We start from the raw sequence: 72,089 nt of genomic DNA, 5'->3' as shown, positions 1-72,089 counted from the left end.
TTCATTTCTTGTTGACCAAGACTTTCATGAGTACTATGAGAATGCTCATATATTGTAAATTATTATACATATTATTTCGGTGGGCTTGTTGCTCACCCTTGCTTTCTTCTTTCATCACACGACAACAGATAGACAAGATGAGCAGGACCAAGCTCCCAATTCGTGAGCGGATAGGAAACGTTCCGCAGTTTCCTGTAGGCGTTGATGTCGTTGTGGCTGAGGTAGGAGCTACCAATAGGCTAGGTTTTCAACTTTTGATGTACCAGACTTATGTATATTATGAATTGTAATAATGGCAAAGAATATGTAAATTTATTCAGAAACCCTTTTGAGGTGTAATGACTTAAAATTGTGGAATAAAATGACTTGTGAGGTCACAGTACTCAGTAGTTGGTTGACTATTAAGATTAAGTATTGATAAGGGAAATGGAACTCATGACAACCCGAATCCCCGACCCCGGATTTGGGGGTGTTATAATCACCTTCCACGCTTCACCTACATCTGCCTTCAAGATCGTGCGAATACTGGTTCACGATTCAAGTCACACCATTGTTTCGAAATGCTGTCTGGAAATGTCTTCGCATCAACTGCTTCAATAATTTGATCTTAATCGCGTCCTTCCGAAATTTGTAATCACAGCTTCGGATCTCATCTATGTCACGTAGAATAACTATCGATCACGCAACGCCTCAATTTCGTTGATAGAGACACGATTCTTTTCCAATTATCTGGAAGATTCTTTCTTTTACTTCAATCATCCTCTGTCCATTCGAATCACGAATCTCGTTAAATTTTTATAAATTGGATAAATAATATTTTAATATGTTGATTCAATTATTGATTTTATTAAACAAAGTTTACCTTCATTTTTCACAGAAAACTTTAAACCTTTCTTCCTGCCAATGGGTCTACTTGGTCCTCCGAACTAACAACACTGAGTCTAAATCCATTATCTTTTTAGGTCATTTTCTGTTTGTAATAACAAGAACATAAATAGTAATTCGAAAACCAATTTGTAAAACTCATTTCATGCCAAAAATCCTCTGAAAGTTGGTTAAGAAAATCTTTTTCGAAATCTCATTTTAAAGTTTTGATAAACAAATATTTGGTTGTCATTACTATATAAGTTACTTGCTATTTTTATGATTTACCAATGAAATGTCTAATTAAAAGAATGCCCATATAAGGGTCTCTCCACTTTGGTACTTCTTCCACTTTTCCTTGGATTATACATGCACTTATTAGCCGACGAAACTCCATTCACCGTTATATGCCATTTTATTCCTAAATCGAATCCAACGCTGACGTCTGCCATTGTCTTTCATATTTTTGTCGTCGTCCTTGACGTTATGCTTACAACCACGCATGTGATTCGATGTTTTGTCCGTAAGTAAGGGCGCACCTTCTTGCTAGTCTTACCTGTACCCAGTAAGGTAGATATTATTCCTCGCACAGCTCCCGATAAGTGATAAGAATCTTCTCGCAACGGTGGTGTCTTCGAAACGCGCAACGTTATTTCTTCATCAGCTTCCATCAACTGGTTGCCTTCGACGTGGAACTCGTCCTATTACCTAAGTTAAATTGTAGCTTCTCTTACACAAATTCTCACGAGAATCGATCGTATGTTCTTCAAAACCACATGAAAAGTAGGGTAACATACCCTGTCTCTGTCGACCCATCGATTCCTCATTATTGTAAGATCTGAGAACTCACTATACCTACAGTGTTGCGATATTCGCCTTACAGTTCCCTCAACAATCATGGCTTACCCATTCCATACCAGACCTACTAACCCTAATTCGCACTCAACTCAACTTAACCTGAGTATGCCTAGGGTCTTTCCTATTTTGCACGACCTATCATTCCTATCTTACTCTCACCTATTCTTATTTCAGTAACCAATAACCTGCAGCTCTGATACCAACTTGTAACAACCCAAATCCGGGGTCAAGATTTGGTGTCACTAAATAATCTTTACATAAAATCAAAGAATATTCAGTTAACCCCTTGAATCCAGATCGTTTAAAGGTTATGGTATGAAACAAGAATCTAATCTTCTACCACTTACAACAACTAAAATACAAATGAGAATACCTTTGTCCTAACACTCTTGTCATATTCCTCTAACTTCTTCAACCTCTCGCAGCGGAGATTTCTCTAACTTCTGCTGTCTATCAAAGCTATTCACTTTTATCCTTATATGTTTCTCGCAGAAATAAGAATTTACAAAGCAAGAGTGAGCCAAAAATGCCCAGCAAGTATATAATTTGAGTTTCAAGCATTAATATCAAAAGAAAAACTTCCGGATAAAATCTTAAAACCATTTTAAACAATTCTATTTATTTGAGTGAGTTGAGCAAATAAACATTGGTTGTCACCAGCCTTTAACTATAAATTCAAAAATGACAAGCGATTCCCCGATTCATCTTCTGAATCAGGATTCTGTCCGGTTTTGGAATCATGAAAACCTTTCGAGAGAAAATGTCGTTAATGGCGATCAACCACAAATTAGACTGGACACTAGTTCGCATCTATATCCTGCTGATCAGTCAGGATATAATGCAGATCTATATCTCCATATATAGATCCAGTCGGGTACCCAGGCACTACGGCCCATCTCGAGGCACCAGTCATATCCCGGTCCTCAGGATTAAGACACGCTTAATCCCCAAAACGTCATCATTATCCAGCCCATGGAGGATATCAAATCATTTTGAATTCAAAACACCCCAATTCTGGGTTCGCAAATAACCCGAAAGAATGGGTATTTGCTCAAAGAGCAATCGAATTATAGGAACAAGAATAAAAGAACATGCATAATCAGAGTAATTGCAGCGAAATATAAAACAGTTAACTATTCTGAACTTAGAATAGGAACGAAGAAATAATTGCAGTATTTTAAAAGAAAAATCAGGAATACTTGCAGTATTTAAAAGAAAGTTCGAGAATACTTGCAGTATTTAAAAGAAAATCAAGAATACTTGCCTCAATAAGCTTTAATCGCTATTACTAGTTGACTTTGGTTCGACTTGAACGTTCGGCCTTATCGTCAAACTATTATCCCATTCTGGATACGATCCCAACACTCAGGCCCTTCGATTAGAACTTCATTAATCTCGACGTCTAATCACTAGATCGTTCCTAGTCCGATGTCACGTCTCGGGTCTTCCGTCTAAAACCTACAGGGTTGAAATACCCTAATTTAGATAACCACTTAAGCTTAACATCAAATCGTTATCATATTCTACCCGTACGATTTCATAACTGAATTCATATTCATATGTATTATCGAAATACACATAACAATTATGGTTCACATCTTCGAAACTCGGTTCGGTATTTAATTTAGGAAAATACGTATATTTGTCATTTTGAAAAATAGGGTAATCGATTATTCACAAAATATCTTGTCACGTCACGTAAATAGGTTTCATAAAGTTCAATTATATCCTCGTTCGACGTTTCCGACAATTACAGGTTACGTTCCCGTATTTTCGGAATTAATTTCCCCGAAAATCGGGCAGCGTTTCCTTTATTTATCGGCCTACCCGTCGAATCATTTCGACGTCAATCACAACACAAACGCAACACCAAGCAATTCCCAAATCAATTCATCAATCCCATTCACCGATACGAAAATGCTTTATTAATTATTATTATTCATTTTCGTTTCAAAATTTATTTTACACTAATTTTGTTTATTTATGATTTAGGACTCATAATTAATTCATCACGGTCCACTGTTGACTCGTTAAAAGTCATCGTCAACAGCGGCAAAATTTATTAGTGCCCGATAAAATTCGGGTTTCCAAATAAATTTCACCGATTAATTACAATCATTTCCCACACGATTTTTATTTATTTCACGAAAATCAATCGAATAATCTGCAAAAATCAAAAATTCAGTCAATAATTAAAATAAGCAGTTAAACAACCACAGCACACGCGCCTACGCGCAACCGGAGCAAGAACAGGGCACGACTCGGGAAAAACAACAGAAAGAAAATCCAGGCGGCAAGAACACCTACACAACTGCACATACACACATGATAAACACACACACGCTACACACACACACACTTAATACACACACAACAGCGACACGCGCCACAGCAACGCCCCCGCCGGAAAAACAAGGGAAGGCGGCGACCCATACCAGAAAGAGAAGAAACAGGCGGCGTGAATCAAGGCGGGAAGGGAAGGGAAAGAAAAAGGGGAAGAGAAATCGAGAAAGAGAAAAGAATTGGGGGAGAGTTCAGAGAGATATTGAGGAGGACGAGAGAGAGAGAATTGATTCGAGAGAGACGAGAGAGGTTGGGGAGCAAGGCGGTGGAGTGGCCGTGTGTGTTTTTATTCCCTTTTTATTATTTTATATTTTTTTTCTTTTTTTGCTTCACCACACGCCCCAATTTGACCGCAAGCCTGAGTTTTTTAACAATAGAATTTCGAAGATAAAAGCAAATAAAAATAAAAAGAATTATTTCGAAACATAATTAAAGTTCTCGGATAAGTTAAAAAAATCTAATACACTAAATTTTCCAAATTGTTAAATCATTTCTGGAAAGCACACCAATCCGCATTTTATAATTACAAATACTCGTACGGGGAAATAAAAGCCAGAAAATCTCCGAATAAATTTTAAAATTCTTGAAATATTCCAAACTTAATAAAATAAAATTTCATGATTTTTGAAACATCTTGAAATTAAATATTGATTTTATAATTTAATGGAGTCAGAAAACCATTTAAAGATAATTAATAAATAAAATATTGATTTCTAAATTTTATAAACTCCTAAAAATAATAATAAAATTATAAAATAACAAAAATAATTTTAGGAGCAATTTTAGCATTTTTAAGAATAAATATTCAATAAAATTACTTTTAAATGAATTAAATGCATACAACTCGATAATTAATTATAAAAGTAATCTTTGCGTCCAACCAATTAAAAATATAGCAACACATTGCTAATAGTACCATTGCATATTTTATTTATTTAATATTTCAATAATTACATTTATAAATCAGATCCGAAAATAGGTTACTTAGCCGCTAAGTAACTAAAAAGACGATACGATTTTAATACCAAATTTGGATAATTATCAAAACAAAGCTTCCTATAAAATACTCTATATGAAATTAAAGTAATAATGTCTCGCCTTTTGAGGATACGAATTTTTTTATCGGACTATAAAATGATTTGCATATCGAAATATTTCACACCGGGACTCGTACAGGTCAAACCGTACCCCGGATTGAAAAAGTCAAAACACGGAAAGTGTTCAGAATTATCATATTTGGTTAGAAAGGAGTTTTCGGAAGAGTTTCAGGTTGTAAAAACGCAAGAACGATTGAAGTGGGACGATTTCTGGTTCTAAAAAGTAATTTTTATAATTACATGAAATAATCATTAATAATTCTATAAATTCTTATAAATTCATATAATAATCCAAAAATTACCAGAAAAATACCAAAATTATCTAGATTTAATTCTGGATAATTGGAAATTAAAATATCTCAATTTTATCAGAAATAAACATCCAAGTATTATTATCCATCATCAAATAATTCACCAAAATTCACATAATAATTATTTAGTGATAAAAATAATTACATAATATTTCCCAGACGTTACATTAAACAAATAAAGATATGCATGAAGAATTGGACAGCTATTAGGACTGTAGTAGATAATCTCTGATTGATATATTCTAGGAAACAGAATCATTATGATATCAATTTGAAGATATCTTGTAACTGTGTATTATATAAACACAGCTTAGGGTTTACACTATAAGTCTTATCATTCACGAGAATATTATTCATTGTAACCCTAGCAGCTCTTAGTGATATCATACATCACTGAGAAAGTAGATTAACCTACTGTAACCAGTGTTATAGAAATCGGAAATCGGACAAGATCGGTCACCGTACCTTACAAGGATTAATCGGTGAATCGGGGATTAATCGGATCAGAAATCGGATTAATTAAATATTAATTTATATTTATATATAATGAAAAAACGGAAATAACAGTCCATTCAATGGATAAATTTTTTTAATGTTAGAGCCTTGTACATGTAGAAAAATAAAATTATTCAGGCACATTTACGTCCAAAATACTTAAAAATTACAACTGAAGTTTTATAGATTAACTTATTACAATATTCTAATTATAACAAAATATTATTATAATAACACCTAAACACTCATTTTGTTAACTGGGGTAGGTTTTTGGGGATTCTCATCACCATCTTCACTTTTGTAAATAGTAGCTTCTCTCTGCAACTGAATGTATCAACTTCTTCCCCTGTTTCAAACCATCGAATCTCCGATAATATTTCAATTTCATCTATTTTACATATAGAATTTTCCGATTTTTGCTGCCTTTGACCTGATTTAGGACGATTTTGACTTGTTAGATATATTTGATAATGTCATGGCTAATATGTTTTATGTTTAGCTTTCAGATCTTACTTGAACAGGATAAATCAGTACTTAACTGTTGATCAGTACTTATACTGGAAGTCAGGACTTAAGGATATCAGTACATATGTTATCAGGAGATAATCGTCAGAAGATAGATATCAGAACTTAAGTGCTGAAGGACAATCAGATAAGGACAGTAGCTGATTAAAGGAAAGAAGATCAAGATAAACATAAGAAGAGATATGCATGAAGAAGGAATTATGTAAAGAATGGAATACTTGGAAGAAAAGATATCTGATTGATATATTTTAGGAAGCAAAATTATATTCCATATCAATTAGCGATTATCTTGTAACTGTGTAGTATATAAACACAGATATAGGGTTTACACTATAAGTGTTATCATTATTAGAGAAGATTATTCATTATAACCCTAGCAGCTCTCGTGATATTTGTTCATCACTGAGAGGTAACAGTTCCATACTGTAACAGAGTTTATTGTTTCAATAAAGTTTGTTTTCTGTTACTTAAGTTCTTAAAGTTCGATTTGAGTGTACTATACACTGTATTCACCCCCTCTACAGTGTGTGTGACCTAACAATTGGTATCAGAGCCTATCTGTTAACATACATATAGTTAAAGATCCAAACACAATCATGTCGGACACAAAAACTCCAACTAAGCCTACCAAAACTGAGGAACCACCAAAGACACAAATTCAGAGTCGGTATGAGACCATCAGAGTTCCCATACTGAGACCATCTGAATATCTCATATAGAAGGTAAGGATGACCATGTTCCTGGAAGCAACAGATCCTGAATACCTTGATAGAATCAAGGAAGGCCCTCACAAACCAACCAAACTCGCTGTTGCAGTTGCAGGTGAAGCAGCAAAGACCGTACCAAAGGAGAAGAGTGATTATACTGCTGAAGACATAGCATCAATTGCTAAGGATGCTAAGGTACGACACTTACTGCATAGTGCCATTGATAATGTAATGTCAAACAGGGTAATCAACTGCAAGACTGCTAAGGAGATATGGGATGCTCTGGAAACAAGGTGTCAGGGAACTGACACAATTAAGAAGAACAGGAAGACAATACTCACTCAAGAGTATGAACACTTTGACTCAAAGACTAATGAGTCATTGAATGATTTATATGATAGATTTGTCAAACTTTTGAATGATTTGTCATTGGTTGATAAAGAGTATGATCTTAAAGATTCAAACCTTAAGTTCCTGTTAGCTCTTCCTGAATGCTGGGATTTGAAGGCAACGACAATAAGAGACAACTACAATCTTGATGAAATAACTCTTGACGAAATCTATGGAATGCTCAAGACTCATGAGCTGGAGATGGAACAAAGAAGCAAGAGGAAAGGAGGAAAGTCAAGGACAGTTGCTCTTAAGGCTGAAGAAGAATTCCCCAAAGCAGCTTCCTCAAAGAAAGACAAGGGAAAAGCTCTTTTCATAAAGTCTGATACCGAGTCATCAAGTTCTGAGAATGATGATGACTCAGATTCTGAAAGCTTGCATGAGACTGATGCTGATGAGGAGATGATGAAGCTGTGTGCTCTTATGGTGAAAGGAATCACAAAGATTGCATACAGGAAGTTCAGGAAGGAAAAGAAGTTTTCCAGGAAAGGCATAAGTTCTGATAAGAAGAATTTCAGAAGATCTGAAGGCAGAGGAGGAAAGTCTGACAGAGGAGATTACACCAATGTTAAATGCTATAACTGTGGTGAGAAAGGCCACATATCTCCTGACTGCAAGAAGGTAAAGGGTGACAAAGGCAAGGATCTTGTCACAAAGCAGAAAAGCTGGACAGACACCTCAGACTCTGAAAGTGAGGAAAACTATACATTGATGGCAAATGCTGATAAAGAAAGTGCTGAGAGCAGTTCTGAAGCTGCTGAAACAAAGGTACCTCAGACTACTTATGCTTTTCATACTGATGATATTAATGAGTTGAGAAGATATCTTAAAACCATGTTTGTTAGCTATAGAGATCAAACTTTAACATGTGAAAGATTAACTTCTGAAAATCTTGCATTTAAGAAAAGAAATGATTTCTTAGAAAAAGAGTTAGTCATGTTCCATCAAACTCAGAAGGATAGAGATGATGCTTTTTATGTTAGGAATGAAGTGCTAAAATTAAATGAATCTCTAAAAACTGAGTTAGAAAAGGAAAGAGAGATTATCAGGACTTGGACTAACTCTGGCAAAACAACTCAAAATTTGCTAAGTAGTGGAAACTGGATAGAGGGCTTAGGTTATGGAGAAGATAAGAAAGATAAAGGAACTGAAGAAATTAAGTCTGTTGATAAACAAAAGCCAAAGTTAAAACCTGTTAAGTTTGTAACTGTAAAGTCTGAAAATGAAAAATCAGAAGTTACAAAGAAATTAACTTCTGATAAACTAAAACAGGAAAAGACAGCTGAAGTGAACATAGGCTTAATGACAAAGAAGCAGCTTAAGCATAAGTTGAAAGATGTCAAGAATGCAAACAAGGTAAAATCACCTAGAAAAAATAGGAATGGAAAGGAAGGTGTGAATAAAAGCAATGATTATAAACCTGTTCCTGATGCTCCTAGGAAAACATGTCATAACTGTGGAAGTTCTAACCATCTGGCTTCTTTTTGCAGGAAGAATAAGAATATTAACTCCTTACCTTCAAAATCAGGAGTTAAGAGTCAGTCTGTTAGATACAAACCACAAAATCCTTGTTTTCATTGTGGTAGTTTATGGCATTCCATTTATACTTGTAAGGAATATCATAGTTTGTACTATGATTATTATCAAATAAAACCTTCTTTGAAGAAAATTTCCATTGTTCCTTCTAGTGTAAATTCTGATTCAAAGTCTGATAGTGTAAGTTCTGATAAGAAAAATGTTAACATAAACTCTGATGCTAAATCCGCTGCAAATGTTAACAAACTTAATAAGGCCAAAGGATCCAAGCAATTCTGGGTCCTTAAAATTAATAATTAGTGGTCTTTATGATTGCAGGGCAACAGGAAAAATATTCTAGTTCTGGACAGTGGATGTTCAGGACATATGACTGGAAATAAGGCCCTGCTATCAGACTTTGTGGAGAAAGCTGGCCCAAGTGTTTCTTATGAAGATGGCAACATTGGAAAAACATTGGGATATGGCAATATCAATCTTGGAAATGTCATAATTAAACAAGTAGCTCTAGTCTCAGGACTTAAACACAACCTACTGAGTATAAGTCAAATCTGTGACAGAGGTTATCATGTTGATTTCTTTGAAGAACACTGTGAAATTGTGAGTAAATCTAAAGGCAAAGTTGTTCTAAAAGGATACAGGCGTGATAACATTTATGAAGCTAAGCTTTCAACAAGTACTGATGGTTCTGCAATCTGTCTAATGAGTAGAGCATCAATTGAAGAAAGCTGGAATTGGCATAAGAAACTCTCTCATTTAAATTTCAACAATATAAATGAACTGGTCAAGAAAGATCTTGTGAGAGGATTGCCAAACACAGTATTTGCTCCTGATGGTCTTTGTGATTCATGTCAGAAAGCCAAACAAAGAAAATCTTCATTCAAGATTAAGACTGAATTATCAATTCTTGAACCTTATCATCTAATACATGTTGATCTATTTGGTCCAGTAAATGTCATGTCTATTGCAAAGAAGAAGTATGCGTTGGTCATAGTGGATGAGTTCACCAGATACACATGGGTGTATTTCTTGCATATAAAAAGTGAAACTGCATCAACCTTGATTGATCATATCAAACATCTGGATAAAATGGTCAAAGATTCTGTGAAAGTTTTAAGGAGTGATAATGGCACTGAGTTCAAGAATTTGATAATGGAAGAGTTCTGCAAAAGCCATGGAATAAAGCAGGAATTTTCTGCTCCTGGAACTCCACAGCAAAATGGAGTTGTTGAAAGGAAGAATAGAACTCTCATTGAAGCTGCACGTACAATGCTTGAAGAAGCAAAGCTTCCAACCTATTTCTGGGCTGAAGCTGTGCAGACTGCTTGTTTTACTCAAAATGCAACACTCATTAACAAGCATGGAAAAACACCATATGAGATGGTGAAGAAAAAGAAGCCAAATCTGAAATATTTTCATGTATTTGGATGCAAGTGTTTTGTTCTCAAGACTCATCCTGAACAGCTATCAAAGTTTGATCTAAAAGCTGATGAAGGAATCTTTGTTGGATATCCACTTTCCACAAAAGCCTTCAGAGTCTATAATTTGAGAACAAAAGTGGTCATGGAATCTATCAATGTCTCTTTTGATGACAAAAAGATTACTGGTCTTGAAGATTTCATTGACCATGATCAGCTGAGATTTGAAAATGAAGACTCAAATTCTGATACAGAAAATCCTGATAGTCTAAGTCCTGATACTGTAAACTCTGATGGATTAAACTATGATGTTATTGAAACTGTGGAGACTACGTCAAAGGAAGATGCACCTATGCAGGGGGAGCATACTCAAGATCCTACCACATCTCAAGAAACATCAGAACATACATCTGGCTCTTCAAGTTCTGATAAGCCAAGTTCTGATAGTACTGAAAATCTAAATACTGAAGAATCCAACTCAGAGAGCATAGTTTCAGGGGGAGCATCAGAAAATGAAAATGAAAATAGCATGGATCTTGGGGGAGCATCCAGTTCTAGAGAAAACCTTCCATCTGCAAGGAAGTGGACAAAATCACATACACCTGATTTGATAATTGGAAATCCTGATGCAGGTGTCAGAACTAGAACAGGTACTTCAAATGAATGTCTTTACAATTCTTTTCTCTCTCAGACTGAGCCCAAGAAAGTGGAAGAAGCTCTTCAAGATGCTGATTGGGTGCAAGCAATGCAGGAAGAGTTGAATGAATTTGAAAGAAACAAAGTCTGGACCCTAGTGCCAAGACCAAAGAATAGATCTGTTGTTGGTACAAAGTGGGTATTCAGAAACAAAACTGACAGTGATGGCATAATTACAAGGAATAAGGCAAGGCTGGTTGCAAAAGGATATTCTCAATAGGAGGGAATTGATTATGATAAAACATTTGCACCAGTTTCTAGGTTAGAAGCCATAAGGATATTCTTGGCTTATGCTGCTCACAAAAAGTTTACTGTCTTTCAAATGGATGTGAAAAGTGCTTTTCTCAATGGAGAATTGGAGGAGGAGGTATATGTTGAACAACCTCCAGGTTTTGTAGATACCAAACATCCAGATTATGTCTACAGGCTTGACAAAGCACTTTATGGACTTAAGCAAGCTCCTAGAGCATGGTATGAGACTTTAGCTCAGTTTCTTCTGGAAAGTGGATTCAACCGAGGGACAATAGACAAAACACTGTTCTACCTCAACCATGGAAAGGACTTACTTCTGGTCCAGATTTATGTTGATGATATCATTTTTGGATCTACAAATGACAAACTTTGCAAAAAGTTTGCCAAACTAATGCAGTCAAGATATCAGATGAGTATGATGGGGGAACTTAGCTATTTTCTGGGCCTTCAAGTCAAGCAGAATGAGGAAGGCACTTTTATTTGTCAAACCAAGTACACCAGAAACTTGCTGAAGAAATTTGGAATGCAAGATTGTTCAAGTGCATCCACTCCAATGGCCACTGCGACAAAACTGAATAAGGATACCGGTAAATCAGTAGATATTACTGACTACAGAGGTATGATTGGCTCTCTACTCTATCTAACTGCTAGTAGACCTGATAACATGTATGCTACCTATCTTTGTGCAAGATTTCAAGCAGATCCAAGAGAACCTCACTTAACAGCTGTAAAAAGAATCTTTAAGTATCTTAAAGGAACAACTGCTCTGGGATTATGGTATCCTAGAGAATCAGATTTTAAACTAATAGGTTACTCAGATGCAGATTTTGCAGGTTGCAAAATTGACAGGAAAAGCACAAGTGGAAGCTGCCAATTTCTTGGAGGCAGATTGGTTTCTTGGTACAGCAAGAAACAAAAGTCAATTTCCACATCAACTGCAGAAGCAGAGTATATTGCTGCAGGAAGCTGTTGTGCACAGATTCTTTGGATGAAGAATCAGTTACTGGATTATGGGTTAACATATTTCAAAATCCCTATTTACTGTGATAATCAAAGTGCTATTTCTATGACAGGTAATCCAGTTCAACACTCAATGACAAAGCACATCAGCATCAGGTACCACTTCATCAGGGAACATGTGGATGAAGGTACAGTGGAATTGCATTTTGTTCCCACAGATCAACAACTAGCAGATATCTTCACAAAACCACTGTGTGAAGCTACTTTTACAAGATTGGTAAATGAACTTGGAATGGTTTCAGGTTCTTTCTCTAAATCTGCTTAGTCTTGTTCTGTGTTATCAGACTTTATGCTCAGTATTTACAGAATTAATCTCATTGTGTATTCTGTGCTTAATTGATAAATGTCTTTAAGTACTGACTGTTGTCTGATATATGTTTCTAAACTCTGATAAGTGATATGTCTTTTCAAGTACCTATTCAATCCTATGAGGATAATTGTGCTAGATACTGACCTAGTAGTCTTCAATAAACAAATGATTCCATGTAAGAAGTAATTATTTCAGTGGAAACCCTATGACACTAGCAAATTCTGATAATTGAGCTTAGTTAAGTTTACTTTGTATATCTTATTACTAAGTCACAAATTAGAATAATGCTACTTATCTGTTAAGTTCTGATACTAGTAAAACTGCTGAATGTACTAAGTGTTGAAAAACCTCACTTATCAAAAGAAAAAGCAAAAAGATCAAAGAATAAAATCAGGTACTCCTTTGAGATCTAGAGTAAAAATGTGGAAGGGACGACCCAAGTGCATTGCTGGTATTAAGTAGATACGCATTAGAAAAGCAAAATATTTTCTTGGTGACTTTTCACACTCTATGATTACTGGAGATATACTCTGATAATAGCATAAATTCTGATACACAGTCGTGACTCACTTACACTGAGAAGCCACTGTAAAATAGAATTTCAAAAGATGCATAAAATTAGCACAAAACAGTTGAGGTGGACTCAAGCATGAACTCATTCATCAGTAGGTTTCAGGACAATGACAGCTCTTTAGCAAAATTTTAGTTATGCCTTATTTCTAAGATGTACTGAAGTGAATCAGACTTTACTCTTTGTCTGTTATTTAGCTTAATGCACACACTAATCACTCCATCTGAATGATGAAAATTTCTGTGGTGGTCTATGTTATTTTAGATAAACAGTCATTGTGTCATTATTACACAAATTCTGAGGACAAGTTCTAGTTACACGTTCTGATGATTAAGTTCTGAAGTCTATAACTCAGAACTTGTATGAGGATTTACTACGATGGGCATTCCTTTTTCGAGTTAAGAAATTATGTTCTGATGACTGTTAAGTTCTGGTATAGGTCTAAGTTCTGATTTCTCAGTCTAATCCTTTACTTGGCTTATCTGTGAATAAAATTTGACAACAGTCTCAGTTCGAACTAGAATATGTAGAAGTGGAAGATTAATAGTCACTATGATTAGGATTAATGGTATTCGTACTTGAACAGTCCACTATTTCTTGTTTCTTGTGCGGTTTAAACCATGATTCCTCTTTCCAATGAATGTTATTCTTTTTCAAAGTCTAGGGAGACGAGGTAGAATTAATTCTATCTGTCAGCATTCAATTTTTTTGCGTCTCCTGGCATTCTCTTGCCTATATAAGCAACCACTTCACATCAGCCTTCCCATCACACTTTTATCACAAAATCACTCTCGTTTTTCACTTATCATCACAAATGGCTGAATTTGGCTGGTTCTACAATTATGGTGATGAGACTGTTCATGTCTTTTTGAATGGAATTCCAACTCCATACCCTATCACCAACATTCCTCACAATCTCTGGATTCAATTTCCAGAGGTTATCAAACGTGATCTGGTGGCCGTTCGAAGAGAACTTCATCTTCATCGTCTCCGCCAGCAAGAGCGAATCATCCGACTCGCCATTCTGTTTGTCGAGAGTAGGAAGAAGAAGATGACTTAATCTCGTCTTCTTCCTGTTTTTCTTCATCATCAGCTTTGTCAGGCTTCTTAGCTAGGACTAAGGCTGTTGATGTTAGGATTAGAAGCTTAGGGAAAATCTTGTATAAGTATTGATGTAATTTCCATTTCATAAATGTATTGTCCTGATATATTAATGAAAGTTCTTTTTCCTTCAAGATTTTGTCTCTGAGTTATTTTATCTTGTGTTGATAAATCCTGATTGATATTCTGATGACCATATAAATTTTGGTTTATATTAAGTTCTGATTCATTTTCAGCACTTACTTATCTAATTTATCTTGGTCATTTTCATGTGATGTATTTTCAGAATATCAATGATGCAGTGAAAAATAATTCAATCAGTGCTAACGGTTTAAATTTTGAATTAAAACTGTTTCTCTTGATAAATGGAACGGTTTTTCCTTGAAACTAGGCAACTGGGTAAGTAATGATTCCTGTTTTCTCGAGCCCAGTAACTGTCCGTTATTACTGCATGTCTGACAGGTGTCCAACGGTAACATTTTTGTTCAGAGTATAAGTACAACAGAGAGAAGATTTCTTTAATCTTTTATTTTCTTTATATTTTATCTCTCTCCTTACTTTTACTCTCTTTCTCTTTCTTTCTCACGTTGGTTTTTCATACAGACATTATCTCAAACACCTAACAGGCATACTTGAATCTCAATTTTTTTTCACATGGCACCAAAGGATTTAATCATTGATGGAGCTAAGTTTGTCCCCAACAACTATGCTGCAGTTCTTGATCACACTGAAGCTCCATCTGAATTGCACTTTGTGCAAGATCTTCTTGCACATAGTGAGGTTGGGTATGCATTAACACAGCCTGAATTCTTTTCAAGCCAACAAGTTCTGAGGTTTTGGAGGACTGGACTTTTTGATGATGGTGGTCAACGTGGAACTCCCAGTATTATCTTCCAAGTGGGTGATTCATCCTTTGTAGTCACTCCTGGTACAGTACGCAGGGCTTTACATCTTCCAGAAGATTGTACTTTCTCAATTCCAGAGGACTCAGCCCTTCGGGAGTTAATGGCTGAATTGGGATATGAAAAGAGTCTGACAAAACTTGGACAGTTGAAACGGGCTAATATCAGAAGAGAATGAAGTTTCTTCTTTGATTGCATCACCAAAGCTTTTGGGAACAAATGTTCAAATTTTGATGCTATCCCAATTCTGAGTCAGCACATAGGGTATGCTGTTATTCATCAAACTCATTTTGATTTTGCAACTGGAATAATTGGTTTTATTGGGGATAGGATGACAGAGGATCGAGATGTTGTTTATTTTGCTAGATTCTGTCAACTTATTTACACTTACTGTATTGATGAACCTCATTTAGTCAGCACTCAAACCCCACCTTTTAAGGTTGCAAAATGATACTTTAATGACCTGGTAAATGCTGATACTAAGAAAAAAGTGGTTAGACCATTACAGATTCCTAAGTCTGTAAAACAGATCCTGGTAAATGTTGATCCTGATACTTATAGATCTGTTTACTCTGATGTCCAACCAACTCCAAACACCCAAAATCCATCAACCTCAGTACCTACCTCTCATTCTACTCAACCTACCCTCAGAACATATCTCAAATCCTATCTCTCCACTTCACAGACTGCTCAACCTTCATCTTCAGCACCTACTGTGAAGCCTTCATCTTCCAAGCCAAAGAGGACAAAGAATGTTCCTCAAACATCTCAAAAGAGAAGGAGGATTGTATTGAGAGATGAATCTGATTCTGAGGAACGGGTTTCTTCTAGAGAACCTGTTGTTTCTGAAGCTGAGAAAGAGGTTTTTCAGAAGGATTCTGAAATTGGGGGTTCTAGGCTTCTCAAGAGGCTTAGACGAATGATAGTTCCTGAAACTCCCAAGGAATCCAAATCAACAAGGAAGTACAAGAAACAGAGGGCACAAAGGCCAGTTTCAGATGATGAAGAGGAAGCAGCTAAGGAAGGGGATCAGGAATCTCTGATCTCACAAGACAAGGAATTTGCTCCAGTCACTTCTTCTCCATCAACTCCATCTCAGGAAGCTGTATCTGACAAGGCTAACTCACCATCTGTGTCTCTTGTTGATCCAGGCACAAGTGCTGATATTGATGTTCAACACTTGGTTGTGTCTGAAGTATTTCTCTTAGAAGCTCCAACAGCAAATAATCCTTCCACAACACCTGTTACTGATGTTGTTCAAACTCCAGAGTTATCAACAACACCTTCTCTGCATCAAGATGCTGATGATCAGACTTTATGTGAGCATCAGGATATGGCTGTTGATCAGAACTTAGTATCAGATCAGCAATTAGAGGATGCTGAAGCCTCCATTGCTACTCACACTGTTGTCTTATCAGAAGATATTGATTCTTTAAGTTCTGATGCTGCAAATGCTGGAGATACTGGTGATGCTGCTCCAACTGTAGATGTTGATTAAGCAGGTCCTTCAGGACATACTCCTCAACAGACTCTTCCTAAGTCTGAACTGGTAAAGGAGTTTGTTATCGGGGATGCACCAGTACCTTGGAGTGAAACTCCTGCAGGTCAGGAGTGGACTAAGGAATGGAACTCAGTTTCATGTGTTCCAACTGTAATACATCTTGCTGAGCACTTGACTAAAGCTGATGAAATGTTAAATTCTGATGATTTAAAAACCCAGCTTAGAGTCACTGCATTGAGTATTAAACATCTACAAGGTCTTCATTCAACTACTCATGCAGAGCTACACAAGATTTAGGAGAACTTTATCAAACAAGAACAGGTTTGGAAAATTGATAAGAAAAAGTTCTTTCAACCTACCATTGACAGGATTGCTTATATTGAGAAAACTCAAGAGAAACAACAAGCTCAGATTGATGACATTCTGACAAATCAAGCTTCTCAGCAATCGCAACTTACTGAAATCCAATCCTTAGTGGAATTACTTATCTCTCTTTTACTACCTGCTGATGCCAAAAAGGGGGAGAAGGTAATTAAGTCCAAATGCAACACTAACAAGACACTGCAAGGAAAGGATGATGGAAATGATGATCAAGGATACTCTGGAATGGGTAGTAGTCATAAAACTGGATTGGGAAGTGCTGATGAAAGAAGAGTACACAACACTACTGATGATCCAACTTCCTTGAGTGAACCAGGTATTGGAGCAACTCCTGAAAGATTGAATCAACTAGAATCTGTACAGATGGTTTACCATACCTACTTGAAAGAATACATCATGTTGTATTTCATGACAGATGGTAGGGTTTATCATATAAGACAAAATACCATTCCATTGAAGTATTTTGAAGAATTGGAGCATGTACTTTTCTTACTTCAAGTGGATGACAGAATAACAGAGACTGCTGCAAACTACTTAAAAGAACAGATTCAGAGACAGAAAAGGCTTTATTCTGTTAAGTCTGACAGCATATATGTTCCAAAGTACAGAGATCACAATGGTGATATTGTTGATATGAAGCCTAATACTGCACAGATCAGAACATATCTTGGTATTAAGGGACTTGAATTCAATCTAGAGTCTGACAAAGCCTATGTCATAAGACTAGATCAGGAGTTGAGAAAAGCAAAGATCAATGATCTCAGAGCTGTAATCTTTCAAACTGGTGAAGATACTGCAGAGCTTAAAGATGTCAAAAGGAGAATGATTGATGAACTCAGATATGGTGAGAAATGTTTGTTGAAGAACTATCTCAGAACAACTCCTGACATCAGAGAGATCAGAAAATGATGAAGCCAAGTCGAAGATCTACAACTGCTTAAATTCTGATATTTATACAGACTGAAGTTGTTATCAGAAGTTGAAATTGGTAAAAGCTTTAAGGACTGTAAGTTGTAGTTATCTAGTCTAATTCTCATGCATTTGTACTTAATGTTTTTGACATCATCAAATATATGTTAAACTTGTATATTATGTTAATTTACAAGTTGGGGGAGATTGTTAGATATATTTGAACAGGATAAATCAGTACTTAACTGTTGATCAGTACTTATACTGGAAGTCAGGACTTAAGGATATCAGTACATATGTTATCAGGAGATAATCGTCAGAAGATAGATATCAGAACTTAAGTGCTGAAGGACAATCAGATAAGGATAGTAGCTGATTAAAGGAAAGAAGATCAAGATAAACATAAGAAGAGATATGCATGAAGAAGGAATTCTGTAAAGAATGGAATACTTGGAAGAAAAGATATCTGATTGATATATTTTAGGAAGCAAAATTATATTCCATATCAATTAGCGATTATCTTGTAACTGTGTAGTATATAAACACAGATATAGGGTTTACACTATAAGTGTTATCATTATTAGAGAAGATTATTCATTGTAACCCTAGCAGCTCTCGTGATATTTGTTCATCACTGAGAGGTAACAGTTCCATACTGTAACAGAGTTTATTGTTTCAATAAAATTTGTTTTCTGTTACTTAAGTTCTTAAAGTTCGATTTGAGTGTACTATACACTGTACTCACCCCCTCTACAGTGTGTGTGTGACCTAACATACTTGAAATCAGATCGGAAACCTACCGATCGCCGATTACTCGGCCGATTAATCGGAGTAATAGGCGATTTTTACAACACTGACTGTAACAGAGTTTGATATATTGAATAAACTTGTTTTCTGTTACATACTTGTGTTCATAATCGAATTGATTGTAGATACTATATTCAACCTCCTTCTATAGTATCATTGAGGCCTAACATCTACATGTATATTGTGTCATAAGTAATTCTCACTATGATAATGATGTAATGGTCCTTAGACTTGAAATTATTATATTTTTATACGATAAATTAATATACTTTGATTACATTAAAAGTTATCTTTGACCGGGTAATGATAAAAGTGTATTTTAGGTATATTATGAATCGTATGAGAAATTTGAATGATCTCAAAGGGATTTAAGCCTCCTAATTTTAGGAGTGATATTATTGGCCTCTTGTGTGAGCTAGACTATGAAATGCGTGGTCATGCTCAAATGTTGATTTAATATAATAGTCTACTAATTGGTTAAGGAAACTTGGATTAAACTAAGATCAGGATGACACATTACATGCCTCTAGTTTAATCTATAATATTTGGTTAAAGGGATCATATTATATTGTACATTATCATGAAAGGTTTAATCGAATCAACGATTTAATTATTATTACTTGGGTAGTAATGATGTTTTACTAGATGCCGCTCATTGTTTATAATTTTAATATGAGATATTAAAATTATTGTCAACGTAATAATAACCTACAGGGTCACACACAAAGAACGCTTGAAAGAGAAATAATTTAAATTTTGAATTTAAATTAAATAAGTAATTTGTTTTATTTATGATATTAATTAAGTATGACTTAATTAGTTAAATAAATAAAATAGAGAAATTTCTTAAACTATTGTGAAATAAGTTATTTATTAGTTAAGTGTGACTTAATTATATAATAAATTGGAATTTCAGATTAGTAATAATTATAATTAAAAAAAACTCATTATTCCCTCTATATATAAACTCTTTGAGGGCTGATTTATATAAGAGGATACATGGTTTACAAAACCCGAGTCGTTCAAGGAGAAAGAGGAAGATAGGTAGAGATGGAGTTTTCGGGTGCTAGTACACATCAATCCTTCAAAAAAAGCGTTCGTGTGGATACCGTAGAGCGTAGATCGCGAGAGCGGGATACGTGGTGATTCAACAAGGTTTGGAACTCCATTTATCCTCCATTAATGAACTTTAAAGCTTCTTTAAGGTAAAGATTCTTACTACGAATTAAATATCTATTTTCGTATGGATCATGCGTAGGGTTTCGATTTTATTCTGGATTTAATTTAATTTTACATGGTTTCCGTTGCGTTTATGTGTTCGAAATCCTTCATAATCATCTTCATGCAATTACACCTTTAATTTATAAAAATCCTAATGGTCGTTAAAAGAAAATTAACAGAATGCAATCGAGTGGCAAGAAAATTATACATAAATCACACGGATGCCTATTATTATATGTTGACCATTTTTGTGTAAAAATATCATAATATCATAACTCATACCATCTTCGTGCAATTAGTCCTATATATATTTGGATGACATTGATAAGACATATTATTTTATAAACATGCTTATTATTTGCCGAACATAAATATTTTCAATGAATTAAAGTTTTCATAAAATATTATATCCAAACTAATATATTTTTACAATAATTTAATTGCCAACATAAATAGTTTTCGGAATTTTTAATAAAATTTGATCGATTTAAATTAGAAAAAAACCCGGGCCAATACGATTATGCTCGAAAAAACCCGATAAGACCAATGGACCTAAACTAGAGCGGGCAATGGGTCGTGTAGTTCGTGTCGTGTAATTTCGTGTTTCGTGTACGTAAACATGAAACCCATATCCGACCCGAAATGATTTCGTGTACTCATATGTGAAACCCATGTCCGATTCGAATCGTGTCGTGTATTTTCTGTGTACTTTTCGTGTATGTTAAATAAAAAATTAATATAATATATATACATATAATAATAAAAAAATCTATTTTAATGTATAATTTAATGAAATATGGAGAGTGTATATATAAATATATATATTTTTTACATAATATTCTATAAAAACTTGTAAATATTTATATTATATTTATATTATATACATAAATATATGCATGTGTTATATATATTAATTTATAAATATATTTATCTCGTGTAATTTCGTGTACTTTCGTGTACCTAAATTGAAACTCATATATGACACTAAATCTATCGTATAATTTCGTGTTCGTGTACATTCGTGTTTCGTGTACTGAAAATTAAAACTCATATCCATATTTTTCGTATCGTTTCGTGTCGTGTTCATGTGTCGTGTACCAAATTGCTCTCTCTAACCTAAACAAACAATATTTTTGAAAAGCCGTCCGGCCCCGATCCGCTCAAAGTCAAAATCTGAAAACCCGACCTGATGAAAAGCCCGAATTTCCCCACACCTAGTGGGGGAATTTGCTCGCCCACACCTAGTAGGGGGATTTGCTCGCTAAAATAACTGTAGTTGCTCTCCCATACCGACTGCTTATCCTTTTTTTAAGACCCGATCAAAACCTGAATTTTTTTAAGACCCGATCAAAGCCGAAGATATGGTTTAACCTTTAAATGCAAGGTTATACACATTTCTATTTTTAGGATAAATCGGAACGTGCATTGTGGTTATACAATTTTTTGACTTCTTAAAAGACTGTGATGCAACAGCGGGCTTGGGGTTTGACTTGTTTAAGTACTTTGCAAAGCACAGTGCAAAACTGCAAGCAGTATGTATGACCAAGTAATAAGTTGTTGCAGTAAAAAAAGGGAATGATGAATGAGATAGGTGGCCCGTGCTGTTGAAAAGTATACTAAAAAAGAAATTGATAGTTGGAATAAAACAGGACCACCAATGAGAACATCTACCAACATTAGGAAAAAAAAGCAACAAAGATTAACTAATCATAAAGCTCTCAACTTTGTAGAAACACTTGAATTCTTTCTTTCTTTCTTTTTTCATTCATTCCCATCTTTATATCATACTAAAACCAACAATTCTCTTTTCATATCCATATCAAGTTTCCTACTTTTTAATAAAAGAAGATCAAGAAAATGTTTTGTTAGAGAGGGTGTGTAGTGAGAGGTAGCAAAGGAGAGAGAGAGAGAGAGAGAGAGATTGATGAGATGGGTAATTGTTTAAAATCTCCACAAAGTGCTAGTAATACAGGTCCAATTTCGAACATTAACTCAAATCCTAGTACCACCCCAAGTACTAGACCTTCCACTACAACTACTGGTTTGTATCTATCTCTTGTCTTTTACTTTCTGTTTCTTGGTCTTTTTTTTATGTTCTATATGTTTTTTTGTGGTTTTAATTTATCCGTGTCTAGTAATATTTGTAGTTATAATTATTTTGGCAATTCTGTGGTTGACTCATATAGTTACAAGCAATTAATGCTAAATTTTGTTAGTAGGATTAGCTAAAAGTTTTGCTAAATTTTGGTCTTACTTTTAGGGACATTTTACAGCAATGGTGGTGGCTTCTCAGTCAGCGGCAGCAGTGCAGGTGAGCAAAGCCAAAGCCAGAGCCAGTTTTCTGCTGCAGCAAATGGCGAGGCTTCACTGTTTGGAGAATTATTGCCTACACCGAGCCTTAAGGTTTATAGCTTTTCTGATATGAAAAATGCTACTAAAAGTTTTAAACCTGATACAGTGTTAGGCGTGGGAGGTTTTGGCACTGTTTATAAAGGTTGGGTGGATGAGAAGACCCTTGAACCTTGTAAAATTGGCACTGGAATGGTGGTTGCTATAAAGAAACTAAACCACGAAAGTGTGCAAGGGTTTCAAGAGTGGCAGGTAATATTATGCGGTATAAGTTAATTGTGCTACTAAAGCTAACATCAACATTTAATTTGTTTAGGAGGAAAAGACTGAATTGTGTGAATTGTTTTTTTATGATTTAGGAAAACATAGTAGTCTTTGTTCATTCAAGTCTGTAGGAGTAATTTTTTTTAATGTTATCAGACGTGACGTTACATTTAGTTAGAGTAAGTTCGGCTGTTTAGGACTTGGAGCAACTTCAACCCATAAGTTTGCAATATGTGCTGAAATGCAAAAATAAAGAATCGATTGCTAGCTAATGTCAAAAGTAGTTCAAGTCTTGGAATTTCTTAATGACAGAAATGTGTTGCAGCTTTATGAGAATGTAAAATTTATGCTCTTATAATCCCTTTATTTATTATAACTTTGAGGATTAGTTGTCATTCTCAAAATAATAAATTCCCCTGTCAGTAAAATGAGTAATCATATAAAAAACGTTGTAATTCCTCTGAGTATAATAAAGGGCAGTTATGATAAGCTACATTTTTGTGTGTACCGTGATCTCATTATTTTCTTACACCATGACCGAGTATATTGTTCAAATTGCAATTTGAGCCGAACTGCAATGAGCATATGGCTGCAGTCCGACAGTGGAAAATGGGATTTACCTTCCCGAAAATTCAACTAAAACTCACTCTTATTGCTTGAGTTTCTAAGGGGAATTGGATATAGTAGGGCAGTGCAACGATTAGCTGTTAAAATTTGGCTACAAACTGGATTCACCTTGTAGGCCTGGTGTAAAAGACATTGCTTAAATTTCATGTGTCGTGAAAAGCAATTCTCTTATCTCAATATAATATTGTATTAATATGATGTTACAGTGAAAGAAAACCGAAAAGATTGTAAATACTTTATTTTCTTTGGTTAATAGGTGATATTACAATGTATCTTTTGTAATGTAACAAACACTTTCTCGTTATTCTATACATTATTTTTATATGGAAATTAATGATGCTCAGTGATGATATGCTCAAATAAATACACATCTTTGAAACGCAGTCAGAAGTGAACTTTTTAGGAACACTTTCTCATCCCAACTTGGTCAAGCTATTGGGATACTGCTGGGAGGATCAAGACCTTTTACTTGTTTACGAGTTTATGCAAAAAGGAAGCTTGGAAAACCATCTTTTCAGAAGTAAGAACTTTAAAGGACGCAAGATACTATTGCTCATTGAGTCGTTAGTGATAAAATTCTTACTTGCTGAATTATGTTGTTCAGGGAGTTCTGCAGTTGAACCACTTTCATGGAACAAACGACTAAAAATAGCAATCGGAGCTGCACGAGGACTATCTTTCTTGCATAACTCGGAAAAGAAAATCATTTACAGGGACTTTAAGGCCTCTAACATACTGCTTGATGGGGTGAGCTTCTGGATAAACATATCTTTGGTATTTAACATATTCCTGAGAATTAAGATATTAGATCAAAAAGGTTGATGATGGAAACAAAAGGTTGAGATAGCTCTAATGTCAGCTTATGAGTGCCATATATGTTCTTTCATTCCTTATTTATAAAGAATCTAAAGTCATTCTTATATTACTTTATCAATAAAATATTCATTCCCTTCTTTTCTCCACTTCAAATACTTGGTTAAAATTTAAAATAATATTTTGGAGCAAATATAAGAAATGTCATTAAAATCGACATATAAGGAAGTGTCTAAATTACGGCAACCCAAAAATTCAGACTCTGGCTTGACCCTATTAAGTTTAGCTTTACGAATTTGGCTTGAGAGTGATTTGCGAAGCCATCTGTTTTTTTTCTTTCACAGGACTACAACCCAAAAATTTCAGACTTTGGCTTGGCAAAATTGGGTCCTGCAGGTGGAGAATCACATGTCACTACTCGAGTCATGGGAACCTATGGTTATGCTGCTCCTGAATATGTTGCAACAGGTGAGTGCTTAATAATTTTAAAACTCTGTGATGACGTTTGCACTAAAGGTAACCAAACATAGAAAAGGCAAAGAGAGCTATCATTTTGGATTATGTATATCCTTAAATTAAAAAATTTGTAATAAAATTCTTGTTTTCAATTTGGATGCACCATTTTTGACAGGCCATTTATATGTGAAGAGTGATGTCTATGGATTTGGGGTTGTGCTACTTGAGATGTTGACTGGATTACGAGCACTTGATATGAAACGTCCGAGCAGTCAGCAGAATCTAATAAATTGGGGGAAGCCCTTCCTCTCGCAGAAAAGAAAGCTCAAAACCATCATGGATGCGCGTATAGAAGGACAATATTCAACAAAAGCAGCAGTGCAAGCTGCTCAGCTGACACTAAAATGCTTGGAAACTGATATGAGAAAGCGGCCCTCCATGAATGAAGTTGTGGAAGTTTTGGAACAGATAGACTCAATGACAGAGAAACACAAGGAACCCAGAAGCAGCTCAGCTCTTTCTACTAAGAATCATCGCCATCGTTTTCAGCATCAGCCTAAGTCATTCTGACTCAAAGCCACTGCCATTTCCAAGGTTATCGTCTTCCCAATCACTGAAGCCACTGTGGTTAGTTAGATGGCAGTAGGAAAAGTCAGAACAGTAACGATCACCTTAAGTGAAAAGCATATAGTTGAGCTAACTGACGTCCTCTAGCTGTTTGTTGTGATATTCAAGAGTTGGTATTATTATTCTTTAGTCCCGGTTTGTAATTGCCGCTATAGATTGTCATTTTTCTAAATCATTGGTATCAGCACTATTTATTGAAATCTATACAAGGGGGTAGTGAACTTGATGACAGCATAAGGAAACATTATTACTAAACCTGGAGGCAGTGAAATTGTACTAGTCGCACTGCAGCTATTACATGGTCATTAGCTATACCACTGGTGTAAACACAATTTACAGAAATCTATCGGAGGGATGGTGAACTTGAAAATATTAGCAACGTTGTACAACTCAACAACAACCATTCTGAGGATTTCGGGAGTGATAAGGATAACGACAAATATTGGAGTGATAAGGATATGAATCCTCAAGATAATCTCAGTAACTAGTACAGAGTTTGAGTAATACAAGAGAATTGGGGTTAACAAATTCGAGCTAAAAGATAATCCGATAAGATGACTGACGGTACATATATCTCCCAGAGGGATACTCCTAGACTTTTGACTCCATACAGCTCCCGGAAAGACTACTCCTAGGCTCTTGACTATATACAGCTCCTGGAAGACTACTGCTTAAACTCCTAACTCCACACAACTCCTGAAAGGAATAGTCCCGCACACTACCAGTCCTAACCAGATCAGTCCCGCAAGCCTAATCTTGATAAATCCCAGCACGTGAGACGTTGGCCCAAACACATGATGGGGACAACTGTCACACATCAATTATGGGAATAATCAGGGCACGTGTCAGAGGATCCTCAGAACATTTCTCAGCCAGTCCCGCACTGACACGTGTAAAGCATCCACTCCAGCCAGGTGTCCTCCGCTCCCAGAACCAATGGTTACGATTTAAAGGTACCAACCCCAAAACCCTACCTGGCCTTAGGCTATAAATGGCCCAGGAAGGTGAGGTTTTGGGGTTAATCATTCTTTCACACTCATATACACACAGCCACCTTACATTCATATTCATCTTCATCTTCCCAAAAAGCTAGTTCTTACTCTCACGCTGGAGGCACCGCGCGACTTCAACCCCCCTTCCGGTGTTGTTTTGTAGGAACCCAACCATAGCTACACTTCTACAGCGGCGAAGGATCCAGGACGGCGTCGAAGGAGCAGCCCCGCCACCAGGAGTTAGCAATGACAATCATGATTGGTTTATAATTAAGATTTATTAGTGTAAGTAAGTTGGTCTCTGTAAAATGATAAGGTCTGTTTTTCTATTTAAATAGGAACAAATGTATTAGAGGTGCTCACGGTTGCATAGTTTATTTTTGAGTGTCCTGTCTCAGAAATTCAATATCAGACCTTTCTGCAATTTTAATTCTGTTTCTTTCTCTTGGTATCAGAGCTCTTGTGAGCATCCTATCATGTCAGTTCAGTTACAAATGGTATCTCTAGCTCTTTCTCTTAATGTTGGAAATTTCATCACTCTCAAACTCACTCAATCAACTTACCGTGTGAACAGGCATTAGCGCCGGCAGAAAGTCAAGAATTGATTGATCATCTCGAACTCATCAAATTCAGCCCCCACAAAGTTCACCATTCCACCATTAAACACAGCTGCAGAAAATTTTATGCCAATTTTGACTGAATCATGCAAAGCCTGGCTCAAGTTTGATCGTCTTCTTCGTAGATGGATCATTGGTACATTACCAGAGGAAGCTCTTGGACTTGTCGGCATAGAAACAACATGTTCCGTTTGGGAAGCTTTAAAAGACTCATATGCACAAGATTCACAAGAACGAGAATTCACATTACGCCAACAAATCACTTATCTTCGTAAAGATGAAGATAAAACAACTGCAGATTATATTCGCACATTGAAGGGCCTGTGTGATAATCTTGCAGGTATGGGAAAACCTGTTACGGACAAGGAAAATGTATTTTACCTTCTTGCAAATCTCGGGCCACAATACGGGACTTTACAATCACTATGATGAGGCCTCTAAGACCAACTTACACTGAACTAGTGTCAGAAGTCCAGAGCTTGGATCATCGAAGAAATTGGATTTCGAATAATACAACAGATGGCACAGCTAGACACATCAATCCTCAGTTAACTTTCTACGGACAACAACATAACTCTCAGCAAAGGTCTAGTCACAGGATATGTTGGTAACTCAAATTGATTCACATCAATGGGATGTGGATTTCAAGCTTAACAGCCTAGATATGATAAACAAAAATAATTCTAGCAATTCAACAATGATTTCAAGGCAACGTCGTCCTCCACCACCTGGTCAACGTTGAATGACTCCTGCTGAAAGGGGCATGTATCGTGAAGAAAAATGTCAATATTGTGGAACTATCAGTCATATTGCAAAGATATGTTGATGAAGTCAAAGTGATGAGATTCCTCAAGCTCTTGCAGCTCTTACCCTGGACAACACTATTTCAGACACGGAGTGGACAACTGACAGGAGAGCTTCTAATCACATGACAGGTAAGTCAGGTATGTTATCAAATATTCATAAATATAGAGGGTCAGATTCAGTTTTAATCGTAGATGGATCGTTATTATCGATTAATGGTATTTGTGATGCAATGTAAAACAAAGTGAACTTACATTGCCTCTTAAAGATGTTTTATTAGTCCCAAATTTAACTAAGAATTCGTTATATGTCATATGTCGGTCAATTAATTACTCAATTTCCACTTATTTGTGAATTTGTTATTCTTAAATCAACAAACTTGTAATAGTGATAAGGTATTAGCAACATGGCTAGAATCCAACTCAAATTTAGGGTGAATCAGGTGCAGTCGTAGAGCCAGGACCCCCTAGCCCGAAACAAGCTAATGGAATGAGCCAGGTTCGCACCAATAGCCGGACCCAAGCCCAACCTAGGAGTAGGGTCAACTCTCGGCTAGAATACAACCCTTCCATCAAGAGAACCTGGGCTCAAGGAGGTTCCAGGCCCGTCACAACTCAGAAACAAGCGTATCACACATCCCACCAAGGGGGGCACATGGACACTTGACAATGACATCTATCAACAACCAACAATTGAGACAAACATGACAGACGTCAGCATACCTTTGGTGCATCCTAAAGGTGGTCCTTACCTGGACACGTGTATGAGATCTATCATAGCCAGGCGTCCTCCGCCTCCAATAACGAACGGTCTCGATCTAAAGGTACCAACCCCTAAACCCTATCTTTGAGTTATATATACACCCTAAAGGGATGTGATTCAGGAGTTACGCTCTCTTACACACAAATATACACACACAACCACCTTGCATTCCTATCTATCTTTATCTTCCAAAAGCAAATATTTACTCTCACACCGGAGGCGCCGCGGGGCTTAAATCCCCCCTCCGGTGTTCTTTTGTAAAAATCCCACGACAGCTACACCACAACCACTACGCGGTTTCAGGCGCGGCATCGCAAGGAGCAGCCCCACACACCGGAGTTATCATTTGGAGCTAGAAGGAGGGGCTCTCCATTCTCAGGTTTCAGTGCCCCTGGATTCACCTTCATCAGCAAACTCTTAAAAAAGTCAATTTCTTTAACCTGTAAGAACCCAAGCAACCTAGCTCTCTCATAACTATGAATGTTGTTTATTTAAGCCATATTTGTGTGTGCTCGTCATTTTAAGCCATGTTTGTGTGAGCTTGGTTTCGTTCATTTTTAAGCCACGTTTGTGTGTGCTGTAGATAGTTTTGATTATTTTAGAACCCAGATCTGCTTTACCTTGTATATTGTCTTCGTTTTATAGACCCAGTTATACTTATTTCGCAATATTTTTAGCCAAACCCTGAAAGTTTGTTTGTTGTTGATCTGGGTAATTTTTTTTCTATTTTTCAATTGTAGTTTGTACACTTGAGATAATGGTTAGAGCAGGAAAAAGTACAGCGGGGAGACCCTCTACAAGCACCCAGGTCCATGACTAGGACCATTCACAGCCACATGACCGAGGAGCAAATCGAGACACTCTCCAGGAGCAACCATTAACCAATACCCCAGTTATGGAGAGGATAATACCATCCCGGGATCCCAGGAACCTTATTGAGCTGAATCAGTATAAGTACACCAATATCCCAGTGGCAGAGGAGCACATGGCCAACCTAACTAGTGATAAACTGGCTGAAGCAATCCGGCTCTACAGGGAAGAGCAATCCTGTGATCAAGAGGAAGCTGACCAAGAAGATAATCAGGAAGAGTCCGGGGACTCTCAACAATCCCGACGCTCTGTCTTTGATCGAATCGGGGCTAAAGGGAAGAAGAATTAAAATGATCAAAGTAATAAGAAAGAGATAGAAGTGGCCATACAGAAGAGGTTGGAAGAGTTGAAAGAGAAGATAAGAAAGGAGGAAGAAGGAAAGTTTGAGCTCAAGATTCAAAAAAGAATGCAGCTAGAAGAAGAGAAGCTACTGGTCAAGTTCAGGACCATGAGGACACGGAGGGACCCCACCCCCGAGGTCATTTCTGATGATAATGAAGATGGGAAGAAAGACCTCAAGGATACGATCAATGAACTGCAAAGAAAGATGGACATAGACTCGTTGGGGAGACCTTGACACCCTTCAGCCACTCCCTAGAGGTCATTCCCCGGCAAAGAGGCCTTATGCATTATAACTTCGATTTATTTGATGGATTAGGAGATCCAGAGGAACACTTGGATTACTTCAAGCGAATTGCCCAAATATACTATTACAATGACTTGACAAAGTCGAGATTCTTCATATCAACCCTCAAGTGGGGGCTCGGAGATGATTTAGCCGGATCCCCTCCCGAAGCATCCACAGCTGGAAAAAATTCTGCGGAGCCTTCCTCAGTAGGTTCTGAGCCAACAAGATATATGAGTTGCACATGTGCCATCTCGAAACTATGCACCAGTATGACAACGAATCTCACTCAGCCTATATGAGGCGTTTCCACGAAGCAATCAACAAGATCTCAAACTTAGATGAGCGGGAGGCTCTAAGCATATTCCGGAGGAACCTAGACCCGGAACATAACGAAAGGTATATTATAGAATTGATCAACAAGGAACCCCAGAGCCTGGATGCTTCCTATTCCATGGAAGCTAAATTCATCAAGGAGACATATGTGCTCCAAGCTATGTGGATGACCCGGAATGGGGGGGGCCAGAAACAAAAACTCTGATGATCGATCGAAATGGGATTACCATCAGGATAAAAAGTTCAAACAAAGCCAACAGACCCACATGGTTTAGAACGCTTCTATACTCCAGAGACTGGGTCCCAAGACAGAGTCCAAGAGTGACCCAGGACCAATTAGGCAAGCCAGTGAGCCTAGGTAGAACCGGATTGGACCCTCCTTGAACCGGACCCGGGGAAAATACTGAAAGAGATCAAAAATAAGCCATTCAACTACCCTCCAAAGCCAATGCAAACTCCCTCGGAGAGCTGACCTTATAATCGACAGTGTAAACATCATAAACACATAGCCACAAGACCGAGAATTGCCTATCTCTCAAATACTTCATCGAGGAGCAAATCAAGAAAGGGAACCTGAAGCAGTACATATCCCGGATACTAATCAGAAAGGAGAAGGATCAAGAAAAGGAAAAAATGTGGTTAATGTGGTCTTGGGGGGTTCCCACTCGCCCCCAACCCAGAATCAGGGGATGAAGTCATCTCTATTCAATCATTCTCGGAGATGATAATCTCTTTCCGAAACAAGGATTATGAAGGGATCAATCATAATCACAATGAAGCCTTGGTAGTCACTCTAGATATTTTTGACAATGAAGTCAGGAGAATGTTGATATACAACAGTTCTGTTATGGATAAAAAACCAAGGTTATTACTTGCTGTATTTAATACTAAGATTCGGGAGCTCAAGGCCTTTAATGGCTGCTCTCGTGTTTCGTGACTCAATCTGCCTTTACGAGATGCCTACGTATCTCTGTGAATTAGAGAATCAAGCCAAAAAACGTAGTTCTGATTGGTGGGGGTGAGACCCTTTATATAGATGTTGGTGGTCCTTGAATTGGACTTGGTATAGGAGACTTGGTGGACAAGCCTCTGAATTAGGATAGACTTAGGAGTCCCAGGAAGTAGGAAGCTGATTCCTTATCCTTTTAGGTCCCTTTGAGGCTAATCTCTAAGGATTTATATCCTTATCGGGACTCTTTTCAACATCTGATTTCTCCCTTATTAATTAATTACGAAATTAATTAATAATCAGGGCTTTTGGGCCTTTTTTATTCCACCAGGCCTGATCTGGTCCATCAGGCTTAACCTTTCTGGTCTGAATATCATATATCTTTTTATTGGGCCTAGCAGCCCACAGTTTGTACAATTAATGCAGTATTTAATTATACAATCATAATTTATTTATCCCTATCATTTGCCCCCCAACTTTTGGGAAACATTGATTAGGTTTCGCAGAAGTTAAGTCTATTCGTTCCCTTACAGGGTTTCGTTTTTGCGTAAAGTGTGGAGCGACCTACACATTCACAATGAATCTTCCTTTTATTCAGAAATTATCTTAATTTCCAGGAATTTTTCCCTAATTTTCTGAGATTTATCCTTAATTTCTGGATTTTTTCCCTAATTTTCCGGGATTTATCCTTAATTTCTGGATTTTTCCCTAATTTTCTGGGATTTATCCTTAATTTCTGGATTTTTTCCCTAATTTCCCGGGATTTATCCTTAATTTCTGGATTTTTCCCTAATTTTCTGGGATTTATCCTTAATTTCTGGATTTTTCCCTAATTTTCCGGGATTTATCCTTAATTTCTGGATTTTTCCCTAATTTTCTGGGATTTATCCTTAATTTCTGGATTTTTTCCCTAATTTTCCGGGATTTATCCTTAATTTCTGGATTTTTCCCTAATTTTCTGGGATTTATCCTTAATTTCTGGATTTTTCCCTAATTTCTGGATTTTTCCCTTAATTTCTGGGATTTATCCTAATTTTTTGGATTTTTCCCTAATTTTCTGGGATTTATCCTAATTTTCTGGATTTTTCCCTAATTTTCCGGGATTTATCCTTAATTTCTGGATTTTTCCCTAATTTTCTGGGATTTATCCTTAATTTCTGGATTTTTCCCTAATTTTCCGGGATTTATCCTTAATTTCTGGATTTTTCCCTAATTTTCTGGGATTTATCCTTAATTTCTGGATTTTTTCCCTAATTTTCCGGGATTTATCCTTAATTTCTGGATTTTTCCCTAATTTTCTGGGATTTATCCTTAATTTCTGGATTTTTCCCTAATTTCTGGATTTTTCCCTTAATTTCTGGGATTTATCCTAATTTTTTGGATTTTTTTTTTATACAATTTTCGACCAGGAATCCATTCGACCAGGATCCTGGTCGAATTAGCCTTTGTCGTGCCTTGGTCGAAGGGAATTCGAGGAGGGTACATTCGACCTCACTTCCTGGTCGAATTTCGACCAGGATTTTTGCTTTGTATTTTTTTTTTTTTTTTTTTTTTTTTTGAGCAGAAATCTTCGACTAGGAATTTTTGTCCCTTTCGGTCAGGATTCCTGTGTTTCTGACCGAATTAACCACCTTTCTTTGCCTTGGTCGAAGCTATTTCGGGCAGGAGTGTTTCGAGCAGAAGTCCTGGTCGAATTTCGGCCAGGATTTTTCCTACCCCCTTGTTCTTTTTTCGAGCAGGAAAGTTTCGGTCATGATGTTGGGTCAGAATTCTATATTTTGACCGAATTAGCCACCTTTCTTGCCTTGGTCGAAGCAATTTCGAGCAGGATTGTTTCGACCAGGGTTTTCATTTGATTTCTAGTCGAATGAGTTTAAATTCTGGTCGATTTATGCTTCATTTCTAGCCTTAATCGACAGAACTTTGATCTCAGGTTATTCGAACAAAATTTCCTCACTTTTTCTGGTCGAATGGGTCAGGAATGATTATTTTCATATCCTTTTACCTTGAAGTTGGGCCACATGTTTGGGCTGGATTTTTTGGGCCACCCTCTTAATGGGTCTTCATCCAGGGCCCATTTCTTAAATCTGGGCCTTATTTGTCAACTAATTGGGCCCTCTTTCTGGGCTTTCTTGGACTGGGCCTCTATCATGCTTTACTTCCAAAGCCCATTCAAACTTGGGTTGGGCTTGAACTCTTAAGCCTGACTTCCAGAATATTCTGGAATTTTCCATATCATTCCAGATTTTTCCATACTTTTCTAAGACTTTTCTAAGACTTTTCTAAAATATTCTGGAACATTCCAGATCCTTCCATTTTTGGGCCCATATGGGCTTTTTTGAGGCCCAGTATCCACTTATTTCTCCTATATATAGGTGGGATGAGAGTGTGCTTCTTCACACCTCTCATTTCATTTCTCTTCATCTCAAACTTCCTAATCTTCTCCTTTCTCAAATCCACTCCTTCCTCCTCCCAAGTCTTTTCCAGTCTTTACTAGATGGCTGACAAGAGTTCCGAGAGGGCGGCCAAGATAGCCTCGGCTTCAAAACGAGGTAAGGATATCGAGATCCGCTCTTCATATATGTCTTTAATTGATATGATTAATACTAGGGGGGATGAATATCCTTCCACTGCACATCTCGACTCCTTTAATCACTGTAATACTTGGCACAACATAGATTTCAATAAACTAAATGCTCGTTATAACGTCCCTCCCCCCTTTAGACTAGTTCCAGTCTCTGGTGGTGACCGTACTTGCCACTGGAGGCCCGATACTCTCTTCATCTATACCGACGCCCTTAATGCTGGGCTTAGGTTCCCTTTCCATCCTTTTATCCCTCATCTTTTGGCTGACTTACAAATCAACCCGTGTCAGCTTCCTCCAAACGCCTGGAGGAATATTCTATGTTTTATGGTTTGTTGTCTTAGGGAGGGCTTTCCTCTTTCTGTAGCCGTTTTTAGGAAAGTCTTTCAATGTTACAATAGTTCTTCCAATATTTGTGGCTGGGTTTATGTCAAACAAAGGCCCAAAAGCAAACATATCTTTAACAGCGCCTCTATTCCGGATAATAATCCAAATTGGAGGAATAGTTTCGTTGGGTTACGTTGGGAGAATGGCGATTGGGGCACGCTCTTTCGATCTTCCTTCGGGAAGGTCAGTGATGGTAGCCTCAAATCCATTCACTTAACTCCTGAAGAAACTATCATTTATAATGGGCTTACTCAGGACGATGGCACCACCACCAGCTGGACTCTTTTAGAAGAGTTTTCCCTGATTCATGTGGGACTATCCTCTGTTTCTCAACAGGGTATTTCTCTTCCCTTCTCAATTTTTCTTTATTTCACGCATTATTAACATCACTTATTTTGTCTTTTGCTTTGTTTCAGCTGCTAAGGAGATTAACGAGGACAATGTCCCCTTGGTCGAGGAAACAGCTAGGATGAAGAAAGCTCGGTTAGCAGGCCTAGACACCCGAGGAAAGGCGACAGAGCCTATCTTCTTGAGAAAGCACAAGGAGCCTATGGGGGAGGCTTCAACTGAAGGAGCTGAGGGCCATAATGCTCGTATCACTGCTGCTGCCCCTGCTGCTGCTACTACAGGCGCCTTTCAGCCTCTCTGGGGATTTCGCCGAGGGGATACCGTGGTTGGTTCCACGAAGCATGCTTGGGATTGGTCCTACCATAGCGTGACTCCAAAGGACTTTACTGATGTGGTGGCCACCCCTGACCTTGAGAGGATTAAGCTCATGGGAGCCCAATCTCTGGCTTCGGTATGCCTTCTCTTTTTTAAACTTATTTCTCGTTCTTGTAGCACTTTCTTGCCTTATACTTTGTTAATTGTTTTGTTTCAGTCTAACGCCTACTTTCAAGGCGCTGTGAGGCAAGCCGAATCATGGAAGCGGGCTTCTGATAAGGCCGATAATGCCCTCAGGAGGCAACAGAAGAAGTATGCTACCCTGGAGAAGAAGCTCAAGCGCAAGGAGGAAGAACTCGGAGAGTCTAACGCCGAGCTGGTGGTACTTCGGGCGGAGAAGGATAAAGCTATAGACAATTATCTGGACTCGGAGGAGTTTGCCCAATCTATGAGGATTAGGGATGATTCAGTCTTTCCCGAGTTTTTTAGGACTGGTTGGGACACGGCCCTTGGGACCGTGAACGAGGCTTGTCCTGATATTAACCCGGCGGACTACATCTGCCCTGATGACGAGGCTTTGCTACAGAGGTTTCGTACCCGAGTAGTTGTCTCGGACCATGTTCCTCAGGATCCACTTCTTCCTCCTCCCGAGTCTTCTTCCAGACCTGCTGAGGATGACAGCTCTTCCTCCTCCGAGACGACGGAGACATCTAGCGAGAGCGGAGAAGACGATGATATGGACGCCGAGGGCACCTCAGCTCCTTAGAGCTTTTTCAGCCTTGCATGGCTTGTCTTATTGTATTGACTTAATTGTATTCAAAACTTATTACCCTTCGGGGCTTATATTTTATATGTTGCTTTTCTTGCCTCTTTCTGTTTAATATGCATTTGAGCCTTAAACATCCTTGGATTGAAGTAATTTCAAACTCTTTAATATGAAGTCTGGTTTTTCAAAACCTTACATAGCATGGGTTCGACCCTAATCAATAATAACTAGACAATGTAAATTCTACTGGAATATAAAATCCTACGCAAGCAAAGCTTCCAGGTGCTTTTAAACCTACTTGTCACAATGACAAGTGAGAATCGTACTTCGCCTATCTTACACGTAGTAAACCTTCAGGTTTTGTGCGTGCCAGGTCCTCGGGACTTCAAAACCATCCATAGTCTCGAGCTTGTAGGTTCCTCTACCTTGAACGCTCTTGACTCTGTACGGCCCTTCCCAATTTGGGGCAAGCTTCCCTTTTTGTCCAACACCAGATGCTTCTATCTTCCTCAAGACTAGATCGCCTTGTTTAAAAAACCTTTCTTTAACCCTTAGGTTGTAGTAGAATGAAGCTTTTTTCTGATATTCTACTATCTTTGCATGTGCCTTATCTCGCACTTCATCGATCAAATCCAGGGCTAACCTCTGACCTTCCCCATTTTCCTCTGCGTTGAAAGCCTGAATCCTTGGAGAGGAATGTGATATCTCCACGGGAACTACTGCTTCTGCCCCATATGCCAACAAGAAGGGAGTTGCTCCCGTCGTGACTCTACAGGTAGTCCTATAGGCCCATAATATGGGAAGTATCTCGTCCACCCAATTATTTCTTGACTTCTCGATCCTCTTCTTTAATCCATCCAGGATTATCCGATTTGCTACCTCCGCTTGCCCATTGGCTTGCGGGTGAGCTACAGAGGTGAATCGTAACTCAATTTCATTTTCTTCACAATACTTCTTGAATTCCTCATTGTTGAATTGCGTTCCATTGTCAGTGACGAGGATACGGGGAATTCCATATCGGCACATAATGTTTTCCCACAGGAATTGTGCAACCTGCTTAGTTGTGATTTTGGCCAAAGGTTTGGCTTCGATCCACTTGGTGAAATAATCAATGGCTACAATCAGAAATTTCCTTTGTGCCGTGGCCATAGGAAAAGGCCCTAGAATATCCATCCCCCACATGGCAAAGGGAATAGGTGAGTTGATAGAGGTCAGCATCTCGGGGGGTTGTCTAACAATTGGTGCATGCTTTTGACAGCGGTCACACTTCTTCACATATTCTTTGGCATCAGCCATCATTTTTGGCCAATAAAAGCCTAAACGGGTTAACTTATGAGCCAAGGCCCTGCCCCCCAAGTGCTGCCCGCAAATGCCTTCATGCACTTCCTCAAGAGCCAAGCGTGCCTCATCGGGCCTGAGACACCTCAAGTAAGGAACCACGAAAGATCTCTTATATAGAATCCCATCTATCAAAGAGTACCTTAGTGCTCGAACAGTTAACTTCCGTGCCTCAATTGTATCGCTTGGCAACCAACCGGTCTGAATGTGAGCCTTGATGGGATCAATCCATGACGTCCCCAAGCCTACGGGAGCCACAAGCTTAACATCTATGCTTCGTGTCTTCAAAACATGGAAGTACACACTTCCTGAACTTTCTTCAATCTCGGATGAAGCAAACTTTGATAGCGCATCTGCTTTAGCATTTTCTTCCCTTGGAATGTGTTCAACATGGCATTCATTAAATTGGGTCATCACAGCCCTTACTAGGCGAACATACTTTGCCATCGTATCATCCCTTGCTTCAAATTCTCCCTTTACCTGGGATATGATCAACTTCGAGTCTCCACGGACCTTTAAGTTTTTGACTCTAAGTGTCCCAGCTAGACCAAGGCCAGCAATCAGGGCTTCATACTCTGCCTCATTGTTTGTGGTTGGGAAGTCTAGCTTCATGGCATACTCAATTAAGAATCCATCAGGGCTTTGCAAAACCAACCCTGCTCCACTGGAATTTGTTTTTGATGCTCCATCAAAATAGAGAACCCAATATTCTTTCTCCTTGTCCCCATTATCGACTCCCTTGTCTTGAGGTGTGGTATCTTCCTGCCCCCCGACTTCTTGGTTGGGTATGGTACATTCCACCACGAAGTCAGCTAGTTCCTGGGCTTTTATGGCCATACGTGGCTTATACTTGAGATCGAACTCTCCCAATTCTATTGCCCACTTAATCAGTCTCCCACTTGCCTTGGGACTGTGAATGATATTTCTCAGTGGCTGATTTGTTAGCACTTCAATTTGGTGAGCTTGAAAATAAGGACGCAGCTTTCTTGAAGCCATTATCAAGGCTAAAGCGAATTTCTCAATGGCTGAATAATTCAACTCAGCACCATGCAAAATTTTGCTGACATAGTATACGGGTTTCTGGACTTTTAGTTCCTCCTTAACCAACACGGCGCTCAAGGCGCTCTCTGAAACAGCCAAGTACAAGAATAAAACTTCATTCAGAACTGGCTTGGCCAACAACGGGGCCTGGCCCATATACTTCTTTAACTCTTCAAATGCCTTCTGATTTTCCTCACTCCATACAAAGTCTTTGATGTTCTTTAGTGACTTGAAAAATGACAAGCATTTGTCTCCTGACTTGGAGATGAATCGTCCTAACGCAGCAACCCTTCCTGTGAGCTTCTGAACATCCTTGACAGTTTTGGGGGGTTCCATGTCCAGGATTGCCTTTATTTTATCGGGGTTTGCCTCAATTCCCCTCTTCGAGACCATCAATCCCAAGAATTTTCCAGATCCTACTCCGAAAGCACACTTCGTCGGATTCAACATCATCTTGTGGTACCTCAGGACCTCAAAAGCTTCCCTTAAATGGGCTATATGATCAGTCTTTACTAGACTCTTGACTAACATGTCATCAACATAGACTTCCATAGTCTTATCAATAAGATCCTTAAAAATTCTATTTACCAACCTTTGATAGGTGGCTCCTGCATTCTTGAGACCAAACGCCATAACAAGATAACAATAAACACCAAAGTCAGTGATAAATGATACCTTTGGAATGTCATCCTTATGCATTTTGATCTGGTTGTATCCGCTAAGCCCATCCATGAAACTCAGCATCTCATGTCCAGCGGTGGCATCAATCAAAGTATCAATTCTAGGCAGCGGAAAACAGTCTTTGGGGCATGCATCATTCAGATCGGTGAAGTCTATACACATCCTCCACTTTCCATTAGCCTTCTTCACCATTACAGGGTTTGCTAACCACTCCGGAAATTGAATCTCCTCAATGAATCCAGCCTCTAAGAGCTTTTCCACTTCCTGCTTTATAGCCTCTTGTCTTTCCGGGGCAAAATTTCTTTTCTTTTGTTTCACTGTCTTTCGGCTTGGATCTACGTTTAGCTTGTGAGTAATTAACTCCGGGTCTATGCCTGGCATATCAGCTGCTGACCATGCAAACACATCACTATTTTCTTGCAAAAATTTCACTAACTTCCCTCTAAGGGGCTCCTCTAATGTAGCTCCAATGAAAGTCATCCTCTCAGGATTCTTGGGATCTAAAGGAACCGAAACCAATTCTTCTGCTGGCCTTCCTCTATTCTCATCATTTTCTCGAACATCCATATCTTCAATAGGAAGAACCTGCCCCCCGACTCCATCTGCCCTCAAAGAGGCCACATAACAGCTTCTAGCCATTTTTTGATCTCCCCTCTCTTCTCCAATCCCGTTTCGGGTGGGAAACTTCATGACTGAATGGTAGGAAGAGGGGACTGCCTTGAAGGCATGTATCCCTGTTCTCCCCATGATAGCATTATAAGTTGAACTAGCCTTTACCACCACAAAATCCAGCATCTGCGTTGCTTGCCTTGGCTCCGTACCTATGGTGGTTGGTAATTTAATTATCCCTTCCACAGGACATTCTACTCCAGCAAATCCATATATCGGCATGTCGGTTGGTGTCAACTGGGAGTCGTTATACCCCATCCTTAGAAAGGTGTCGTGGAGCAAGATATCCACAGAAGCACCATTATCCACAAGGACCCTCTTAACCGGGCTATTTCCTATTATCGGCGTTATGACCAGCGGGTCGTCATGGGGAAACTTCACACCCTCTAGGTCGGAATCATCAAAAGCCAATGTTACTTCTGTCCTGGCCCTCTTCGGGGCTTCTCCAACAATATGCATAACCTCTCTAGTATATGCCTTTCTGGAATTTTTGGACAATCCCGCAGCAGTTGGACCTCCAAAGATCGTGTTTATCACAGGCCCTCGAGGTCTCGGCCCTCCATAAATGGTGTTTATAACTGGTCCTCTAGGTTGGGGATTCCGCCCCTGATCATCTTGGTCCCTCCTACGATCTTCAAAGTTCTTCCTTCCATTATTATTTCTGTCTCCCCCATCTCCAGTATACTTGTTCAATCTTCCTTTTCGAATCAAAAACTCAATTTCATCTTTCAACTGCCTACACTCATCGGTGTCATGGCCAACATCTTTGTGAAACCTGCAATACTTGCCCTTATCTAGCTTGGCGGGATCAGCCTTCAAGGGCTTAGGCCAGCGAATATCTCTGTCTTTCTCAATCTCCATCAAAATCTGACTTCTGGGAGCATTCAGCTTAGCGTATTCAGTGAACTTTTGCCCAGGTCCTCCCTTCTTGGGGGTTGAATCAGGGTTTTGTTCGGTTCTAGGATATTTGTCCTTAGCGATATACTCCAAATCAGTTTTTCGTTTCTTGCCTCCAGTGGGCTCATTACTTACTACGGTCTTCCTCATACTTTCTTCAACCTTGATATACTTCCCTGCCCTCTCTTGGAGCTGCAACATGCTCTCAGGGGGTCGTTTGGCCAAAGACATCTTAAAAAACTCATCCCTAGTTCCTTGTTGCAGTGCTATCATGGCTACCTTATCATCAAGGTCTGGGACTTTTAAAGCCTCCTTTGTAAAACGATTCAGGTAATCTCTTAAGGATTCCTTAGCTCCCTGCACAAGACTCATAAGAGATGCTGAACTTTTCTCATGGACTCTTCCACTGATGAATTGCTTAATAAAAGCCTGACTTAATTCTCTGAATGATCCAATAGAATTTGGGGGTAGGCGACTGTACCATCTTTGAGCCATACCCGACAGGGTTTGAGGAAAGGCCCGACATTTTATAGCATCATTCACGGGTTGCAGCAGCAGTGCATTAGAGAATGTCCTAACATGATTAGCGGGGTCTCCCGTGTTCTCGCCATGGTTGTTGTTCCGTTTTTCCCACAGACGGCGCCAAATGTTATGGATAAAAAACCAAGGTTATTACTTGCTGTATTTAATACTAAGATTCGGGAGCTCAAGGCCTTTAATGGCTGCTCTCGTGTTTCGTGACTCAATCTGCCTTTACGAGATGCCTACGTATCTCTGTGAATTAGAGAATCAAGCCAAAAAACGTAGTTCTGATTGGTGGGGGTGAGACCCTTTATATAGATGTTGGTGGTCCTTGAATTGGACTTGGTATAGGAGACTTGGTGGACAAGCCTCTGAATTAGGATAGACTTAGGAGTCCCAGGAAGTAGGAAGCTGATTCCTTATCCTTTTAGGTCCCTTTGAGGCTAATCTCTAAGGATTTATATCCTTATCGGGACTCTTTTCAACATCTGATTTCTCCCTTATTAATTAATTACGAAATTAATTAATAATCAGGGCTTTTGGGCCTTTTTTATTCCACCAGGCCTGATCTGGTCCATCAGGCTTAACCTTTCTGGTCTGAATATCATATATCTTTTTATTGGGCCTAGCAGCCCACAGTTTGTACAATTAATGCAGTATTTAATTATACAATCATAATTTATTTATCCCTATCAAGTTCCTTGATTAATATTCTCTTCAAGCATACAGTTGATCGAATATAGCTAGGAAGTGTCCGCTCAAATGAGTGTCGGGAGGACCCCCTCAATGGATTCGGAAATAACTTGGTCCCGATCCAGGGGACGTTGCACTTGCCTATTCCATTTGGTACTGCTCCCAATCAAGTCACCCATGCTATAAAATTCTACGTGATCAACACTCATTCTTCCTACAATGACATAATTGGTCGCCCGACTCTAACTAAGATGCAAGAAATCACCTCTATCTCGCACCTAAAAATCAAGTTCCTAACCCCGACTAGAGTTGGAGAAGTTAAAGGAGATTATGAAGTTGCGGAAAGATGCTATAGCCAGGCCCTGTTCATGATAGAAACTCACCAAGACAACAAGAGGAAGGCCCCAGTCCTTCGAAAATAGCAAAGCAATAAGAAACACCGCCCCTTTCAAGGGAGAGAGTGGGAAAAGAAGTCCAAGTTATTCAATCCAACCTGGATCCAAAAACAACAAAACCAGACTCAGAGGAGCCAAAAAGCAACCAAGTCATGGTAGCGATTGAAGTAGACCCGATTCTCAGCCAGGGCAATCCTATTATGCAAGCAACCAACACTGGAATAAATGAATTAAGGGAAAACAACCAAGCAAGGGCATTAGCCCAGGGTCAAGTCTACATGAAAAAGAATGTTGAAGCCCAGATCCAGTAAATGGTGTCCACCCAGGACCAAGTAAAGGTTGAGGCTGCAGTAGAGACGGAGATAATTCTGATTGATGAAAGTAATCCTTTTAACAAGGTGAAAATAGGATCTGGGCTCGAAAGAGTCGTCAAAGAAGAATTGATATCATTATTCCGGGAGTATGCTGATGTATTTTCTTGGAGTCTCAAAGACATGCCCGGGATGCACAAATCCATAGCAACGCACAACTTGGATGTCAACTCGAACAGGAAGCCAGTTAAGTAAAAGAGAAGAAATTTTTCCCCAGAGAGGCAGAAGGCGATAGATGAAGAAGTGGAAAAATTACTCAAAGATGGAATCATATGTGAAATCAAATACCCGGAGTGTCTGGCTAATGTGGTTATGGTAAAAAATGCCCAATGACAAATGTATGGTGTATGTTGACTACACCAACCCGAATGACGCATGCCCAAAGGATCCCTACCCTCTGCTAAATATAGATCAACTGATAGATGCCACATCTGGAAACCTCATGCCAAGCTTCATGGACTCCTTCTCCGGGTACAACTAAATCAAGATGAATTCAAAGGACATCCCAAAGACAACATTCATCACCCATATAGCAGTTTATGCTTATATCATGCTACCTTTTGGATTGATGAATGCAGGCTCAACCTACCAGAGAGCAATGAATAAAATATTTAAGTCCCAGCTTGGAAGAAACTTGAAATCCTATGTTGATGATATGATTGCAAAGTCCATAACCATCTCGGGTCACATCGGAGATCTCAAAGAATGCTTTGATAATTGAAGGAAGCACACACTCAAACTGAATCCAGAGAAATACACCTTCGAAGTAGGAGCAGGAAAATTCCTAGGATTCATGATATGCAACCGGGGGTTTAAGTCAATCCGGAAAAAATAAAGGCAATCCAAGAGATAAGGCTCCTCAGACCCAGAAGGATGTGCATAAGCTAGCAGGGTCACTAGCAACACTCAGGTAGTTTGTGTCAAAGCTGGCAGAAAGATGCTTACATTTCTTTAATTTACTGAAAGAAGCCAACAACAAGGAAGAAGTTAATTGGAGACCAGAGTGACAGAGAGCATTTGAGAGATATCTCTCATAGCCACCAATCTTAACTAAATCCCAACCCGGGGAACCCCTATTCCTCTACTTGTTAGCCGGGGCCGGCCCTGGCAGTAGGAGTAGCACTGATTCAGGAAAAAATGGAAAATAGAAACCAGTATATTACGTAAGCCAAGTACTAAAATATTCCAAGACCAGATACTCAAGATTGGAAAAAATTCCTTCACCTTGGTTACGACATCAAGAAAGCTTAGACATTACTTCCAAGGAAGGGAGATCCGGGTTGTGATTAATCACCTTTAAGCAAGATAATACACAAATAAGACGTCTCGGGGAGGCTTGTAAATTGGGCAGTGGAGCTAAGTCGGTTCAACCTAAACTTCATTCTAAGGATTGCTATCAAAGCCCAAGAACTTGTTGATTCATCATTGAATGCAACTTTCTGGAAGTTGAGCCCACACCTGTGATTATTGATCCTTCCAGCAACAATAATCTTAACCCGGGAGCCTGGCTTCTGAAGGTCGATGGATCTTCGACAAATAAAAAGTCTGGAGCCGGGCTCATCCTAAAGAGCCCGGATGGTTTGATGATTCAAACTTCCATATCCTTCGGCTTTCCAACAACAAACAACTAAGCAGAGTATGAAGCCCTGATCGCATGATTGAAGCTTTCCAGGACCCTCAGGGTGCAGGACCTAAACATCTATAGTGACTCCCTTATTGTAGTCAAGAAAACAAATGGTGAATATATAGAGAATGATCCCATACTAGCCAAGTACCAAGCTTTGGTCCAGAGCTACCTTGCCTTGATACCACAGAGCCAAGTTCTACAAATATGTCGAGAAGAGATTTCATAGGCCGATACTCTGTCCAAGCTGGTCCAGAACTCATCAGACCTGGACTATTTTGTCTACTTTGAGGAATTGCAAAAGCCAACTATAGAAACTAAAGAAGTCCTCGAGATAAACAACACCCCGAAATGGATGACTCCTTTCATCAACTACCTGGAAAAGGGAGAGCTCCCAGAAGGCAAAGGGAAGGCCCAAAGACTAAAAGTTAAAGTAACAAAGTTCTTTCTCGAATGAGGATTACTCTACCGCCGAACTTTCTCCTCCCCCATCCTAAAATGTGTCAGCCCCGTAGAATCTAATTACTGCTTAATGAAAGTCCATGAAGGAATATGGGAGATCATATGTCTATGAATTCCCTGGCTCACAAGATCATAAGGAAGGATTATTACTGGCCAACCATTCACCAAGACGCTGTTGAATTTGTGAAAAAATGCAAGCAATGCCAACTCTTCAGCAATGTATCATGGTTCAGCCTAGTCCTACCCTCCGTAGTCCTATCTCTAATCCCTTTCGTTGTTTGGGGAATAGATATCATGAGACCCTTTCCACGGGCTAGAGGAGATCTGAGATATCTATTGGTTTCAATCGACTATATAACTAAATAGGTAGAAGCGAAGGCAATTAAAACCATCAACCATCAAGACTGCATAAAGTTCATGAATATTATATTGATGAGGTTCGGGATCCCTAGAGTTCTGGTATCAGACAACGGGCCACAGTTCGTCTTGTCAGAATTTGAATCCAATCTCCAAGAGCGGGGCATCAATCATAAAAAATTATCCATAGCATACCCTCAAGGGAGTAGACAAGTAGAAGTCACAAATCGGATCCTTCTCCGGGGCATTGAGAAGAGGCTTAGAGAGAGCAAGAGCAAGTGGCCGGAAGAGTTGCCCAATATGTTATGGGCCTACAGGACTAGTCCCCGAACAAGCACAGGAGAAACTCCTTTCGAGCTAGCTTACGGAATGGAGGCAATGCTCCCCAATGAAGTGGGATCCCCCTCTCACCGAGAAATAAACTTTGATGAAATAGCTAATGAGGAGGGGCTTAGAACAAACATAGAGCTCATTGATGAGGCTCGGGACCAGGCTATAATAAGGATGGAAAAATACAAGGAGAAAACAAAGGAGCACTTCATTAAGAAGTCCATGTTCAAAAACTTTCAAGTTGGAGACCTGTTACTTCGAGATACAGAGGACTCAGATCCTAATAATACTGGAAAGTTGATGCCTAAATGGGATGGGCCCTATAAGATCAAAGAAGTCTTAATCCAGGTATTTACAAGCTATAGATGAATCCGAGATCCCCAACACCTGGCATGGACTCAGGCTTAGAAAATTCTACCAGTGATTAATAGAAAGTAACAAAAATAACCAAAAACTTGTAGCCTATGGCAAACAACCACTCAATTATTCAATTTCTTGTATGAAGAAAATTTGAGATTAATGAAAATAATTTTTTTGTTTCACTGAGCAGTTGTTTTAAACCATCACTATTAAAAAACAAACATCAACCCGACTATGTTTGCATACCCGAGTTGAAAGCAATCAATTTATACTCAGAATATTTTCTAAGTAGAAAAAGCATAAAAATCCAACATAAACCCAGCTATGGTTACATGCCCGGTGTAATAACCCCAATTTTTGGAAATTTTTGAAACCCTTATGAATAGTGCTTTTGCTGAATGAGAAAACTTTTCATGCCACACTATGTAGGGGTTCTGATATGGATATTCTGAGATTTTATTAGTACTTTATATGGGATATAAGTGTATGTAAAGATCGTCAGAATCCAATTCCGAACACTTTGATTTTTCCCGGAAATCTAATAGATACGGAAAGAATTGAGTATAAGGTAACAGGATAAAAGGATTTAAATTAAAGGATTATAATAGAGGATCATAAAAAGGAATATAATGTATTGAGAAAGGTTAAGGGAACCTAAGTAATAAGATCCCGGGTATGATCCCTCAAACGATAAACGAAAATGAAAGTTAAGCGAACCGTATAACAGATCAGCGGTCATTAGGCAAACAATTAGGAAGTTAATCAAAGGGATTAGAGAGGATGATGTCACCCAACCAATGAGAAGAGGACAAGGAGGGGAGGATGACATCATGAGGATGACACAAGCATGACATGGGAAGGAAGGAGATGTGGTGGCTTTTTAACCACACAAAATCAAGGGCAACTAGGTAATTTACTAAAACAAACACAAAAATCAAACCAACCAAGCCAAGAAAATCATTTTTCATCAAAATCAAAAAGAAACCAAGGCATGGTTCTTCATGCTCTCGGCTTTTTACTATTGCAAATGGGCAAGAATTCAAAACTCAAGATCCAAGCCTCCTAAATTGGTAAGATAATTCCCTAATCATCTTCATGCTTAGTTAGGGCTATATCATGAGTTTAAGCCATCAATTCCTTCTCAATCTTCTTCATTTAATCAAAGAAGAAGACAATGAATAGTGTTTTCAAGTTTTTAACTTGAAGTTTTTCTTGTTTTCCTTGAAGATCCAAGCATTCCTAAGACTTCTCAAAGCTTCTTAAGGCTTCCTAGCTCCTCCCACCACTTCAAGGAAGGTATATCATCTCCAAAACCTAGATTCCTATGTATTATAAGATGATTTTGATTAGTAGGGTAATATTGTAGCTTGATGTTGTGATTTAGAGTTTGGGATTTGAAATGGTAGTGAAATGGAATGGTAGATGTTGTTGTTTTGATTAAAAGAACTTAAGTATGGTTAAAGTTAAGCTTAGGCATAAGTATGAATGTTAAAATGGAATTGGTTGTGGTTGTTATGATGTGATAAGGATGGATGTTGGTTGTATGTTTGGTTTGAGGTTGAATTGGGTTGATTTTGAATGGTTTTAAATTGGGAAATCGCGTAAACATAGCCGTCGTAACGTCCGATTTTCTTTAGACTGTTTTTGTGCATAACATTAGGACCCGAGAACCCCCTGCTAGATTTTGACCATTGCCATGTTTAGATAGCTCATGTTACGAGCTTCGTTTTGATATGTAGTTCGTTCGATTCCGATGCACGGTTTAGGAGAAACGACCGTTTCAAGTAACGGCGTTTTGCGAACGAAACTTTTCCCCTCGCCTTACTTTGAAACAAAGGTTAAAGACCAAAAAGGGTTAATTAATGCATGAAACATTTATGGTAAGTGTGTTAGGCAGTTGGTAAGACACTCGCGAAGGAATCGCCTTAAAACTCGTAAAGGTTAAATTATTAAAAATGGTGGAGCCGAGGGTACCCGAGTGACTTAAGCGAGTGAGTAAGCGCAAAACAAGCGTTAGAGTCTAAGTTCGTTAAAGTATAGATTTACAAGTGACTTTGGTTTAATTCCAACTTACTTGTTGTTTATAGGTTACCAGACTCGTCCCGAGCCTTTTATCACCCCAAGTCGCTCAGGCAAGTTTTCTACCCGTTATAACTGTTGTGGTGATGAGTATACGTATTTGCATTATCTTGCGATAGATGCATGTTGGTTAATTAGCAAATGTTGCAATATATTGAAGCATGCTGCTATGGTATATATATATGCATGCCTGTTTCGCATTCTTTCCATATATATATCTGTTGATTCAGTTGATAATACCTATGCTAGAGGATAGCGGTAATTTGTATATACCCTTAGTACAGGGACCTAAAGGTGAACATATTTCTAAACCGGGAGTCGATGTTCCCGAGTATATTATATATATATATATATATATATATATATATATATATATATATATATGGATATAGTTTTAAAACTATTGATCGAATAAGGTTTATTCGATACCTTTATTTTATTTATTGAATATTATTTGAATATTCATTCGAGGGCTTATGACTTCTTTATTTTATTAAATGAATATTATTATGAATATTCATTCGAGGGCTTATGACTTCTTTATTTTATTTATTAAATATTATTTGAATATTCATTCGAGGGTTTATGACTCTTTATATTATTTATTGAATATTATTTCGAATATTATTCGAGGGCTTATGACTCAGTTCATATTATTATTGAATATTACTTGGATATTCATTTGAGGATGTATGACTCCTTTATTTTATGAATATTAATTATAGTATTCATTCGAGGTATTATGACTCCGCTTATTACTTAATAATATTTTTTATTGTAATAAAGAATAAGGTGTCGATAATCAAACTTATTTTTGATTATTCAAATAAAGATATTATTTTCATATAAGTATATCTTTGATTATTTGCTATTCATTCGAGTATAAGTTTTCCAACTTCTACCTCAATTATTCTTCATGGGAATATTATTTAAATAATAATATTCAGATATTTCTTTCATATTGGGACTGATTTATTTTATAAATCAGCATTACTCCAAACATTCTTAAAAATGTTTTCGAGTCTTCAAAATGATTTTTAAAAGTTAGAGCGGATCCCAAAACTCATTTTTTTTTATATTTAAGATCTTCCTTTTTAAGGGGATTTAAATACTCGCTCAAAATCGGAGGGATCCGGCTCTGTGGTATATTTTATATTCGCAACAAGGTTGCAGTTTTGGTAAATGAATTGATTACTTACCCAACGTTCGGGAAGTAAGTCCATCTATTGAGTCGGCATAAGCAACATGGGCTCAGTGGGCGTCCATGATAGTGTAAGTGGCTCAGTGGGAGTCCATCAAATGCATAAGTGGCTGAGTGGCAGTCCAGCATAAGGTCCTATTGCGACCAAGGGTGATGACCAGTGGGGAATTCGTCCATCTACTAGTAGAAAAGGTTACTTATGGGTATCTTTGCCTGATCAGCAAGATATCTGGTTTATGCCAAAATTCTTTTCCTTTCTAAATTTATTGGATATTGCAAGTCTGTTCATACTTTACATGACAGAGGTTTTCAGGAAATGTATGGGAGATATATATGAATATATATATATATATCAGAACTTAATGAAGTATGTCATAACTTCATTTCCTTTAATAATATTTTAAAGATTTAATCTATTCAACTCTTGTCTTGTAGTCTCATCTATGTGATGAACTGTTGAAAGCTCATTATACTTTGAACAATGGTAGTTCAAGTAGCTTTATAAATGATATAAGTGTAGTGAAGTATTTGGTAACTTCATCTTTTAAACTTATATCTAATTAATAATTGTCTTATGAATGACAAAGATTTTCAGAAAAACGTTGAGACAAGGTTAGATATATGAGATCACCTTGCAACGATATTTTTTTTATACAGTTATACACTGGGACTTTGTGTATATTATGCATGGAAGAGGACTTCCAATATTTTGAAAAGTATATATGTATATATACTGAATATTTTGCGACTTCATCGCATTAAGATATCAACTTGGTTCATTTCTTTTGACCAAGACTTTCATGAGTATTATGGGTAGGCTCATATATTGTTAATCATTATACATATTATTTTGGTGGGCTTGCTGCTCACCCTTGCTTTCTTCTTTCATCACACAACATCAGATAGATAAGATGAACAGGACCAAGCTCCCAATTCGCAAGCGGATAGGAAACGTTCCGCAGCTTTCTGGAAGCGTTGAGGCCGCTGTAGCTGAGGTAGGAACTACCATTAGGCTAGGCTTTCAACTTCTGATGTACCAGATTTATGTATATTTATGAATTGTAATAATGGCAAAGAAATGTAAATTTATTCAGAAACCTTTTTAGGATGTATTGACATATAATTGTGGAATAAAACGACTTGTGTTATTTTTGAGTATTCATCTCTGAGACTATAACTTGTGGTGTGTGCGTGTATATTGTGGGGTCACAGTAAAGAGTAGTTGATTGTTTAATAAGATTGGGTGTTGTTAAGGGAAGTGGAACTCGTGACAACCCGGATCCCCGACCCCGGATTTGGGGGTGTTACAGAAATGGTATCAGAGCTAAGCGTTATAAACCTCAGAGATGATGGGACGTTAAGATAATAAGTTCACTAAGATAATAAGAACTCTTGCCAAGTTCATAGTCGGACTACCTAACGTAGTACTGACAGTTAAAACCCTTATGGGAACCCTTATAAATATCGTGATAGGAGCGTAGTTCGTTATCGTATATGGTAGCGGGACTCCGAACCCTGAGGTTGAGGAGCAACAATGCGATGATGTTTATTACTTATTAAAGATCAGATTATGGATCCGATAGAGCGTCCTAACGCGGGATCGGATGATGTTCATATTGAGGATATAGCGGTTGAGGATGTTGTCCTAGAAGGGATAGTGCTGAGGAGGATCCCATGGAGGATCCTGACAAGAATGAATAAAGGACCACTGATGAATTGATGACCATGGTTAGGTCGACTACCAGAGGTAGGATTGGCCGGTCACTACTGGAGGTTCGTTCAAGTTTGTAAAGATAGTAGCCCCTTTAACATGGCTTACTCGTAAGACTGAGAAGTTCAAATGGACAGAGAAATGCGAGAACAGCTTTCAAGAACTGAAGCAAAGGTTGGTGACGGCCCCTATGCTGGCGTTGCCGGATGGAAAAGGAGATTTTGTGAAGTGTAGTGATGCTTCGCACAAGGGCTTAGGGTGCGTGCTTATGCAGCACGGTAAGGTAATTGCGTACATGTCAAGACAATTAAGGTAATATGAAATTCGATATCCCCGCCCATGAGCTTAGGCTCGTGGTAATAGTTTTACCCTAAAGATTGTAGACACTACTTGTATGGAGAGAAGTGCGAGAATTACCTAAGCCATAAGTGCTCTAGTACATTTTCACGTAGAAAGAGCTCAACATATGCCAGAGGAGGCAGTTAGAGCTAATCAAGAATAATGATTGGGAGATTCTTTATCATTCGGGGAAAGCCAATATGGTGGCTAATGCCCTTAGCGTAAAGGAGAGACTCAAGATGATAATGTCTTTGGGAGAGTTGATAAGAGATTTTGAGAAAATGGAAATAGATATGAAGGTAACCGGAGCCGGTACCGAAAAGCTGTTTGAGATTGCAACACAGTCCGAATTATCAGAAAAGAACATATTGTGCCAGAAAAAGTGATGAAGGAAGGCAAAGAGCCAACAATTAGATAAAAGATTAATACCGAAAAAGATGAGAAAGGAATAATGAGGTATTCCTACAGAATTTGGGTTCCAAATGTTCAAGAGCTTAAAGATGAGATCTTAAATGAAAGCTAGTTTGAGGAATATGATTTAGAGCAAAACCTGAATGTGATAGTCAGGGAGGACGCCATCAAGATAGAAGGAACCCATAACATAATGAAGTGGAAAATGAGGATTTTAACGTATAAGATAACCCCAAGTATGGGAGAAGGATGAAACATTTCATACTAAGGAAACGGAAAGTCGAGTAAGGAAAGGAGACCCGAGACGGTACTCCTATACGGCAATTCATGGACCTGTCTAAAAAGAACTTAGAATATTATCCCCAACCACCACCCTGAGGAGACAGTGCGGTGAGAAATTCTTTCAGGACCTTTAAGTCGCTAAGCTCTCAGAGTTCCATGGAACAAGCTGACCCAGCCGAGGCAAGAGCCTGGCTAAAGGAAATAGAGGAATCATTTGAGATTCTAAATGATTGACGAATCACAAAGGACTGTTTTTGTCACTTACCCTCCTAAGAGAGAGGCCACCCGCTGGTGAAAGACCAAGAAAGGCACGGAGCCAGAGGTTATGATAAACTGATTAAAGTTCAGCCAATTGTTTTCGGGAAAGTAATTCCCAAGGTTATGGAGAGAGTGTAAAAGCTTTAGAGCCAGAACAAAGGCAGACGAGTATGATGAATTGTGAATTTAAGTTGTAAAAGTTGTCAAGATTCGTTCTAAGGGCACGAATCCAGAATGACGGGATGTTTGAAATCAATGCTTATGTTGTGTTGGTTCATGGAATAATGATAAGAGAAAGGAAAATAAAAAGAAATTGAAGTGGAAAGGAATATAACGGCAATAGAGTTTGAGGAATGATAAGGGAGTTGGGTATGAGGAAACCCTAAAGACTCATAGCAATAGAAATAGAAAAGTATGTAATCGTCAGGATGATGATGATCCACCATGAGTTAAAATTGATGGTTGAAGGCATAAGAGATACATATATTGTACCCCCTTTAAGTTGGGAGGATTCGAGGAAACCTTGAAATAGTTCGAAGGATAAATAATGAGACGCGGATAGACTGAGGAGACAAAGAAGTAAGAGATTAGGAAAAATTGGATGAAGGAAGTGACCTTCAAGAATGTGAAGTGTAAGACCGGTGGCTTGATACCCAGAAAGGGAGACGCCAGGTATGAAAGATATCCCAACATTGAGGTGACTGTTGAGATAAACAACAAAAGTAAATAAGGAATTATTAAGAAGAAGTTCACGTTGAACATGACCAATATCTTCCAGAACATCCATGTTATCATTACCAAATCAGGAAAGAAAAGCGAATGACCATTGTTATCTTTTGGAGGCCATATGGATTGACCTCAATTTGAATAAGGATGCTATTATGAAGTTAGGTATAGACTATCGAGGTGGGAATGATGAATAAGATAATCTATCAAGGATATATGACTTGATTATCCATGGAAGGATGCAGGTACCTTTTAAAGGTGGAATTAAGGATAGAACATTGGTAACTTAAAATGAATCCTAGGGGAATGCATAAAGGTTGGCATTTCACCCTTAATAGGGATAGTATGAAATTTGATAGTATGAATTGGAAAGGATTAAGGTAATAACAACCTTTAAGGATCAGTGGAGAAATTTTTCAGAAGTATATAGACAATGGTTCTAGTAATAGTAAATGGTATTTTGATATGCCCTGTATCTAGGGAATACAGGAGGAACGATTGAGGGATAACCTTAGAGGTTTTACAAGGAGAAAGGTAATATTCAAAATTCTCAAGAATAGAAATGTTGATAAAGGAAATATGACGTAATTATAATGTTGCCAAGTGGGGCACGTGTTGAACCACGAGAAAGTATGAATCGAACCAGTAAAGGTCGAAATTGTTCAGGGCAATTAGGACTTAAGATAAAAGATGTTCTAAGTATGATTGAGAGTCAGTCTTGACAGTGATTAGCCTCTAAAGACTGAGGCAATAACTTATGGAAAAATGGTGATTTTTTTTTACTCATCTGATTTTAAGGAAAACATCTTCACTCAAGCAGTGATCGGAAATAGGGTAGAAAATTAGTGAAAGTGGTTAAGACGACATTGATTGTAAGGAAATATTACTATCAGGAAAGGCCAAAGAGGTGGCCGACACTTTAAATGTAAGAGGACAATTACAGGCGCTCGTGCCAGAGGAATACAGTAATAATGGTTGAAGCCGTAAAGGTTGTTTTATGGTTGGAGAGATTGACATTCCTTCTGATGACTGTGCAAATACCCAACCCTAATAGTAGTTGGTAAAGGTTTAATTCGTGTAATCGCCATGAGCAGGCTATCTATCTCAGAAGATACTATCTTGAGATAAGCCAGGACCATGTTTCAAAAAGGACTAGACGAACCTTTGAGTTAAGTCTTCTATTTAAGGCATATGATTAAGAATGGTATTAACCTGCTATCGTTGCTTTGATGGAAACTCTTCTGCAATTTTATTTGCTTCATGTCATGTATGTATGTCAGGATCAGAAGTGTTCTTCATGAATCATGAATGGTGATTATGTTACCTCCTTAGAAGAATTCGATACGATATGTATGGACTCCGTATGGTTAGCTATTAAGACTTCAAGGAAAATGAATGACTACAGTAGGTCAGTGGTGGACCATAGTAAGGCAGCAATGATTCTGTGAGTAATGAGCTGATTACAACCGTGAGAGTTGTATTGGAATGGTTGTTGAGATTGAGTACCACTAATCGGGTCGTGGTAGTGTATAAGTTATCATTGATAGACTAATTAAGTAGAGTGTCTACCTAGTGAATATTTATTCTTTCTTATCAATAGAGAGTCGTATTATTATACAAGGAAGGTTGCGGTGCAAGCATAGAACTCTAGTAACGATGATGTCTAGAATGAGATCCCAGGTTCGATTTTCGAAATCGAGGGAGTTTCAAAGGTGATTGTGTATAAGCTCGAGGAAGAGCATGGGTCCATAGAATGATGGACGGAATAGCAAAAAATATTTAAGCATGCAAAATGTGATGCGATAATACTTGATGTTGATATAAATACATATGTTTTGTTCTCCTATGATAAACCTCTATAGTTCAGAGGTAGGTTCCAAGCCAGATATTTTGTGGCAGTATATTTTTTTTCATATATACAATTCTCTTCAATTCGTTCTTTTCTCTTCTTTTCATTTCATGTAAGCTGAGAAGAACAACCCTTCCAGAAGGGGAGGTATTGCCGAATGACTATCTATCTGTGTGATAGAAGCCTAGTAGGATACCATCTATTGTTTAATTGCTTGTCAAGTACTAAAGGCTGGCCACCTTCTGTACTAACTATGCGATATAACAAGTGTTCATGATTATAGTGATCTCTCAACAAATTCCTTTACTTCTATATGATTGATCAAACTTTGGGAAATAGAAACAGCTGAAAAAGGAGTAATAAAGTTGTGGTAGTATTCGGAATGGAAACACATTCATGATACTAAGGTTGACGTGGTTATTAAAAGGTTATAGAACGCTAACGAGCAAAAGTATAACCAGTATAATATTAGGAACGGAAGGTGATAGCGATTACGAACTGGAAAAGAATGGGTATTGAGAAGCAAAAGCTATAATGTTAGAAGCTATAATGAGAGTCTGTGCAATAGACTTGAAAGAAATTGGAATGATCACTTAACACGGGTTGAGTTTTCTTACGACAATAGATCATATGTCAGTATTGAGGTATCGCCTTATGAGATCCTTGAGGGAAGACAATGTCGATCTCCCTTATGTTAGGATGAAGTTGTAGAGCGCAAGATGCTCGGACCCGCAGTAGTCCAAAGGACCAAGGATATAATAGATCTAATCAGAGGACGGCTGGTAGTAGCCCAAGATGGACATAAGAAGTATGTTGATTTGACACGAAAGAACAAAGAATAGGAAGTAGGGGACCTAGTGTTGTTAAAGGTATCCCCTTGGAAACCCTTGGAAAGGATTGATGAGATTCGGAAAGAAAGGAAAGTTAAGTCCCTAATTTGTCAGACCCTTGGATATATTAAGAAGTATTGGGAAGTTAGCATATGAGCTAGCCTTACCCCAGAACATGTAGCAAGTCATAACGTGTTTCACGTATCAATGTTAAGGAAGTGTAATTCGGATGCCAGATAATTAGGGGCATATGAGCGCATAGACATGCAACCAGACGTAACCTATATGGAGCAACCAGGAAGGGTTATAGATTGAAAAAGGAACAAGTGCTTAGGAGAAGGGTTATCATACTATTCAGAGTTTGATGGAAGAACCACAATGTGGGAAAATTTACTTGAGAGTTAGAAAGTGTAATGCTAAGAAAGTATCCCTATTCATTTTCTATTTGATTCCGGGACGGAATCCTTTTAAGGAGGGGAGACTGTAATAACCCCAATTTTTGGAAATTTTTGAAACCCTTATGAATAGTGCTTTTGCTGAATGAGAAAACTTTTCATGCCACAATATGTAGGGGTTCTGATATGGATATTCTGAGATTTTATTAGTACTTTATATGGGATATAAGTGTATGTAAAGATCGTCAGAATCCAATTCCGAACACTTTGATTTTTCCCGGAAATCCAATAGATACGGAAAGAATTGAGTATAAGGTAACAGGATAAAAGGATTTAAATTAAAGGATTATAATAGAGGATCATAAAAAGGAATATAATGTATTGAGAAAGGTTAAGGGAACCTAAGTAATAAGATCCCGGGTATGATCCCTCAAACGATAAACGAAAACAAAAGTTAAGCAAACCGTATAACAGATCAGCGGTCATTAGGCAAATAATTAGGAAGTTAATCAAAGGGATTAGAGAGGATGATGTCACCCAACCAATGAGAAGAGGATAAGGAGGGGAGGATGACATCATGAGGATGACACAAGCATGACATGGGAAGGAAGGAGATGTGGTGGCTTTTTAACCACACAAAATCAAGGGCAACTAGGTAATTTACTAAAACAAACACAAAAATCAAACCAACCAAGCCAAGCAAATCATTTTTCATCAAAATCAAAAAGAAACCAAGGCATGGTTCTTCATGCTCTCGGCTTTTTACTATTGCAAATGGGCAAGAATTCAAAACTCAAGATCCAAGCCTCCTAAATTGGTAAGATAATTCCCTAATCATCTTCATGCTTAGTTAGGGCTATATCATGAGTTTAAGCCATCAATTGCTTCTCAATCTTCTTCATTTAATCAAAGAAGAAGACAATGAATAGTGTTTTCAAGTTTTTAACTTGAAGTTTTTCTTGTTTTCCTTGAAGATCCAAGCATTCCTAAGACTTCTCAAAGCTTCTTAAGGCTTCCTAGCTCCTCCCACCACTTCAAGGAAGGTATATCATCTCCAAACCCTAGATTCCTATGTATTATAAGATGATTTTGATTAGTAGGGTGATATTGTAGCTTGATGTTGTGATTTAGAGTTTGGGATTTGAAATGGTAGTGAAATGGAATGGTAGATGTTGTTGTTTTGATTAAAAGAACTTAAGTATGGTTAAAGTTAAGCTTAGGCATAAGTATGAATGTTAAAATGGAATTGGTTGGGGTTGTTATGATGTGATAAGGATGGATGTTGGTTGTATGTTTGGTTTGAGGTTGAATTGGGTTGATTTTGAATGGTTTTAAATTGGGAAATCGCGTAAACATAGCCGTCGTAACGTCCAATTTTCTTTAGACTGTTTTTGTGCATAACATTAGGACCCGAGAACCCCCTGCTAGATTTTGACCATTGCCATGTTTAGATAGCTCATGTTACGAGCTTCGTTTTGATATGTAGTTCGTTCGATTCCGATGCACGGTTTAGGAGAAACGACCGTTTCAAGTAACGGCGTTTTGCGAACGAAACTTTTCCCCTCGCCTTACTTTGAAACAAAGGTTAAAGACCAAAAAGGGTTAATTAATGCATGAAACATTTATGGTAAGTGTGTTAGGCAGTTGGTAAGACACTCACGAAGGAATCGCCTTAAAACTCGTAAAGGTTAAATTATTAAAAATGGTGGAGCCGAGGGTATCCGAGTGACTTAAGCGAGTCAGTAAGCGCAAAACAAGCGTTAGAGTCTAAGTTAGTTAAAGTATAGATTTACAAGTGACTTTGGTTTAATTCCAACTTACTTGTTGTTTATAGGTTACCAGACTCGTCCCGAGCCTTTTATCACCCCAAGTCGCTCAGGCAAGTTTTCTACCCGTTATAACTGTTGTGGTGATGAGTATACGTATTTGCATTATCTTGCGATAGATGCATGTTGGTTAATTAGCAAATGTTGCAATATATTGAAGCATGCTGCTATGGTATATATATATGCATGCCTGTTTCGCATTCTTTCCATATATATATCTGTTGATTCAGTTGATAATACCTATGCTAGAGGATAGCGGTAATTTGCATATACCCTTAGTACAGGGACCCAAAGGTGAACATATTTCTAAACCGGGAGTCGATGTTCCCGAGTATATTATATATATATATATATATATATATATTTATATATATATGGATATAGTTTTAAAACTATTGATCGAATAAGGTTTATTCGATACCTTTATTTTATTTATTGAATATTATTTGAATATTCATTCGAGGGCTTATGACTTCTTTATTTTATTAAATGAATATTATTATGGATATTCATTCGAGGGCTTATGACTTCTTTATTTTATTTATTGAATATTATTTGAATATTCATTCGAGGGTTTATGACTCTTTATATTATTTATTGAATATTTTTTTCGAATATTATTCGAGGGCTTATGACTCAGTTCATATTATTATTGAATATTACTTGGATATTCATTTGAGAATGTATGACTCCTTTATTTTATGAATATTAATTATAGTATTCATTCGAGGTATTATGACTCCGCTTATTACTTAATAATATTCTTTATTGTAATAAAGAATAAGGTGTCGATAATCAAACTATTTTTGATTATTCAAATAAAGATATTACTTTCATATAAGTATATCTTTGATTATTTGCTATTCATTCGAGTATAAGTTTTCCAACTTCTACCTCAATTATTCTTCATGAGAATATTATTTAAATAATAATATTCAGATATTTCTTTCATATTGGGACTGATTTATTTTATAAATCAGCATTACTCCAAACATTCTTAAAAATGTTTTCGAGTCTTCAAAATGATTTTTAAAAGTTAGAGCGGATCCCAAAACTCATTTTTTTATATTTAAGATCTTCCTTTTTAAGGGGATTTAAATACTCGCTCAAAACCGGAGGGATTTGGCTCTGTGGTGTATTTTATATTCGCAACAAGGTTGCAGTTTTGGTAAATGAATTGATTACTTACCCAACGTTCGGGAAGTAAGTCCATCTATTGAGTCGGCATAAGCAACATGGGCTCAGTGGGCGTCCATGATAGTGTAAGTGGCTCAGTGGGAGTCCATCAAATACATAAGTGGCTGAGTGGCAGTCCAGCATAAGGTCCTTTTGCGACCAAGGGTGATGACCAGTGGGGAATTCGTCCATCTACTAGTAGAAAAGGTTACTTATGGGTATCTTTGCCTGATCAGCAAGATATCTGGTTTATGCCAAAATTCTTTTCCTTTCCAAATTTATTGGATATTGCAAGTCTGTTCATACTTTACATGACAGAGGTTTTCAGGAAATGTATGGGAGATATATATGAATATATATATATATATATATCAGAACTTAATGAAGTATGTCATAACTTCATTTCCTTTAATAATATTTTAAAGATTTAATCTATTCAACTCTTGTCTTGTAGTCTCATCTATGTGATGAACTGGTTAAAGCTCATTATACTTTGAACAATGGTAGTTCAAGTAGCTTTATAAATGATATAAGTGTAGTGAAGTATTTGGTAACTTCATCTTTTAAACTTATATCTAATTAATAATTGTCTTATGAATGACAAAGATTTTCAGAAAAACATTGAGACAAGGTTAGATATATGAGATCACCTTGCAACGATATTTTTTTTATACAGTTATACACTGGGACTTTGTGTATATTATGCATGGAAGAGGACTTCCAATATTTTGAAAAGTATATATGTATATATACTGAATATTTTGCGACTTCATCGCATTAAGATATCAACTTGGTTCATTTCTTTTGACCAAGACTTTCATGAGTATTATGAGTAGGCTCATATATTGTTAATCATTATACATATTATTTTGGTGGGCTTGCTGCTCACCCTTGCTTTCTTCTTTCATCACACAACATCAGATAGATAAGATGAACAGGACCAAGCTCCTAATTCGCAAGCGGATAGGAAACGTTCCGCAGCTTTCTGGAAGCGTTGAGGCCGCTGTAGCTGAGGTAGGAACTACCATTAGGCTAGGCTTTCAACTTCTGATGTACCAGATTTATGTATATTTATGAATTGTAATAATGGCAAAGAAATGTAAATTTATTCAGAAACCTTTTTAGGGTGTATTGACATATAATTGTGGAATAAAACGACTTGTGTTATTTTTGAGTATTCATCTCTGAGACTATAACTTGTGGTGTGTGCGTGTATATTGTGGGGTCACAGTAAAGAGTAGTTGATTGTTTAATAAGATTGGGTGTTGTTAAGGGAAGTGGAACTCGTGACAACCCGGATCCCCGACCCCGGATTTGGGGGTGTTACACCCGGGTTAAAAGCAACTAAATTTTTACTTCAAATATTTTTTAAGTACAAAAGCATAAAAAGCTAACATCAACCCGTCCATGGTTGTATACCCAGGTTGAAAGAAATTAATTATTACTTAGAATATTTTTTATTTACAAAAAGCATAAAAAGCCAACATCAACCCGGCTATGATTGCATACCCTGGGTTGAAGACAATCAAATTTTACTTAGAATACTTTTAAAGTACGAAAAGCATAAAAAACCAATATCAACCCGGCTTGTGGTTGCATAATCGGGTTGGAAGCAATCAAATCTTACTTAGAATATATTCTATATACAAAAATCCTTATAATATAAACTTCAACCCGACTATTAATTTAATAACCGGGTTGAAAACAATCATATTTTTCTTAGAAAATTTTTTAAATATAAAAAGCTTTATAAAGCAAACATGCTACTTAACAATTAGCATTGATAAATGAAACCAAATCCATAAAAAAAAAAAGCAATCCGGATTTGAAACCATTCCGATAAAGCCAACAGACAAATATCAACCACAATAAAGAAAGTACGAGGAAACAACTAATTACACGGGCATGGCCCAAATAGCTTTGCAAAACTGAAACAGATCTAGAGGAAACTGGGATTGAGACCATCGTGAGGCTCCGACTTTCCTTTTCCTTCCTCGATAGTAGTCTTGGCATCAAGGAACTCCTGAATAAAACTCTGCCAGCTTGCACCGGGGTCAGTCTTGACATGCCTTTTGGAAACAACCCAGGCTCTCCGCACGTCAGGAGCCCCGGCTTGAGCAACAGCCATATCATACTCACCACTGGCCTTGTACTCGGCTATGATAGCATTCTTGTCAAGGTTTTCCTTAGCCGCCAATTCAACCTTAACTTTCTCAAGCTCTTTCGCCAACTCGTCTTCCCGTTCCTTCTCATCCTTAACTTGGCCTTTTAACCCGGACTCAACAGTCTTAAAACCCTCTCGGGTCTCATCAAGCTCATCTTTCAGCTTATCTTCCCGGTCCTTCTCAACATCAGTCTTCTTATTGGCCTCCCGGACCTCATTAACCTATATCTGAGCAACCACTAATAGCACTTCCCACCTATAAGAAAGAAAGAAAAAATAAACAAGTCAAAAAAGGACACTACCCAGGTATTATAAAAGCAATCAAGGATCAGCATACTTGTCCACAATGCCCGGTTAACTTCTTAAATGCTGCAACTAACCCGAACCCCTCCATCTCATCCCAATCATCATCAACCGGGATGTCAGACATGAAGTTAACAAGGTCGACAAGGATTTTTTCCCATTTTAACCGGCTCGCCATCTGGGCCCTTTCCCTCAGAATCAGAAATGACCTTGTCAGCAACAGTGGTCTTACCCCGAGAGGATTGGAACCCGGATTCTTCTTTTTCTTCTTACGAGGGGGCTCATCATCATCAGGTAGATTCTGAACCAATGGATCAAAATTCAAAGGTTTTGTACCCGAATTCACCACTTTCTGGGGAACGGAAGACTCTGCACCACCTTCAACATCAGCCGACCAGGATCCAGCACCTGCAATACTCTTCATTTTGAAAGCAAGTCCGAGGCTATTAAAAGCAGCATCATAAGCAGAAAAAGACATGATAGCAGCGTAATCCGGGTTGTAGTGAGGCAACCTGAAAGAAAGTAATGAAAACCAAGTTAGAGTAATAAAGCAGAGCCAGGCATAACACTACAATATACCCGGATAAGAGTAGTACAAGAGATCCGAGTATAAAACTACAAAAAAACCCAGATATACAACAAACAAAAATCAACCAAAGTAAATAAAGGAAATACTTATACCCAAAATCGAAGAGAGTCTCGTGATTCAAGAAAGTATCCCGGTTAAGCTGATACCCGATACAATCACAAAAATCCCTAAGCTGATCCACAACTTCACACTCAAGTACAGCCGGGTGAAAATTGGTTCCAGTTGCCTATAGAGTGAAGTAGGGAAGGTAGGACAAATCTATTCCCTTCAGCAATATAAACTTCCCATTCCAGTGCTTCAAGGAGGACTGGTGCATATCCAGCTTGGACCTACCTGGATCTTATCCACACTTAACAGCTCTAAACCGGATCTCATAGAAGGTCCTCTGGCTAGTCAAATTAGGGTTGGATGATACCCATACTTATTATAACATGCTATAAATCAGGTCATTAATTTGATCCTATTTGGAGTAATCCGCTTATAAAAAATCTTACAAACGTGCTTGTAAAGGTGCTTCAAAAATATGTGACATCAGGGATTCCACCCGGACCTAAGATGCTCCATTGAAACCAGGACGAAATCGTCAACCGGTCTGAGATAAATCCTTTTATGAGGAGCCGACCATCTTCACTCAATGTCCAGGTCAACTGGAAGACTGCCCAGGACGCCTTATCCATCTCAACTAGGTGCACATCATCAAAAGAGTCTTTCAAGGCATAGTGATCCTTGCTTATGGTTATATCTGCAAAAGCACGCTCGAGCTCCGCCTCATTGTATACCCCCCGATGACTTTCATATTTTATCCTCATAAATGAATAGAATTGTCGACTTTCAGGGCCTTGGTTACAAAATGGTATTTGACATCAATCCCGTAGCCCTCCAGAGTAAAGGGTTTGGATCGATCCGGGAGCTTCCTAACCCGGAACCTACTGATAATCTCGTTGGAAGTTGCAGCGATTCTGCCCATCTCTACCCCGGACTTGTTTATCTCGGATGATTGGGGATCACTCTCCTGGCTTGACGTACCCGTTAACATGACAAGTATCTCTTTACAAGAACCTTGATTTGGACCATATACCTATTAAGATAAATGCGAGTTAGTCTGAATTTCTATAAGTTTTATGTTTTTACTAAGTGGTCCGGACCCGGCACGTTATGTTAGTTCTCTCATAACCTTCAAATTCAGACTGAAAATGCAAGTCCAACCCGACCATACATCACTAGTCCGGACTAGCGTTAACGTAAACATGTTATTCTTACTCATCAAAAGGAAAAAAACAAAGGAATATAAACAGTCACCCATACCCGGGTATGCCCCCCAACCCGGGTATACCGAAAAACCCTCACAGAAAAACAATATAAACCAAAATAATAAACAAAAACATGATACCAAGAATCACTACATAGTATACCCGGATACAACCCTCCTACCCGGGTAAAACAAAAAGATCCCAACCCAGAAACAGTTACTAACACAGATCAAAAACCAAAATATATCACTTTGGCATATACATATATTTATTTTAACGAAGAACACTAAGAATAACAACATAGAGCCCGAAAATTTCAGACCAATAAAAATTAAATAAAATAATTTCCCACATATCTAAACCCAAAAACTAAATCCACAACACCAGAAAAACCATAACCTGTGAACAACAATACATATTGATACCAAAACAAAATGAAAATACCAAAATCAAAGGCGAGAACAATATGCATGCAAAACTCGAACAAAAAATTGACAACAAGGAAGAAATAAATGGAGAGAAACAAAACTTACAAGTCGAGAGTAAGGAGGAGAAAAGCGAGAATGGAGACAGTTGATGGAGGTAGAACAACGGAGAAGCAGTACAACCTTTGGATCTTCAGAAAAATCAAAGAGAAAAAAAAGAGTGGAGACTGTTGAATATTTTGGATGAAAGAAGAATATGGGGCACGGATTTTTATAGTGGGTTGGGGTTAGGGGTGAGCAAAACCGAACCGATAAATTTTGGTTTCGTTGTTTTTTAAAAATTTCGGTTATTTTGGTTTTTCGGTTATAACCGATTTAAAATCGGTTCGGTTTACCAGAATTTTGATTCGGTTTAACCGAATTAACCGAAATAAATATATAAATATTTTTGAATTATTTTTCTATATATATATATATAATTTTGGTTATGTAGGTGAATCAACTAATCAAGTTTCAAGTTGATCATATCCTAAATGCTCTTTTAACTTAACTATATCATCTAAGGTAAGCTTAGATTTGTAGACTTTACTAAATTTATCTTGTTGTTGATCATTTCTAGTGGTGGTTAAACTACCTCTACGACCTGACAAGATGATTCTGGTTACTTTACCTTTTTTTATCTAACTTGGAATACCCTCGAAAAGCACTGGACTCTTGGACCTCAGTAATAGACACATTAGATTTTAGTTCCTTCATGAACTCATCAACTAGCAGATTATTTTCCTTGCTGCAAAATGTCTCTGAATTGTTCTGAATATCCCGCTGATCTTTCAACTTTCTCTTCATCCCATGACTTTCTTTTTATCCGTAAATTGTAGTTATAATTTGCAAAATAAAATTTATTTAACTATTTTGGTTTCAAAAACCGAACCGAATAAACTGAAATATTTTGGTTTGGTTTACGGTTCGAATTATATATTAAATCGGTTTGGTTTGCTTTCAAAAAAATAGTAATTCGATTTTCGGTTAATTCGGTTTGGTTTGGTTTCTGACCGAACTGACCGAATGCCCAACCCTAGTTGGGGTGGGGAACCGCCCCTGCCATGTGGAAAACCAGGATTGGTTGCCCCTTCAGTTAAACATATATACACAAATATATGTATATACACAACTGCAATTAAACACATTAATCATTATGGGCGTATTTCAAGGAGAATTAACTGCCCACGATTCAAATTAAAGGGGGATTGAAAAAACGTTACAAATTCCCTCAATTTTTTGGAATTCAAAGCCTACTACCAGGGTCCCCTATCTTCAACTTCAATTCGGATTGATCCATCCACTCTATACCCGGATTGGGGGCAAGAAAGCAAGCACCAACTTTCAAAGGCAACAAGTTTCTTCTACTTCAATCCGACTTGATCCATCCACTCCATACTCGAATTGGTGGGAAAGAAAGCAACAAAACTTTCAAAGGCAATAAGTTTCTCCTACTTCAATCCGGATTGGTTCATACACACCATACCCAGATTATGGGGCAAGAAAGAAATAAAAACTTTAAAAGGCAACAAGTTTCTTCTACTTCAAATACGACTTAATCCATCCACTTCATACCCGGATTGGGAGGGCAAGAAAGTAGAAAAAACTTTTAAAGGAAACAAGTTTTTCCTACTTCAATCCGGCTTGGTCCATACACACCATACCCGGATTGGGGGAAAGAAAATAGCAAAAATTTTCTAAGAAAACAAGTTTCTCCTACTTTAACCCGGCTTGGTCCATACACACCATACCCGGATTGGGGGACAAGAAAGCAACAAAAATTTTTAAAGACAATCAATTTCTTCCACTTCAATACAGCTTGGTCTATCCACTCCCAACCCGGATTAGGGGGTGAGAAAGCAGCAAAATTTATTTCTCAAAACAAGAACCACTTCATATCCTCACTCTACTCCCTCATCCAGAAAATCTCCATAAAGGAGTGGGGGCAAATGATAGGGTATGAGCAACCCGGCTAAAATCCAACCCAGCTCTAGGGTGAGTCAGGCTCAGTTGGAGAGCCAGGACCCCTAGCCAAGAACAAGCTAATGAAATGTGCCATGCTAGCACCAATAGTCGGGCCCAAGCCCAACCTAGAATTAGGGTCACCTCTTGGCTAGAGTCCAACCCTACCATCAGGAAAGTCAGGCTCAAGGAGGTTCTAGGCTCGGCTCAGCTCAGAAACAAGCATTTCCCACAACCCACCAAGGAGGGGCACGTGGACACGTGACAATGACAGCTATCAATAACCAATAATTGAGATAAACATGACACGCGTCAGCACACCTTTGGTGCATCCTAAATGTGGTCCTTATCTAGAAACGTGTATGAGATCCATCCGAGACAGACGTCCTCCGCCTCCAACAACGAACGGTCTTGATCTAAAGGTACCAAACTCTAAACCTTACCTTTGGTCTATATATACCCCCAAAGGGAAGGGATTTTGGGGTTACGCTCTCTTACACACAAATATACACACACAGCCACCTTGCATTCCTATCTATCTTTATTTTTCAAAAGTGAGTTCTTACTCTCACACCGGAGGCGCCGCGGGGCTCAAACCCCCCTCCGTTGTTATTTTAAAGACACCTCACAACAGCTACATCACAACCGCTACAAGGTTCTAGATGCGGCGTCAGAAGGAGCAATCCCGCAGCCCCGGACACCGGAGTTATCCGGTTGCATTGGATATCTACCAATAAAGCATGAAGAAATCAAGAATAGTGAACGATGGTGTGTTAATTTTATTATCGACATGGTAAAGCCCGATGATGGTTCTGATGACAATGAGTTCGATACACTTGCAGTCGAGACACTTGCAGCCGAGTTTGACGTTCCTGCTCAGGATCTCAAATCACAAAACCCTTTTAAACGTGCCCTTCGTTCCTTCTTGTCATGCTTCAATAACCGCAATGTTGGGCCACATACGCTAAATTAAACAAAAAAATTCTAGCAAAAATATATATATTAAAAAAGGGTTAATTGTATAGTGCACCCCTTTGGTTGGAGTATTGTCACTTTGGTACCAAGAGTTTCAATAATTGCACTTTGCATCCCAGACTTCTTTGCGCGCTGCACTTTGCACCTCTTCCGTTAGTTTCCGCCCCTACCGTTAAATAGGCAGGGGTAAGATAGTAATTTACCAATGTTTAATTATAATTTGACCATTGAACTTCGATAAATTTTTTATCTAAACCCCTGAACTTGTTTTAAATATTTCCGACCTTTAACTATAAAATTTGTGCATTATAATCCTTTTATTAAAATTACTTTACATTTTTTCAAAAATTTAATAATTTAAGAATATTTAAAATGTAATTGAATAAAAAAATATACGAAAAAATTACAAGGTATTTTAAAAATTGAGTATAATATATCCCAAAATTTTAGAAAAATATTAATTTATAAATATATTATCAAAGACCTATTAAAATAACTTTCAAAAAGTTAGTAATCTTGTAATATTCATAATAAATTCAATTATGTTATAAACCTTGACTGAAAATATTAGTTATGTTTAATGTAGAGGAAATATAGGAGAATAGAAGATGGAGAGAAAGTTGTGTTATATTTCATTAGCTAAATGAGCTATTTATAGTAGTTGGTTTACAAGGCTTACTAAGTAAGCTATTTAAATCTTCTTCATTAAGTATTACAAAACTTCCTCGATAAGCTTTACAAGTCTTCCTCGATAAGCTTTACAAGTCTTCCTTGGTAAGATTTGAGAGACTTCCTCGATACGCTTTGAAAGTCACTTTATTTTTTATTCAAATATTTTAACACTCCCCCTTGATTGTCAAATGCGAGTTATTGCAAAGATTGACTGCCTTGTTAAAACCTTGCAAGGAAAAACTCAGTGGGATAAAAACCTTGTTATTCCCAGTGGACTAACAATGAGATTTACAGAAGGGGGGTTGAATGTAAATCTCAAAACTTTTTCAAGTTTTGAGCAGTTTCTAAGGCTAAGTGTTTAAGTGAACAAATGTGTGTGAATTGCTTGAAGCTGATGCAGACAAATATATATTCAAACACAAATGTAAAGAACACAAAGAACTTAAAAACTTTTTTGGTGGATTTGTTGTTCCACCAGAGATGTGTTATTTCAGAAAATCTGTGATTCAAAGAATTAAATCACAGTTGCTTCCTAGTACAAACTAGATGATTTTCTCTCTTGATATTTCTAAACAGCTCAGGAAAATTCTTATCTAATTACTAGCTGCTACTTGGTTTATATAACACCAAGTTTACAAGTGAAGACAAAACTGTAAAATACAATTGAAAGGATTCTTCACATATTTCTTCTTCATTTCTCTATCCAATGCAATCTAGGATAATCTGTGAATCTTTGAATACTTCCTTGTTTGCATCAGAATGGGAATGCTGCATTTTCTTGATTCCTCCTAGAGGCTTCCACATTCCAGTTTGTCTCTGTCAACCCATGTGCCTCTGTCAGTTTGTGAATTGTCACTATCAACTGCTAATGAACTAAGCATCCGTTGAAGCTTTCATCCGTTGATGCCTTATCCGTTGAGGCTTTATCCGTTGAAGCTTTATCCGTTGATGCATTATTAGTTGAAGTCTTTATCCGTTGAAGCACTTTCCGTTGATGGATATTATCCGTTGAAGCATTAGAGACATCCGTTGAAGCTTTGTTTCTTATCCGTTGAAGGTCTTCAATATCAGTTGATACTTCTTCACTTATACAGAATTACAAGGCATGAAATATTTACAATTAGCCCTCCTATTTGCATATCCACTAGTAGTCAACATAACTGATACTTTCCTATAACATCTAAGAATTACAACTTGAATCCAGAGAATGAAATGTGCTACAATACTAAACTTATTGCTAAGTAAAGCTACCCCTTCAACGGATAGCCAAGATGGTCTTATCCGTTGAGGCTACAAACACTAGATTTCTACTTAAGTATTTTGTTTAACTTATCATCAAACTAATGCACATATTCCTAACAAACCTTGACGAAGGAAAAAGAGTACAACCTCCCCCTGAATAAAATGTCTCACATTTTGACATTTTGATGTAGCAAACTTTTTAACCTCCGCATACCCATATTATTTCTTAGCTTCTCAAATATTGATGTAGGTAGTGACTTTGTAAGTATATCCGCCAGATTATCGCATGAGCGAACTTGTTGAATATCAATATCACCATTTTTTTGAAGTTCATGAGTGTAAAAGAATTTTGGCAATATGTGTTTTGTTCGATCCCCTTTAATATATCCTTCCTTAAGTTGTTTGATGCAGGCCGAGTTATCCTCGAATAAAACTGTAAGACTGTCTGAAATACTTGATAATCCACATGATTCTCGAATATGTTGAATGACCGACCTTAGCCAAATACATTCTCTGCTTGCTTCATGAATTGCTAGTAACTCTGCGTGGTTTGATGAAGTTGCGGCCATAGTCTGTTTTGTAGACTTTCAAGAGATAACAGTATCACAATATGTAAATAGGTAACCTGTTTGTGATCGCCTAAAATGAGGATCTGACATGTATCCAGCATCTGCATATCCAACTAGCCGTGATCTTGAATTGTTTGGGAAGAATAGTCCAAGATCGATTGTCCCTCGAAGATATCTGAATATATGTTTTATTCCATCCCAATGCCTTTTAGTAGGGTCAGAACTAAATCTTGCCAACAAGTTCACTGCAAATGCACTATCAGGTCGTGTGTTGTTTGCAAGATACATGAGAGCGCCAATTGCACTGAGATATGGAACTTCAGGTCCAAGAGTCTCTTCATCTTGTTTTCTAGGACGGAAATGATCTTTTTCAACCTCGAGTGATCGAACAACCATTGGTGTGGTTAGTGGATGAGCTTTGTCCATGTAGAACCGATCAAGAATCTTTTCAGTGTAGTTTGATTGATGAACAAATATTCCTGAAGATAAGTGTTCCACCTGTATACCTAAACAAAATATTGTCCTTCCAAGATCTTTCATTTCAAACTCATTTTTTAAATAGTTAGCAGCATTAGTAATATCTTCAGTAGTACCGATAATATTCAAATCATCCACATATACAGCAATAATAACAAAACCAGTGATGATTGTTTAATAAAAATGCAAGGACACACTTGATTATTAACATATCCATCATTCAATAAGTACTCACTAAGCCTGTTGTACCACATACGACCAGATTATTTCAAACCATACAATGATCGTTGTAATTTAATAGAATATAAATGTCGAGGCTTAATGTCCTCAATATTTAACCCTTCAGGAATTTTCATATAAATATCACTATCAAGTGATCCATATAGGTATGCTGTCACAACGTCCATCAAACGTGTTTCCAGTTTTTCCATACAAGCCATACCCATTAGAAAATGAAAAGTAACTCCATCCATCACAGGAGAGTATGTTTCTTGGTAATCAAAATCAGGTCTTTGAGAGAATCCCTGGGCTACTAGCCGGGCCTTATATCTCACAATTTCATTCCTTTCATTTCATTTTCGTATAAACACCCATCTATTCCTGACAGGACTACACCAGCTGGTGTTTGGACTGCAGGTCCAAATACATTTCTCTTGCGTAATGATTGCGATTCTTCTTGAATCGTAATTTTCCATTTTGGCCAATCATCTCGGTGTCGACACTCTTCCACACTTTGTGGTTCAGGATCGGAGTTCATAATAATATCAGATACCACGGAAAAAGCATATACATCATCAACCTCAATACTCCCACGATCCAGTAATTTCGCGTTATGCACATAATTCATTGAGATCTCATAATTTTCAGGTACCTTTGCTTCCATGGAAGCATTTGCCACTTCTGGGGCATGTGCCACTTCTGGGGCAACATTCTCTTCTGGAGGCAATTTCACGTCTGGAAGTTTTGTTACAGCCACTTCAGGGGCTTGAACCTCTTCAGGAGGAAATACCACTTCTGGGGTATTTTCTAAAATTTTGGCCACTTCTGGGGCAATTCCAATCAATTTCTGTTTTCGTGGTACAATATCTTTTGCACCAATAGGACTACCACGCTTCAGGCGTGGCTTTGAATCACTAATCAATTCTCCAGGAATTGATTTCTTAGTAGGGATTTTAACTCGTGCCGGAGCATTAACAGCAGGTATATGTGACCTTATAATATGTCTAGAGTCACTAAAGGCATCCGGCATTTGATTAGCAATATTTTGCATATGAATAATTCTTTGAACTTCAGATTCACATTGATTAGTACGTGAATCAATAAAATTTAATCCTGATGCATTCCATGATATTTCGGAATTTAATTTATGCAAATCATTATCTCCCCTTAATTTAGGGAACATGGTTTCATCAAAATGACAATCAGCATAGCGAGCAGTAAAAACATCACCAGTTAATGGTTCCAGATATCTTATAATAGATGGAGAATCAAAACCAACATATATACCAATTCTTCTTTGAGGTCCCATTTTATTTCTTTGTGGTGGTGATATAGGAACATACACAGCACAACCAAATACTTTTAAATGAGATATATTAGGTACTTGACCAAGAACTAATTCTTGAGGGGATTGTTTGTGGTAAGCAGAAGGCCTTATTCTAATTATATTTGCAGCATGAAGTATTGCATGACCCCAAACAGATATAGGTAACTTTGCCCTTAGGAGTAAAGGACGGGCAATAAGTTGAAGTCTTTTAATTAAGGATTCTGCTAAACCATTTTGTGTATGTACATGAGCCACCGGGTGTTCGACTGAGATTCCTACTGACATACAATATTCATTAAAAGTAGCATATGTAAATTCAACAACATTATCTAGTCGGATTGATTTAATGGGATGGTCAGGAAATTGAGCTCGGAGTTTAATTATTTGGGCAAGTAATTTGGCAAAGGCTGTATTTTGGGTTGTAAGTAGACATACATGAGACCATCGAGTTGACGCATCAATTAAAACCATAAAGTACCTAAATGGGCCAGAAGATGGATGTATAGGACCACAAATGTCACCTTGAATTCTTTCTAAGAATTTCGGGGACTCGGTTTGAAGCTTAACTGGGGATGGTCGGACAATAAGTTTTCCTAAGGAACATGCTGAACAATGAAGTTCATCTTGGGATATTATCTTTTGAGTTTTAAGAGCATGTCCCACAGAATTTTCAATGATACGACGCATTATAGATACTCCTGGATGACCGAGTCTTTCGTGCCAAAGGGAAAATAATTTTGGGTCTATGACTTTGGGGATGTTGACACTATGAGATTCAAGAACTCGTATACTTGTAACATATAATCCTGAAGAAACCGAGTGGAATTTTTCTAGGACCCTTTTATTGTCAATGGTGTTTGAGGTGATGAGAAGGTATTCTTTTTTATTCTCATTAATAGTTTCAACGTGAAACCCGTTAAGACGGATATCTTTAAAACTCAGTAGGTTTCTAGTTGACTTGCTAGAGTATAGAGCCTCTTGTATGTGTATGTGTGTCTTATTTGGTAGAAGAAAACTAGCTTTCCCAAAACCTTCTATTATATTTGATGTACCCGATACCGTCCAGACATGTGAGTTGGTTTTAGTCAATTGTGAGAAGTATTTCTGACTCTGTAAAATAGTGTGTGTGGTTGCGCAGTCAACAATGCATATATCTTCCATCTCTATACATATATAAACGAAAAAAGTCTTTATTAAAAACAAACCGAGTACATAGAACAACAACATGAAACAAGTACATAAAATGAGTACATAAGTAAAACACAAAGAAAACAAGTAAAGCATGACAATACATATGAAGTCTAGTCGTCTAAACCATAATAAAGATTAGCACCAGTGTCTATTTCATTT

At 37.8% G+C, this 72,089-nt stretch overlaps 2 protein-coding genes across 3 annotated transcripts; both read left to right on the top strand.

The window, feature by feature from the left end:
* The first annotated feature begins 21,879 nt into the window (after positions 1 to 21,879).
* Positions 21,880 to 25,548, top strand: LOC141664749 (putative serine/threonine-protein kinase PIX13). Of its 2 annotated transcripts, XM_074470710.1 has the most exons (7): positions 21,880 to 22,253; positions 22,473 to 22,523; positions 22,671 to 22,813; positions 23,837 to 23,972; positions 24,057 to 24,199; positions 24,610 to 24,733; positions 24,897 to 25,548. In XM_074470710.1, the coding sequence occupies exons 1-7, from the start codon at positions 22,142 to 22,144 to the stop codon at positions 25,289 to 25,291; spliced, it is 1,104 nt and encodes a 367-aa protein (XP_074326811.1). In that variant the 5' UTR covers positions 21,880 to 22,141; the 3' UTR covers positions 25,292 to 25,548. The 2 variants fall into 2 exon arrangements, with proteins under 2 accessions (XP_074326811.1, XP_074326806.1); XM_074470705.1 differs by having other exon boundaries at positions 22,473 to 22,813.
* A 19,505-nt stretch (positions 25,549 to 45,053) lies between these two features.
* LOC141681412 (uncharacterized) lies at positions 45,054 to 45,642 on the top strand. The gene is made up of 2 exons (XM_074487104.1): positions 45,054 to 45,431; positions 45,634 to 45,642. The coding sequence occupies exons 1-2, from the start codon at positions 45,054 to 45,056 to the stop codon at positions 45,640 to 45,642; spliced, it is 387 nt and encodes a 128-aa protein (XP_074343205.1).
* Positions 45,643 to 72,089: the final 26,447 nt, after the last annotated feature.

This window comes from Apium graveolens, chromosome 1 (genome assembly GCF_009905375.1).
Source record: "Apium graveolens cultivar Ventura chromosome 1, ASM990537v1, whole genome shotgun sequence".
In the NCBI taxonomy this organism is placed as follows: Eukaryota; Viridiplantae; Streptophyta; class Magnoliopsida; order Apiales; family Apiaceae; genus Apium; species Apium graveolens.
This window is presented reverse-complemented; position numbering and strand designations above follow the sequence as displayed.

Coding starts and splice junctions, on each gene's coding strand:
- LOC141681412 (XM_074487104.1), top strand. CDS start 45,054: ATGTTATGGGCCTACAGGACTAGTCCCCGAACAAGCACAGGAGAAACT.
- LOC141664749 (XM_074470705.1), top strand. CDS start 22,142: ATGGGTAATTGTTTAAAATCTCCACAAAGTGCTAGTAATACAGGTCCA. Junction 24,200..24,609: donor CTAACATACTGCTTGATGGG/GTGAGCTTCTGG, acceptor TTTCTTTCACAG/GACTACAACCCAAAAATTTC. Junction 24,734..24,896: donor TCCTGAATATGTTGCAACAG/GTGAGTGCTTAA, acceptor CATTTTTGACAG/GCCATTTATATGTGAAGAGT.